The sequence below is a fragment of the Meles meles genome, chromosome 8, assembly GCF_922984935.1.
Source record: "Meles meles chromosome 8, mMelMel3.1 paternal haplotype, whole genome shotgun sequence".
Lineage (NCBI taxonomy): Eukaryota > Metazoa > Chordata > Mammalia > Carnivora > Mustelidae > Meles > Meles meles.
Window position 1 is genome coordinate 15,285,443 of NC_060073.1, and position 72,089 is coordinate 15,357,531.

Consider the following 72,089-nt stretch of genomic DNA (forward strand, 5'->3'; position numbering starts at 1 on the left):
ATCAGGAACGGATGCTGGATTTTGCCAAATGGTTTTTCTGCATCAATTGAGAGGACCATGTGGTTCTTCTCTCTTCTCTTATTGATGTGTTCTATCACACTGATTGATTTGCGAATGTTGAACCAACCTTGCAACCCAGGGATGAATCCCACCTGGTCATGGTGGATAATCTTTTGAATGTGCTGCTGGATCCTGTTTGCTAGGATCTTGTTGAGAATCTTTGCATCCATATTCATCAGTGATATTGGTCTGAAATTCTCTTTTTTGGTAGGGTCTTTGCCTGGTTTGGGGATCAGGGTAATGCTGGCTTCATAAAAAGAGTCTGGAAGTTTTCCTTCTGCTTCAATTTTTTGGAACAGCTTCAGGAGAATTGGTGTTATTTCTTCTCTGAAAGTTTGGTAGAATTCCCCAGGGAATCCGTCAGGTCCTGGGCTCTTGTTTTTTGGGAGGTTTTTGATCACTGCTTCAATCTCATTACTAGATATCGGTCTATTCAGGTTGTCAATTTCTTCCTGGTTCAATTTTGGGAGTTTGTAGCTTTCCAGGAATGCATCCATTTCATCTAGGTTGCTTAGCTTATTGGCATATAACTGTTGGTAATAGTTTCTGATGATTGTTTCTATTTCCTTGGTGTTAGTTGTGATCTCTCCCTTTTCATTCATAATTTTATTAATTTGGGCTTTCTCTCTTTTCTTTTGGATTAGTGTGGCCAATGGTTTATCGATCTTATTGATTCTTTCAAAAAACCAGCTTCTAGTTTCATTGATACGTTCTACTGTATCTCTCGTTTCTACCTCATTGATCTCTGCTCTAATCTTGATTATTTCCCTTCTTGCATGTGGAGTTGGTTTGATTTGTTGTTGATTTTCCAGTTCTTTAAGGTGTAGAGACAGCTGGTGTATTCTGGATTTTTCAATGTTTTTGAGGGAGGCTTGGATGGCTATGTATTTCCCCCTTAGAACCGCCTTTGCTGTATCCCATAGGTTTTGGACCGAGGTGTCTTCATTCTCATTGGTTTCCATGAATTGTTTAATTGTTCTTCTTTGATCTCCTGGTTGATCCAAGCATTCTTAAGCAAGGTGGTCTTTAGCTTCCAGGTGTTTGAGTTCCTTCTGAACTTTTCCTTGTGATTGCATCACTAGCCATCAGGGAGATTCAAATTAAAACCACATTGAGATACCACCTGACACCAGTTAGAATGGCCAAAATTAGCAAGACAGGAAACAACGTGTGTTGGAGAGGATGTGGAGAAAGAGGAACCCTCTTACACTGTTGGTGGGAATGCAAGTTAGTGCAGCCACTTTGGAGAACAGTGTGGAGATTCCTGAAGAAATTAAAAATAGAGCTTCCCTATGACCCTGCAATTGCACTGCTGGGTATTTACCCCAAAGATACAGATGTAGTGAAAAGAAGGGCCGTTTGTACCCCAATGTTTATTGCAGCAATGGCTACGGTCGCCAAACTGTGGAAAGAACCAAGATGCCCTTCAACAGGCAAATGGATAAGGAAGATGTGGTCCATATACACAATGGAGTATTATGCCTCCATCAGAAAGGACGAATACCCAACTTTTGTAGCAACATGGACGGGACTGGAAGAAATTATGCTGAGCGAAATAAGTCAAGCAGAGAGAGTCAAGTATCATATGGTCTCACTTATTTGTGGAGCATAACAAATAACATGGAGGACATGGGGAGATGGAGAGGAGAGGGAGTTGAGGGAAACTGGAAGGGGAGATGAACCATGAGAGACTATGGACTCTGAAAAACAACTAGAGGGTTATGAAGGGGTGGCGGGGGGGTGGGGGGGTTGGGAGGTTGAGGGACCAGGTGGTGGGTAATGGGGAGGGCAGGTACTGCATGGAGCACTGGGTGTGATGCCAAAACAATGAATACTGTTATGCTGTAAATAAACAAATAAAAATAAATAAAAAAAAATGGAGGCTCTCACTGCTAGGATAAATGAGGCAGAAGAAAGAATTAGTGATATAGAAGACCAAATGACAGAGAATAAAGAAGCCGAACAAAAGAGGGACAAACAGCTACTGGACCGCGAGGGGAGAATTCAAGAGATAAGTGACACACAAATTAATATTAGGAATGGAACTCATTTGTTGCTGAAAGGAGTGTTCATTTTTACAAAATATTTGAAATCCAGCTGATGATATCTATTCCAGCTTATCATAAGCTATTTTCTAGGGGGACCTGGGTGGCTCAGTTGGTTGAGCATCCCACTCTTGGTTTTAGCTCAGGTCATGATCTCAGGGTTGAGGGATCAAGCCCCACATCAGGCTTTGCTCTGAACACAGTCTGCTTCCCTCCCTTTACCTCTGTTCCTCACCCCCCACACTGTGACACATTCTTGCAGGCTCTCTTTCTGTCTCTTTCAATAATTAAAATAAATAAAATACTTCGTAAGCATTTTCTACCTATTCTACCTCTAGATATTTATTTGCAATATCATAAAACTGCATGAACAGCACCAAGTCATCAACAAGTAGAGGTAGTTAGAACATCATTAGGTATGGATTCATACCTGGCATTGGGAAGCAATATATTCCTTGAACATATGGCTGAGACGTTGTTTGTAATAAATTTCAAAGAGGCAATGACCAAATTAAGCTTACATAGGGAAAACTAAATCATACTTGACTTAAATTGAGATCATAGAGCATTTCAAAGTCAGAAACCAAAAAGTCTGAGACCAGAATTCTTACAACAAGTACCCACTTGGATGGGACAGATAGGCCAGGAATCTCAGCAAAATGGACAGGTCAAGCATTCTCAAAAATGCTTGAGTCTCATGGGACAGAAGCCTACTTTTAATTGCCCTGACGGTTATTGTGAGAAACATTTCCAGTTGGATTCAGAGCTGAATTCAATTACAATTTGCGTATGTGGATGCACTGAAGGAAGAGCCCAAGGAAAGCATATTTGCATGAGGAATAAGAAGCAAGTTGACACAGAATTATCAACACAGAAGAACTTCTAAAGATAGCCTCAAAATAATAAGGAAATTTATTCAGTTGAAAGAAAAGAAACAGTAAACCATATAATATGTAAAAGTTAACAGTGAAAGCATTATACCTATTTTCTCTCACAAGTTTATCATAGAATTTATAATATGGGTGGACAGAACTAAATAATACTGAAAGAAAACATGGGAGATAAAGAATTGGAGGAGAATAATATGCTAACAGTGCTTGAGAATCCAAACAGAAAACCTTGTACCAGCAGAAAGAGACCAATGGCTTGAGGACGTTTAGTAAATAGAGGCAGCCTTTCAAAAGCATCCAAGGTTTTTCCTTCCTTCTAATGAAAAAGTGTACTGAGGAGACACCCTTGACCCCAGAAATCAAGTTCTAGCCAAGCCAATAGTTAGCTTCACAGAGAAAATCACCAGCATCGCCACCTCCCTTCCTCATCAGTGGGTAGCTTCAGATAGAAGGAACCAAGAAACATCAGTGCTTCTTCCACTAACATGAGTAAAAATAGAAGTTTTGCTGCTGTTAATAGATAGATAAGGAACAGAGTTTTCAAAAACTTGAGACTTCAAACTGAGAGAGCTTGGATACAACATTTTACCAGCCATACTATTTAACACCTCTAAACAAAATCCTTAAATTCTAAAGTCTTAAAACAAAGACAACTGTTCCAATCATTTATAGGATATTTACCATGTACCAAGAATTCAACTAGGAATATCATGTCTACTATGCTCAAAATCATACAGCTTGCTGGTGCCAAGCAGGTCTTCCTAACTGAGATCTTAAATTCCTGGTCACCATAATGCACCTGGCACACCATATCCCCTCAGAATCACCTGCATGTGAGAACTTACTCTAGCCATGGAGGCTCTATTATATGAAAGACACAGAAATGGGGAGGTCCAGATTTGAAGTCAGGCCTTCCATCCTGCTCTGGCAGCCCACCCTGAGGGCTGATTTTAGCTCTTCTGGTGTTCTCGTCATCAAGAGAACCCCATGATTACGGTGTCACATAAAATAGATATTTCAAAGCAATCAGTTCTAAATACTTGAGCCTTCACTCTGTACCTAAATCAACAACTTTTCTTTTAAGGAAAGAGAGATTTTTTTTATTTGTTTTTATTTTTTTTAAAGATTTTTAAAATTTATTTGACAGACAGAGATCACAAGTAGGCAGAGAGGCAGGCAGAGAGTGAGGAGGAAGCAGGCTCCCTGCTGAGCAGAGAGCCTGACATAGGGCTGGATCCATGACCCTGGGATCATAACCTGAGCCGAAGGCAGAGGCTTAACCCACTGAGCCACCCAGATGCCTGGCCAACTTTTTGAGACCATTTTGATTTTACTAAATATCTCTTAGGGGATGTTTTAGGTACAGTATCTGAATCAGCCCTCACAATGGATGCCTGCAGACCAATATAGGGTTGAGCACAGTTGAAGGATTAGGAGAGGGGGCTGGGCCAGGGAGTCACCTACAACCCTACAGCTAAGCTAGTTTGGGCCTCTGGTCTTTCCCTTAGGCCCCTGACAAGGTATCTAAGCTTCTTCCAGCCTGGTGTTTTCTGATAACTCTGGGGCATAAAGAAAGAAACTGTGTAACAGATTTCTTTGTTGATGACAGATATTCCTTTAATTAAACATGAGATTTTAAATAAGCAGTAAATTCCTATGTAGATGAATGGAATCTATTAATAAATTGACAAATAATTTAATTTGTTATATTTTATTTGTCAGCTTAAATACAATGTCATCCATTTCTTTGCCAATAAAACATTTGGACCTTTGGAAAAAGAATAGAAAAAAAATGTGTATAAATACACACACACACATATATACACACATATATTTATATATATGCACATATATTTATATACTTATATATACTTAAATTTTGTTGCAAGGCGTTCTTTCTGATGAGATAGGAATTTCCCGACCTGTACTAAAATATTGCAAGAGCCCCAGGAGTCCCAAAACAACACATGCACAGGCACAGCCGTTTTACACACACACACACACACACAGAGGCACATGGCATTTGTATACTTAAAAAAAATTATAAAACACTTTTGCCAAAGTCTGCATTAAGCCATCAAACAGATAGATGAATAAGCTATGTCAATTTCCTATGGGACAGACAAAATATTTTCCTATCATATTCTGGAGGCTTTCATGGGTCTAGTAGGAAAAAAGAGAATATTAGTTATATATGTAAAAGTTCCTAAGATTCAAAACATCAAAAACCGGTGCCAGACACTAAGATAATACCTACTACCTCCATGACTTATCTTTGACTTTTGCCTTGACTCTGGAGTAACTGAAGAGTTACTCAAGAAGTTAACTGAGTTAACTCAAGAAGTAACTGAATGAAGCTAAGTTTGTGTGGAAGCAATGAAATCATTCTGCTGAGAAAAGACTAATTCTGGGCAGAAAGAAATTGGAAATGATTGGAAGCACAGAGCTGAGATTATGTTATATGATCAATGGACAAAGAGGTAACCAATAATGGAGGGAGTAGTGCCACCTTAATGCAGAAAATTAAAACAACAACAACAAAAAAACTATTCTAAGCATCTGGTGGTCTGCAAATTTCATTATACCCTTTATAGGCACAGGGGATTATACGTTAAATTCTTAGCCTTTTTGACATCCCTTATCTTATGGTTAATGCATGATTGTTCATGACACAAGGACAAGTTCTAGATATATAAGAACAATGCATATAGTCACATAAAATAAAGATTATTATCATAGAATTTAATTCAGCTACTATTTGTTTACATATTAATTTGTGCCAAGTTTACTTTTAGAAAAAAAAAAAGATAAAAAGAAAAATAAAGATGTACCACATACTCTATTTCTCAGACAATCTAGTGAAAGCACAGTTCACAAGAAGACGCACGTAGATAGGACATAGGGTCATTTCAGGTGGAGAAAACACACTGCCGAATAACAACAAAAGAACAGGGCAGGAATCAGAACGACTTCTAGTCTGCTGGATCTGCCAAGTCTTCCTGAATAGGAAAAATGAGCAGTGTGAACTATAGATAAGACATGGACCCTCAGGCATGGCGTGGGAACTCCTAAGCAGAGGAGATAGCTGATATACAACCCAAAAGCTGACAGATTGTAGAGCGTGTTTGGAGAATGTAAATGGACCCAGTGTAGCTGGATGAAAGCATCCAGGAGAAGGGACACACAGAAGGAAAGACAGAGAAAGAGGGAATTACATAACGTGGCTTTTCAATGAGCCGTATGCTGTATTAAAACTTCACGTGTGTTTGTCCAAGTGATAGTATATCTTCATGAGCTATAATATTACCCCATTTCATAGACACATGCATAATTAAATCAAATTGCCAAGACCCAGAGATAGGGTGCCTGGGTGGCTCAGAGGGTTAAAGCCTCTGCCTTCAGCTCAGGTCATGATCTCATGGTCCTGGGATCAAGCCCAGCATCCGGCTCTCTGCTCAGCAGGGAGTCTGCTTCCCCGCCCCCGCCACCAACTGCCTCTCTGCCTATTTGTGATCTCTGTCTAATAAATAATAAAATCTTAAAAAAAAAAAAGACCTGTATCCCTGGAGATAAAAATACATTATATGTTTATAAAAAAAAAAAAAAAGAAAGAAAGGATGAATACCCAACTTTTGTAGCAACATGGACGGGACTGGAAGTGATTATGCTGAGTGAAATAAGTCAAGCAGAGAGAGTCAAGTATCATATGGTCTCACTTATTTGTGGAGCATAACAAATGACATGGAGGACATGGGGAGATGGAGAGGAGAAGGAAGTTGAGGGAAATTGGAAGGGGAGGCGAACCATAAGAGACTATGGACTCTGAAAAACAACCTGAGGGTTTTGAAGGGGCGGGGGTGGAGGATGGGGGAACCAGGTGGTGGGTAATAGGGAGGGCACGTATTGCATGGAGCACTGGGTGTTGTGCAAAAACAATGAATATTGTTATGCAGAAAAAATAAATAAATTAATTAAAAAAAAAAGAACCCAGAGATAAAAACTTGCAGAGTCAATATGTCACCCAGCTCTCCCTGACTCCAAAGCCTGTTATTGTAACACCATACTTTCTTCCAGTGTGATGACCTCTGATAGAACCAGTTAGAGCTGAACCAATTTAGGGACATTTATGGTAAACAAGTGAGAAGGTTGGATTTTGTTTCAAGGAAAATAGGGATCCATATAGATTTTTTTGAGTGACTAGTGATTTGATCAGAGATGAGCTTTGGAAGGGCATTTCTTGAATTCCTCAAATCCAAGTGCTCACAACTGGAACTAACTGGACTCTTTAAAGCACAGATTGCAATCTGAATTACAATGGCTTGCTTCTTTGGCTCATACTAACTTCAGAGGTTTTTAGTCCAGCTCCCCAAAGAGAGCTCATATGCTTTCTATGAGATCACAACTGGTCAGTGCTCTGGGGACACAGGATTGAAAGCACAATGAAAATCAGCCTCTTGACTTGATTTCTGAATGTGCCATTTTAGACCACACCTTCCCCATGGCGATTTTCATCTCCATGTTTCTCAGGGTGTAGATGAGAGGATTCAGCATAGGGGCAATCACAGTATAAAACACAGAGATTTCCTTATCCTTGTTCTCACTCCCTGCAGGTAGAATGTAAATATAGATACAGGGCACAAAGAATAAAACTACAACTGTAATATGAGAGCTGCAGGTGGAGAGAGCTTTGCGTCTCCCTATGGAGGAGTATGTCCTAAGATTATATAATATGAGAATATAAGAAGCCACCAGGATAAGAAAAATAACAACTGCCACCATTCCTGAATGAGCAATCACTAAGACACTAACAACATGAATGTCTTTGCACACCAGTTTCAAAAGAGGCTTCACATCACATATGTAGTGATCGATCTGATTAGGACCACAGAAAGGCAAGTTGAGTACCAGAGCAATAGAGCGACAGAGTGCCAAAAACCCACACCCCAGGCCATGAAGACCAACATGTTACACCTCCGCCGGTTCAGGAGGACCATGTAGTGCAGGGGCTTGACAATGGCAACGTAGCGGTCTAAAGCCATGGACACCAAGATGAATATCTCCACACCCCCCAGCAAGTGGGCAGTGAAGAGCTGGGCCATACAGTTGTTATAGGAAATGTTTTTTCTTGCTGCGCCTAAGTCCCTGATTAGCCTGGGGACCACAGTGGAGGTGTAGCAGAGATCCATGAGGGAAAGGTGACAGAGAAAATAGTACATTGGTTGTTTGATTAGACGGCTGCAGGTGATGGTGAGTAAGATGATGAAGTTTCCCATTAAGACAGCCAGGTAGCACAGCAGGAACAAGAGAAAGAAGAGTAGTTCTAGTTGCTTATTTCCCCACAGTCCTATGAAAACAAATTCTGTGACATTGTTCTGATTTTCCATGAAGTTGAGGTGAGTCCAGAGACACATCAGAAACTTAATTCATCTGAAATGATACAGAACATACAAAATTTTAGTAATACTTTAAAAACATTTGGAGTATTTTTACATGAAAAAATATGCAGGTCACAGAGGAATTTTTTGCACTTAATGTTTGAAATCTTTCCAGTTTAAGACAAATATCATTATTCATATGATGTTTACTGAGAGCATACTAAATCCTGGGAATTTTATGAACATTTTGCATACATAATTCATACTAAACCAATAGTGACTCTCCTAATACTTATTTATATATGGGGGAACACAAATGGGTGAGTTCAGATAACAATACCGATCCACGTATAGCTTAAGCAGAAAGCTAAGATACAAAGCTACATCTAATGCCAAATTCTATGCTCTTGAGACTTATGCTACATTATCCACTGACCACATATACTTACGTTTTCTACTTCCTTCAATGATATGTTTTTCTCCATCTCTTAAGTTAAAACCCAAATAACTATAAGCAATTCAATCCTTTTTATATTTTTATTAATAATAATTAATAAATTCCCAATCTAACACCACATTCTGTACATCCAGGAGAACTAAATATTTATTCTTGATTTAAAAGCAAAATCAAGATCCTTAAATACAGCAGATAAATAACCTGAAGTAATTGATCATAAATGCTGTGACTCACTTTCTTGACAGTTTGGTCAAGATTCAGGAGAGGCAGGAAACGGAGAACCAGAGGAGCAATCTGAGCATTTGGATATAGGAACATGGTGTTATTATTATATAAAAGTTTTCCCTTTTCCCAAATCATTCTATAGATACCTTTTAGAGGTTGCTGTTTAAAATGTTAGAAACAGTGTGGAGAGCTAGTTTTTTTCTGTTGACACATTGAAGAACCCAAGGTGATTAAAGAGTGTCCTGCATGTTTAATCATGCAGTTAAGCAGCATAGCCACTTAGATGCAGTAGATCTAGGAGAAGAGAATGGATATGTTGAGCCATCACCTTTCCCCATAACCAAATGTCCCCCACAGCAAATTCATTATTTGCCTAAAATACTATTAATGTCAACGAATAATTTTAATGGTACTAGCAACAGTGTGTTGAGGTGAACAGATCTTTCATCTACTGATCTTAAAGGGGAGCATCCAAGCTCTTATGTTTTCTTACCTTTTTCTTGTTAGTACTGAGAAATTAATTCTCTCTCATCCTCCTTTTCCAGCTGGTAAGTGGAACTAAAAATACTGGATCATTTGTCTTGTTCCAAGAACAAAATGGAGTTCATTTGAGAATATACAATGAAAGGTCTTCTGGTACTAACTTGTCAAGTCCGTAGAAGAGTACTCCCGGGGCGCCTGGGTGGCTCAGTGGGTTAAAGCCTCTGCCTTCGGCTCAGGTCATGATCCCAGGGTCCTGGGATGGAGCCCCGCATCGGGCTCTCTGCTCAGCAGGGAGCCTGCTTCCTCCTCTCTCTCTCTGCCTACTTGTAATTTCTATCTTTCAAATAAATGAATAAAATCTTAAAAAAAAAAGAGTACTCCCAAAAATTCCCAAAAATGTGTGAAGGGAATTTAAAAAATTTTTTATATATATAATAAATAAAAAATCTTTAAAAAATAAATTAAATGGAGCCAATAGCATAATAATGGTGAAATTTTCTGGATTTCATTAATTTTCAATTTAGGTTGAAGATGTTTTGAGTTGTCATATTTTTAAAAAAGTATGTATTTACCCTAAGCATGAATTTTTTGCAATATATTTTAGAATATGGCTCTTGTTTACCTTGATATATATATAATTTTGTTTTTAATCCAAATGATTAAATATGTTTGATTTTGAAAGCCAAAAAAAAAAAAAAAAGAAAATAGATAACAGGATGTTCTTCATCAATTAATTGGTTTTACCCATGGATTTTGTATTCTGTGACAATGAGATGCATTGAAGATTTTATATCAGACATACATTTAGGATGAGGAAAAAAAAAACATCGGCATTGGTATAAATTTGTTCTTGTTTCAACATTGAACTTGGCAAAGTACTTCTTTATGAATCAGTTGACAATATCCAAACCTAAATTTTCTTTATATGGAAGCATAGGATCAGTTAAATCCCAAGGTAGCTTTTCATTAAAATCATAGAACAAAAACTAGAGAATCAAAACTGTAGGCAAGGCAACTCTTGGTTTAGAGTGTATCCTGAACACTGGTGCAAGCCTGAACATCTCTTACCACTAAGTCCAGTGCTGCTCAAACTACAGTGTTTAAGAATCAGTTGTGGACATATAGATCAATAATGAAAAAGATCTCTGGCAGTGCCAATAAACTTTCTGCTGGGAACACCCTGGGGGAGGGGGGGGAAGAATCCATAAAAACCTCCCTGTGCCTCCTTCCTTTCTTTCCCTTTCCGTTACTCTTTCTCTCCCCGACTCTCTTTCCATATATCACAGTGTAGTCATCCTTATTGTACTCACCCTTCTTCTTGTGATGATGTGAGATGATAAAATGCCTACATAATGAGATGAAGTGAGGTGGATGAGGTAGGCATCGTGAAATAGCCTTAGGCTGCTATTGACCTTCTCACAACACATCCAATGCCATCATGGTCATCTGCTTCTGCACCATGGTTGACAGGAGGTAGCTGAAACCATGCAACTTGAAACATGGTTTTGCGAATAAGGAAACTTGATTCCAAGGTTGCACAAGTACTAAGAGGGTGGTCAACATCTAAATCACCAGTTTAAACTATATGATTTGGAAGTTTGTATGTGTGTTTTTTTTTTTTTTTGTGCTTAGATGCCTTCTCCCAAATACAAAACAAGGTTTAAAACCTTCATCAATTGCACTCCAGATTTTCCTGAATGCCTTCTCTTAAAAATATCTAGCAACACAATTATTACAGAGGAACTTAAAAATTTAAATTATGAAATCAAGTTCTATATAAAAATGAAGACCTGCAGAAATTACAATTATTTTCTCTTTATCCTATATATCCATATATGTCTATATATATGTATATATATATATATGTTTTTGCATATGATATTATATGTAAAATATATGTGTCAATGTAATCCTTCAGGTGCTTCCTTTAACCTTTTGTATCTGTACTATGTAACAGCAAACAGACATGGAGTACCTCTGACTCTCCTGTTTATCTTTCACCCAAAGAACCTTTCAGGAAAACATTGTTGGGAATAACCATAAATTAAAGTACGTGCAGGTCCTCCGGGGGAACCTCCCACAGCCATTTTACATCAGCCAATGTGTGTGTGACTATAATTTGAAAAATAAAGCCCATATAATTATTTTTATTTTTTCCATATTATCTTTTTAAATTTAATTTTTTTCAGTGTTCCAAGATTCATGGTTTGTGCACCACACCCAGTGCTCTATGCAGTATGTGCCCCCTTAATAAAGCCCATATTATTATAGTGGTCATATAGATGGCCTTGAAGCTTACTTGATTGGTCTTTTTAAAAAATATTTAGATATTTGTTTGTTTCTTGATTTATCTGAGAGAGAGTGTAGGGTAGCATAAGGAGGGTCAGAGGCAGACTCCCTGCTGAGCACAGAACCCAACTCCAGCTGGTTCCCAGGACCCTGATAGTATGACTGAAACTGAAATTCAGAGTTGGATGCTTAACTGACTGAGGCACACAGGCATCCCCTGATGTATCTCTTGAGGGTCATTAGCTGAATGATTCAATACTTTTGTATTCTTCCATCACTGATAAAATGTGATATGTATTTTTCTCTCCATCTCCTAGAATAATTTCTTCAAAGACTGGAGAGGTATATTATATGTACACATATTTTTAATTCCTCACATCATGTAATACGTTAAATATGCAAAGAGAGTATAGAAGAGTATTATTATTTACTCATCAACAGAGAGTCATTGCCATTAGCATGAATATTTTGAAATAATTCTCAATGGTCAATTACATCCATTGGGATCTTAGAAGTCACATACATTGTTTTATGTCACTAGGTATCATTGAATATAAGAGTCTCGGAATTAGGAAATGCCACAGTGCATAATTAGCTATTTTCCTTATTTTATTGTGTTTTTGTTTTATTCTGAGTAAATCAGGTTGAGTAAATTGGAGTCCCCTGCTCATAGCAGCAATCCTCATGGGTCCATTTTAGGTCCATGTAAGTCTAGTTTTACTTTATGTTTTTTTCCTGCATTGCTCATTTATACTCCTGCTTCCCACTACTGTGCACCCACTGCCCTCGATTGTACTCAGCTCCACTAGCTCCAGCATATTACATGTTCCTTGTGATTTTTCCTACAACTATCCACATCTTACAATCCTCTTATGACACTATCTGTAAAGAATGACATTTGACTGTCTTCTTGCTGCATGACCCTGCCTCAGGCATACACTTAGCAGTCTAGTCTCCAAATGCATAAAGCAAGTTTAGATAAATCCACATGAAGAAAAATATGAATCCACCTTCACGGTGGAAGATTCAATGATAGATATAAAGTAGGTATTAAGTTCAGAGGGTATAAAGGATCTGAACAACAGAAATTAAAAGTTTATGGAGGTGCATATAAAATCATACATCTAACAAGGAATATATATTTTTGTATGCATAGAAGGAGTATACATAAAATTAGCTATAAAGTTATTTTAAAAAGCCTCACCATATTTTTAAAAAGGTGACGCTATACAGAACTCTGAGCACAACAAAAGTTATAAGTAGATCAACCTCTAGATCTAGGTAGATATGAATATAAATACACACGCAGATACATCATTAACAATTAAAATTATACTATGAAACATAGTTAATTCATTAAGAAATCATACTGGAAATTTAAAGATCTACTCATACTTGAAATATAAGGAACATATTACCATATGTCAGAGTTTATAGGATACAGGAAAAATGGTACTTTTAAAGACAATGATAACCTTAATATTTTCACTAGAAAAAAAAATCTGAAAAGAATTCTATCTTTAGAAGATATCAAATAGAAATAGAAGACATCTATCTTTAGAAGCACATCAAAAAGTAATATAACACTACTGAGTATTTACCCTAAAGGTACAAATGTAGTGATCTGAAGGGGCACATGGACCTGGATGTTTATAGGAACCATGTCCACAATAGCCAAACTATGGAAAGAGCCTAGATGTCCATCAACAGATGAATGGATAAAGAAGATACAACATATATATGTTGTATCATATATATATATACATTATATATATATACACACATATATATATTATGCAGCCATCAAAAAACTTGCCATTTACAGTAACATGGATGGAACTAGAGGATATGACGCTAAGTGAAACAAGCCAATCAGAGAAAGACAATTATTATACAATCTCACTGATACGAGGAATTTGAGAAAGAAGACAGAGGATGATAGGGGGAGGGAGGGAAAACTGAAGCAAGATGAAACCAGAGAGGGAGACAACCATAAGAGACTCTTAATTTCAGGAAACAAACTGAGGGTTGCCGGAGGGGAGGGGAATGGGAGAAATGGGATGGCTGGGTGATGAACCGATGTTCAAAGTATTTGTATGGTGAGTGCTGTGAATTCTGTAAGACTGATGAATCACAGACCTGTACCCCTGAAACAAATAATGCATTATATGTTAAAAAATTAATATGTAAATGTATATGTTTAAAAAAATAATATAAAAAACATAAGACAAATCAAAGTGAAAATTAGAAACAAAATACAGAAGGAAAGCAACAAATTTTCACATTAGATCTTTGAGAAAAACCTTTCAAAATAGTTAGTTTCAGCCATATGGTTTAATATAAAAGAAAAAAGATAAACATATACTATTAATGAATGGTAATATAATGATGAAAAGGGAGAGGAAAAATATAAAATAATATCAACAACTAAATGCCAATAACTTTGAAAGCATAAACAGAACAAGATGTTTCTACAAAATATTTTATCAAAACTAACTCCAGAATTACAAAAGATAACTAGTCTATTACTAGTAAAATTAAAACTAACTAAAAATAATCCTTTAAAAGAAATACAGTCTAAAATTGATTTATAACTTTTTTTTAAGATTTTATTTTTTTATAAGACAGAGAAAGAGCACAAGCTGGGAGAGGGCAGAGGGTTGGGGGAAGGAGATTCTCTGCTGAGCAAGGAACCAGATGTGGAGTTTGATCATAGGACACTGGGATTATTACCCAAGCTGAATGCAATCACTTAACCAACTGAACCACCCAGGCACCAGAGGGATTTATAACATTTTACTATAATTTTCAAAAATAGACTTTCCTACTCTTGTAGAGTTTCACATAGAGGAATAAAAATTAACCTATCATTAATTCATTTTGCAAGATTATTTTTATGAGGAAACACAATTAATCACTGATACTTGTCCCTCTAAAATTCACTAAAAATTCTTTTTTTTAAAAGATTTTATTTATTTATTTGACAGAGAGAGAGATCACAAGTAGGCAGAGCAGCAGGCAGAGAGAGGGGGGAAGCAGGGTTCCCACTGAGCAGAAAGCCTGATGCAGGGCTGGATCCCAGGACCCTGAGATCATGACCTGAGCTGAAGGCAGAGGCTTAACCCACTGAGCCACCCAGGTGCCCCTAAAATTGACTAAAAATTCTTAACAAAATATTAAACTACTTTAATTTTGTATAAATCACCAAGTTTTATCCCAAATATTCTTTCATAGTTTATTATTATATACTTGATAAATATATCCACCAACCTGGAAATTAAAAGTGAAAAAGCAAATAATTATTTCAATAGATGCAGGAAAAGTGTGTGATAAATTCACATGTTCATCATATAAATGTTTACCAATAAGAAAATTCAAAAACACATTAAAACATGAAGGAACTTGCTTACCACTAAGAATAATATTTCTTAAAAACCTTACTTAGAGCAATACCCTAAACATAATTAAATTAGATTAAATAAGATATATTCTCTTTAACATCAAGAATGAAATAAAATGCTCATTTCAATAACCATTTCTATTCAAAAGTGTAATGCAGCACAATGAGGAAAAAAATATGTCATCTGTAAGAAATGGACAGGGGGAAAAAAAAAGAAATGGACAGGAGGAAATAAAGCTGATAATATTTGCAGATGACAGTATCATTCACATTTAGAATCCAAAGATTGCATAGATATTACTAGAAATAGCAAAGCCAAACAGTGCCTGACCATGAGAATAATATACAATATTCAATTAAAATACAATATTCACTGACATGTCCCTATGCCATCAACAAACAATAAGAAATGTAATTAAAATAGACATAATTCACACTAGTTTTAGATAGTGAAATATCAAGTAAGTAATATTTTCTCTAATTTGCTGTGTAGTTTTCTGTTGTGCGGCTATGCCACAATTTGCACACTCATTTACCTACCAGTAAACTTTGAGATTATTTACAATTTTTGGCTATTACAAATAAAGCTGTTGGGAGCACTCATATAAACTCTTTGTAAGTACATGTGCTTTTATTACTCTTGCGCAAATACCAGTGGACTGTTCTGGCCAATGTTAGATGTCTGCTTGGCTATTTATTATTTTTTCCTAAAAGGCACATACTTTTTGTTTGTTTGTTTGTTTTTTATTTTATTTTTTATTATGTTCATTTAGCTAACATATAGTACATCATTAATTTTTGGTGTAGTATTCAACGATTCATTAGTTGTGTATAACACCCAGGGCCCATCACAACACATGCCTTCCTTAATACCCATCACCCAGTTACACCATTATCCCATCCCCCTCTCTTCTGTAACCCTCAGTTGGTTTCCCAGAGTCCAGAGCATCTCATGGTTTGTCTCCCTCTCTTAATTCTTCCCTTTCTGTTTCCCTTCCCCTATGATCCTCCATGCTATTCCTTATGTTTCACATATGAACGAAATCATATGATAATTTTCTTTCTTTGCGTATTTCACATAACATAATCCCCTCCAGTTCCATCCATGTCGATGCAAATGGTAGTTATTCATCCTTTCTGGTGGCTGAGTAATATTCCACTGTATATATGAACCACATCTTCTTTAAAGATTTTATTTATTTAATTGACAGAGAGATCACAAGTAGGCAGGCAGGCAGAAACAGAGAGGGAAAGGAGGAAGCAGGCTCCCTGCTGAGCAGAGCCTGATGCAGGGCTCGATCCCAGGATCCTGAGATCATGACCCAAGCCAAAGGTAGAAGCCTTAACCCCCTGAGCCACCCAGAAACCCTGAACCACATCTTCTGTATCTACTCATCTGTTGACGTACATCTCAGCTCCTTCTACAGTTTGGCTATTGTGGACATTGCCGAGATGAACACTGGGGAGCATGTGTCCTCTCTTTTCACTACCTCTGTATCTTTGAGGTAAATACCTATTAGTGCAATTGCTGGGTTATAAGGTACCTCTATTTTTAATGTCTTGAGGAATCTCCATACTGTTTTCCAGAGTGCATTCCAGCTTGCATTCCCAAAAACTGTAAGAGTTCCGCTTTCTCCACATCCTTGCCAACATTTGTTGTTTCCTGTCTTGTTAATTTTTGCTGTTTTAACTGGTGTAAGGTGATATCTCATTGGGTTTTGATTTGTGTTTCCTTGATGCCCAGTGACGTTGAACATTTTTTCATATGTCTGTTAGCCATTTGTAAGTCTTCTTTGGAGAAACATCTGGTCATGTCTTCTGCCCATCTCTCGACTGGATTATTTGTTTTTTAGGTGTTGAGTTTGAGAAGTTTTTTATAGATCTTGGATAACAGCCCTTTATCTGTAATATTATTTGCAAATATCTTCTCCCATACTGTGGGTAGCCACGTAGTTTTGTTGACTATTTCCTTTGTTCTGCAGGATCTTTTTATCTTGATGAAATCCCAAAAGTTCATTTTTGCTTTTGTTTCCCTTGCCTTTAGAGACCTGAATTTTTACAAAGATTGTATTTATTTATTTGAGACAGAGATAGAGACAGAGGGAGCCCAAGGAGAGGGAACTACAGGCATAGAGAGAAGTAGGCTCCCCACTAAGCCTGGAGCTGGATTCAGGACTTGATCCCAGGACCCTGAGATCATGACCAGAGCTGAAGACAGAAACTTAACTGACTGAGCCAACCAGGTGTCCCCAGAGCAATGTCTTGAAAGAAGTTTCTGTGGCTGATGTGTTTAGCTATTTAAATTACTGCCAAGCTATTTCCCAAAGATTCGGAAATAGTAAACCTAATGGAAAGGCAACGATAACCAGTGGAATGATTAATGAAAAAAATAAGCTTATATATTTTGGGGAGAGAACACTGTAAAATTTTAATCTATCCACCATTTCCTACTTTTTGGTCAGTGGCAGCCATGAGGATGGTGGCCCACATTCCTCATGGGTTTGTTGGTGCCAGACGGAACAATACAGACGTTGACCTCAAAGGATTATGATAGTATGTTTTGCATTTTTGGTGGCTCCTGAAGAATTGGCTCACTGGCTTGACTTTGTTTCATCTGCCTGGGAGACTTCCCAGGGCTAGAAATGCCTTCTGGGTAGATTTTGTCAGAGTCATTTGAGTCAAATATTCTCAATATAACTTCTTGAGGCAAGGTATAAGATAAGGAAGCCAAGAAATAGACTGAAAACCGTGAAAAGATTGAGGCTTGGGAAGGAGATACATGTGAGAACAAGAGCTATGAGAACCACCTGTGTCTACAGCAGGGAATCTAGAGGACTGTCCGTACATGCTCAGGGCTGGATGCACACTCAAAAAAGTTCAAGAAGACACTAAAATTATCCCCACTCCATGACCTTTAGGCTCTATGCAAGCAGTAAGTGAAGGCTAAGTTAGAGTTTTAAAGAGCCTAGCAAAGTACAGGCCTATCTCAAGTATTGCCGATTCATTTTCAGACCACTGCAATGAAGTGAACATAGCACAATAAAGTGAGTCAATAAATATTTGGTTTCCCAGTGCATATCCAAGTTATATTTATGCTATACTGGAATCTAAAGTGTGCAAGAGCATGATGCTTGTTTTTTCTTTTTAATATAATACACATTATTGGTAAAGGCTACTAACCATTATTTGAGCTTTCAGAGAGTTATAATCTTATTGCTGGTGGAAGGTCTTGTCTTCATGTTAATGGCTGCTGAGCGATGAAGGTTGGGGTGGTTGTGGTAATTTCTTAAAATAACACTGAGTTTTGTTGCATTAATTAAGTTTTCCTTTCACAAATGCATTCTCTGTAGCATGAGATTCTATTTGATAGCCTTTTACCCACAGTAGACCTTCCTTCGAAACTGGAGTCGATCCTCTCGAATCTTGCTATGGCTTTATCTATCAATTTTGTGCACTATTCTAACTCCTTTGTTGTCATTTCAACAATCTTTGCTGCATCTTCACTGGGAATAGATTCCATCTCAAAAACCACTTTCTTTGCTCATCCGTAATAAACAACTCTTCAAACATTAAAATTTGATCATGAGATTATGGCAATTCAGTCACATCTTCAGGCTCCAATTCTGATTTTCATTCTCTTGCTATTTCTGTCACATCTGCAGTGACTTCCAACACTGAACTCTTGAACCCCTCAAAGTCATTTATGAGAGTTAAAATCAACTTCTTTCCAAACCCTTATTAATGTCAATATTTTAATCTTTTCCCATGAATTACAAATGTTCTTAATGACATCTAAATAGTGAATTCATTTCAGAAGATTTCCAGTTTACTTTTCCCAGATTCATCAAAGGAATCCCTATCTGTAGCATATATAGTCTTACAAAATGTATTCTTTAAATAATAAGACTCGAAATTCAAAAGTATGCCTTGATCCCTGGGCTGAACAATGAATGCTATGTTAGCAGATATAAACATGTGAATCTTGTCAGATATCTCCATCAGAGCTCTTGAGTGACCAGGTGCATTGTTAATGAGAAGTCATATTTAAAAAGGTTTTCTTCTCCTCCTCCTCCTCCTCCTCCTCCTCCTCCTCCTCCTTCTTCTTCTTCTTCTTCTTTCTTTCTTTTTTAAAATGAGCATCAGGTCCCAAAAGTGGGTTTAAAATGTTCAGTAGAACATGTTGCAAACAGATGTGCTGTCGTCTTGCCTTTGTGGTTCTACTTTTGGAACATAAGCAGAGTAGATTTAGCATAATTCTTAAGGGCCTCAGTATTTTCAGAATGGTAAATGAGCATTTTCTTTATTCATTCTCCACCGATGGACAGTAAGGTTTTTTTCCATATCTTAGATTTTGTAAATAATTCTGCAATGTAAGAATTAAAGGCTTTTACATGAAAAACTACAAAATGCTTTTGAAAGAAATTGAAGAAAACTTACTGAAATAGAAACATAGTTCATATTCATGGATTAGAGGAATATAATATAATTAAGATGGCAATATTCCTCAATTGATCTACAGATTCCATGCAATCCTGTGAAGTTATTAAAAACCCTTTTTGTTGTTGTTGTTGTTGTTTTTGTTAGCTGGAAAGTTGTTTCCTAAAATTTATATAGCACTTCATGGAACCCTGAACAAAAATAATACAAATTCTACACATTCGTTCAGAAAATTGAGAGATTACTACAAAATTAATTGTATGAAGGCACCATTGTCTAAATGCTAAGTCACATTACATGAAAAAAGTATGACAAATATTTCTTTTGAATCCACACCCAAAGATGTTACACAAAATACTAGTAAATAAACCCATCAAAGTTTCTAAAAAAAAATTGACCACGATGATGTGGAATTTATTTCAGGCATAAAGGGCTGATTTAACATTTAAAAATCTGTGTAATTCACTAAGTTAACAGAATGAAGGAGAATTACAAATGATCATCATTTCAAATGATGTAAAATTTATTTGATAAATTTCAATTGATTTATATTTAAAGAGATTTTAACAAGTGAAGAATAGAAAGGAATTTGCTCAACTTGATAAGAAGCATATCTTCAAAACCTACAAGTACCACATTATATCATAGTAAATATTTTCTATGATTGAAACAAGTCAAGCATGTTCACTTACCAATTTTTTTTTCCTGCATTGTTCCCTACATTCTCATCATTGCAATAAGATGAGAAAAAGAAATAAAGACATACAGAATGGATAGGAAGAGACAAATTGCAAAAAATATATTGATGTGCTGATGGCATGATTATACAGGTAGGCAATGTTAAGTGGCCTACCTAATTAGTTAATTTAACAAGGTAATAAGATACAATGTAAATAAAAATGCTATATATTATTTCTATAAGTGAAACAATTAGAATTAAAATGAGAAACAATAGGGGCGCCTGGGTGGCTCAGTGGGTTAAGCTGCTGCCTTCGGCTCAGGTCATGATCTCAGGTTCCTGGGATCGAGTCCCACATCATGCTCTCTGTTCAGCAGGGAGCCTGCTTCTCTCTCTCTCTCTCTTTGCCTGCTTCTCCATCTACTTGTGATCTCTCTTTGTCAAATAAAGAAATAAAATCTTTAAAAAAATAAAAATAAATGAGAAACAATCATATGTAGAATACTATTTAAAATATGAAATTTGAGTTGCACTCCATTGGTTGAGTGTCTAACTCTTGGTTTTGGCTCAAGTCATGATATTGTGGTTATAAGACCAAGCCCTATGTCAGGCTTCATGCTAGGCCAGGAGTGTGCTTAAGATTCTTTGCCTTTTCCTTTCCCTCTGCACACTTGTGTATGCTCTCTTGCTCTCTTTCTAAAAAACAAAATAAATAAAATTTTTAAAATGAAATTTGAGGAATTTTTTTCTTTTTTTCTTCTTCTTCTTCTTCTTTTTTTTTTTTCTTCTTAAGAGAGCGAGAGAAAGAATGGGGGAAGAGGCACAGGGAGCTGGAGAGATAGAATCTCAAGAAGGCTCAGTGTCCAGGATAGAGCTCTCCATAGGGCTCGATCCTATGTTCCTGAGATCATGACCTAAGCCAAAATCAAGAGTCATTTGCTCTACCAACTAAGGCACCCAGATGCCCCAGGAATAAATTATAAAAGTGTATTTAAGACCTGTACATGAAAACTAGGACACACTGCTGAAATTAAATAGAAAAATGGAGAAATGTACCTTGTCATTGGGTTAAAAGACCACTTTTACCATGTCATTCTATTCTTTCAATACAATTCCAATAACAATCTCAACAGTATTTTTAAAGAAATTATCAGTTCTATTCTGAAATTTATATAGAAATAGACAAGTTTAAAGGAATCTAGAAGATTAAATCATTTTTAAAAAAACCCAAAATATAGTTTGGATGTTTACTCTACTTAAATTCAAGAATTGCTATTGAGCTCCCATAATTAAGGCTGTGTGGTATTGGTGCAGGGATAAACACTGAGAACTTGAAACCAATAGAATGCCCAGAAATAAGCCTAATTATATGAATTTTTACAAAGATGTCAAGTAATTCAATGGAGGAATGTATAGACTTGTCCACAAATTATGCTGGCTCTATTAGCTATCCATATGAAGAAAAAAAATAAAAAAGATCTAAACCACAACCTCACCTTGTACTATACACAAAAATGAACTCAAAATGAGTGTGGGGTCTACATGTCTACATAGAAACTGCCAAAGAAATCTTTTTGACCTTGGTGGTAGATGAATATTTATTAGACACAAAACAATAATCATGAACCATAAGAAAAAAATTAAAAATTGGAATTTGTCAAAGTTTTAAAACTCAGTGCCTGTCAGGTAACACTATTTTTAAAAATGAAGAGGCAATCCATGGATTAGGTGAAAATTTTGTAGATATACATAACATATACATGACAAAGACCTGTATTATATTTAAAGAACATTTATAACTTAGTAATAAGGAAACTAGAACCCTTAGGTTTAAATTATGCAAAGGACTTGAACAAAAGTGTACAAAACAAGGTATACAAATGACCAATAATAAGATGAGAAACAAAATTTCACCATCATTAGTCATCAGGGAAAGCAAATTAAAACCACAACAATATATCACTACAGGTCTCCTAGAATGACTCAAAGGAAATAACAGTACCAAGTGAAAATGATGTGGAAAAACTGGGACTCATCTTGTGTTTCGATCTCTCTCCACAGTTCTAAAGTTGCCTAGTATTCTGTACTGACCAAACAATGAATCTCAAAAATAACTAACTGGGAACCTTTTCAAGTTTCTATTTACTTTCTGCCTCTTGATGAATCTAAAAACAAACAAACAAACAAACAAACAAACAGACAAAAAACAGTTTCGGAGTCAAGAACGTTAAAATGGCTGCCATTGATTTTTTGCCCTCACTGCTCTAGCACTCAAACAACGATTAGCAGGCTCCAGAAAAGTTTTATTATTGCTAAGAAGGCAGAAGTTCTATTGGTGACATGAGTCAACAGGTCAACTACATCACAGGTCACCACACTGGAATTAGGCCACTTTTCTATTTGCCTGACATTCAGCTTTCTTAGAAACTCAAGGTAGAGAAAATGGATTCCTACATGCTTGGATTCCAAGTACAGGGCATGTAATTCCCTTTCCAAACTTGGATGTTTGTCAAACATGTCTCTTCAGCATGGTTTCTAAGACAAAGCCTTTCTGTCAGAGGAGATAATTAACTCCTGGGAGAAAAAAGTAGCAGCACCAAAGTCATTGAACCTTTATGGAAACATCTTTAAATATGCATGCAGTGCAAGGTGAAAATGATTTTTGTTGATCACATTTGCAGAGCAAGATTCATTAAGGTTAGAATGACATATTTGGATGTGTTTACTCCATATTTTTTTTTTTTTTGTCTCTTTATGGGACCAGAGCTATCTGTAGATGAAATCTCCATATTTTTCCCAAAATACTCCATTCTAAATTCAAATCCCAAGTGTTCTCTAAGAACATTTTGAGGCTTTAGGCTAGAAGGGAAGCTTTTGATTGATTAAAAACACTTTCTTAAAAACCAGTCTCTTACTGGGTGTGTCTTATCTTTCATATTGAAAGCTACTTATCTGAGAGGAGGTCAGTTTGAAGATGGGGTTATTTCTGAACACTTCTAAGCATCATTAAGGTCTTCTAAGTCTATAAGGTAAGTCTTCAATATTGCTGATTCATCTTAAATATTGTTGCCTCCCATATATATTAATCATTGTTTTAGTCCCTTCAAATATAGTATTCAAGTATTCCATCCTCGCCCCATTTCTTGAAAAGATAGTTGGTAAATATCATTCACCTAAGCTGACAGAAAAAAAAAAATTGAAACTCAAGGAAATGAAGCCAATTGTAGGACCCTGCTCTTTGTCACCAAACTGCATGCTTTTGCAATGAGACAGCTAGTTTAATAATCTAGACTAATCATGAGGATGAGAACACAATGGAAATACACTTCTCACATAGAAGAGGCATAAGTATGAATAATAAAGGACATATAGCATCAGCTGTGTTATCCAAGTATGAATGGAGAATTCTTTCTGGTAACAAAGGCTACGGATAATTGAGTCTGTGTACCTTCTTTAAAAGTAAAATTGGAGAGGATTCTTCCTGAACTTCTTGCGCAGTTAAATGATTGCTTAATCATCACTCAAAATGTCAATAATTCCTATATCCTAGGTGCCTACACAGTTACAAAATAGATGAAAGTCCTCTGTGCATACAATATGGTGGTGATATGCTCAAGTAGGCTTCCTTAATTCTCATAAAAACCTTTGATATGGAAATGATTAATTTTGCTTTACAGATGAGGAAACAAAGATGTAATGTGTTGCAAAGCTACTCCAGATAAAAGCAGATGCTAGGGGAAAAATCAGAATTCTAACCTTGTCTTTATGATTTTCAAACCAAAGCACTTAACCACAGTGGAAATCCTTTTCAACATTTAACAGATATTTTGCTTAGGAGATGGTTTGTAGTAGGGAGAACTAGGTCTGAGGGAGAAGTCAAGATAAAAAGATCTTTCAGTGAATACGGTACCACATTTTTTTCTAAGATTTTAGTTTTTTATTTGATGGAGAGAGGGAAAGAGAAAGCAGGGGGAGCAGAGGGCAGAAGGAGAGGGAGAGGCAGTCAGAGGGAGAGGGAGAATCAGGCTCCCCGTGGAGCAGGGAGCCTGGTGTGGGCTCAGTCCTAGGACCCAGGGATCATGACCCATGACCCGAGCCAAAGGCAATCACTAACCAACTCAGCCACCCAGGCTCAGCCCATTACCACATTTTATTTGATAATTGGGAGTTCAAGCTTGTCAGTGTGTGTGTGTGTGTGTGTGTGTGTGTGTGTGTCTCCTAATGAAATTATGTTTTATACACTTGCCTCCAAAGTAGTAATAAAGCAATTATAATCATGGTCATATAAAAAGGAGATTCAGTGCTGTTACTTATAACAATATAGGGCACGGGTAAGAACTTGGAGGAAAATCATGAACAAGTATAAACTGAAGTAATCTTGGTTCTGCCCTTAATTAGCATCTTGATCTTGGCAGGATCTTTAACTTCTCTATGTTTCTATTACATAATGTATAAAATAAATATAAAAACAACAGCTGGAATTATCTTACAGGTCTGTGGCAGGGATTAAATCAGCAAATGTCCACAAAAACACTCAGAACCACTAAATATTCAATTTAATAAATGTTGTTACTGTTATTATTACCATCAACCTAAGTTTTTGACACTGCATTCTCATCTCAAAATGGAAGGAATAATACCAACCACACAGGTTATTATTATTATTCAGTGGGATCCTATGTACAGAGCACTTGCTAGTATGCCGTGAATATAGCAATCAATTATTAAATATATATAAATATAATTAGCAATTATAATGTTATTGTATTTAGACAAAATCATTATGATTTATTTTATGGTAACTTTTGTATACTTTCTTTACAAATCAACGACCAATGCCCTGTTACTCCTATGTCAACTAATATAAAAAAATCTCTTACCTGGGGTTTCTGTCTCTGGCTTCCAATCCCTTACTGAACCTCACCGCACTGCATCCAAGAAACATGAAGATCTTTATTAAATTATATTTCTTATTACCTCTCCCTCAAATTCCTCTTCACTTTTTCATATATATTCTCACTGTCTTTCCATGGCTCCCCATTTCCTAAGGAGAAAGGGAAAATTCCTCAACCTTGCATTCATAGCCTTTACATCATAAACTACCTCCCTTTTCTTACTTATCTGCCACAATGTGTATGGTCCTTCATGTTAACCTGAGTCACCTCAGATGAAGTGTGCACAAATGATCTCTTGCCTGTGTGTTTACAAAGCTCCCCATGGCCAAACGCCACAGAAACTTCACCAAGGAGATAAACAAAATAATCTTAAAGAATATAAAACTTATTTTGTATCTCAAAAAAACTCACGAGAAACCACAAATCATTAGAATCTAGGTATTTATTTACTAGATGAAAAAGCTTAATAAATTGAAGTTTGCATTAATTGAAAGTGATTTTTTTTCAGGTAATGCAATTAATCATATTAGGAAATAATGGTGAATAGGAACAACGTGACAGAGTTTGTTCTTCTGGGACTCACAGAGAATCCAAAGATGCAGAAAGTCATATTTTTCGTGTTTTTGGTCATTTACATTGTCTCTGTGGTAGCAAATGTTCTCACCGTGGTCACTATCACCACCAGCTCATTACTGGGGTCCCCTATGTACTTTTTCCTTGCCAATCTCTCCTTCATTGATGCCTGTTATTCTTCTGTTAATAACCCTAAACTGATCATAGATTCACTCCGTGAAAAGAAGACCACTACATTCAATGCATGTATAATCCAAATCTTTGGGGAACATTTCATTGGAGGTGCTGATGTCATCCTACTTACTGTGATGGCCTATGACCGCTATGTGGCCATCTGCAAGCCATTGCACTACACGACCATCATGAATCGGCGGGTGTGTGGCCTGTTAATGGGAGTGGCGTGGGTGGGAGGTTTTCTTCATGGAGCCATACAGATCCTCTTTATCATCCCTTTACCCTTCTGTGGCCCTAATGTCATAGATCACTTTATGTGTGATCTGAACCCTTTGCTCAATCTTGTCTGCACTGATACCCACACTCTAGGGCTCTTTGTTGCTGCCAACAGTGGTTTCATCTGTGTCTTACTCTTCCTCCTCTTGATCATCTCCTATGTGGTCATTTTGCGTTCCCTAAGGAACCGTAGCTTGGAGGCAAGGCGTAAAGCCCTCTCCACCTGTGTCTCCCACATCACAGTGGTTGTCCTATTCTTTGTGCCCTGCTTATTTGTGTACATGAGACCTCCGGTTACTTTATCTATTGATAAAGCAGTTGCAGTGTTCTACACTATGATAACGCCAATGTTAAATCCTTTAATCTATGCCTTGAGAAATGATCAGATGAAAAATGCCATTAGGAAATTGTGTAGTAGAAAAGTTATTTCAAGTGAGAAATAAATATGTCTGAAGTCCGACAGTGATGCAATGGAAGTTAAAGTCAAAGGACATTTTGGATGATCTCAGGAAGGAATACTTACCAAACAAAGAAAAATAGTAAGCTGCTGTGAATGACAGATTCTGCACTGAGTGGAAGAGGAAAGTGTGCAAGAAAAGAAAACATAACAACCTGCTATGCTCCCACGTCTATCTATCATCTATCATCTATTCCCTATCTATAAATTCTAATATATTTTTATTAAGAATTCTGCTCATTTTTATATGCCTGGGTTGATGATAACATGTTGCCATTAAAATTATAGTATAAAATGACTACAAGCTTATAAAGCAAAGAGTCATTTAACTTCTGTGGGGTACCAAAGATTACCTCAAATTTCCAAATTTCTCGTAGATCTCAGTCATTTTGTATTGTTCATGTTACTCTCTCAGGCTGCTAATCCATCAGAAAGAATTATAACTCCAATAAATGAACATGCTATTATTTGAGAGGAATTTTTATTTATTAAATAAAGTTACACTCCATAGAGTACTTGACTATTTATTAAAAATTGTTTCTACAAGGCAGCATAATGCTGGGGCACAATCAATATTGCATGAGTGATAAGGGTATAATGGAAGATAGACATAGTCAAAAAAATGTAGAGCAAAGGAATAGTACTGGAGACAGGGAACTTTTTCCTACTTTTCACTGATTGAGACTCAGAATTCTAGCTAGATGTCTTTAAGAAAACACAATTTGTTTTAACTTCTGATTAAACTGTGTAATGAGAAAGAAATTTAAACTGAGATCATTAGTGAAGGAACAATAGTATTTTTTTTAAATAAATTTTAAAAGGCTTTAATTATTTATTTGACAGAGAGAGAGGAAGAGAGCACAAGCTTGGGGGAGAAGCAGGCTCTATGCCTAGCAAGGAAATTGATGTGGGGCTGAAACCCTGCACCCTGGGATCATGACCTGAACCAAAAATAGATGCTTAACCTACTGAGCCACCAAAGCCCCCTGCAAATAGCTTATCTTGATATTCCCCTTGCTCTCAGTAAGATTTCATCATCTTATGAATGTGAGTTGTTCATGTCATTTTTCTGTTAATTAGTTTACTTCTTGCTAACTTTTCATTATGAAATACTGTTTTAAGAAAATAGGTGGCTCCATCTACAAAGAAAACAAATTCAGGATAAATACGCCCCATTTATTCCTTCCATCCCATACTTACTAATCAATAAAATTTTTTTGAGCCCCCAAAATATATCAGAAACAGTGATGATTGCTAGGGCTGCAAAGTGTTGAATAGAGAGCAACATGGGTCTTGCTTTCAGAAAGCATTTTATCCACTAAGGGACACCCAGAGTGGAGCAGAAAATGACAAAACCACATTAAAAATGTTCTGAAAGTAGTGACAGCACAGGGTGAAACATCTTTGAGGTACACACAACAAAGACCAGGGGGGTCAGGAAGATTTCCTAGATGAAAACACGCTAAAAAGGGCACAAAAATTGAAAGGGCATCATCAGGATGAATAGGCATGTGTTACATTACAGGATTCCCAGGAGAGGATTCATAACAAAGACCGAGGGTGATAAAGAGTGTGCAGAAAACACAATCATTTCAGTACGGTTGTGGCTATTGGCTCATCTATTCATTCAATAATTATTATTGAACTTCTACTATGTGTTGGGTTATAAGCTGCACACTGAGCTCCTAAAGTCTAGTTAGTAAGACATGAAACTAGAAAGTTACTGACAGGCAAGATCAAGAAGTGTCTCATCTGTGATGGAGCTGAATTCCAATTACCATGGGGAACACATTGGAAGGGTCTTCAAGCATTTTCATGGCCTGGAGCTTGTTACTCTTGGCAATGAATAATACTCCACTGTGTGATGTTACAGTTTGTCTATCCTCACCTACTGAAGGACGTCTTGGCTGCTTCCAGTTGTATGGACAATTGTGAATAAAGCTGCTGTTAAGCATGCGCATATGTTCTTTTGTGGACATAAGTTTTCAACACTTTTGGGTAAATGGTAAGGAGTGGATTGCTAAATGGGGTTGAGTTCTGTAAAAAGCTGAGCCTTTGGTTCAGTTTCCAGGGTCCTGGGATGCAGCCCTGCATCGGGTCCCGTGCTCAGTGGGAAGTCTTTTTGTACCTCTCGCTCTAGCCCACAACCCCAAAGCCCTGCTCCTGCTCACTCATGCTCTCTCTCTCTCTCTCAAAAAAATAAATTCTTAAAAGAAATGAAAGAGATCCTACTCTAAATATTTGTTGATTTGCACAACTAATTTGTATGAACTAAGGAATGTTCTATCAGAAATTTAAATTAATTGTTTCAGTTTATTATTATTATTATTGTTGTTGTTGTTGTTTTAACATTACAACTTCTGAACAATCAAAGAACGTCTGTCAGTGCAATGTATTAACAAAACTATCATTAAAATATTTCCCTTTATAATTCACTAATAATATATCATTGATTTATTTGCTTTGGTTCAATTTTTTTTATGAATGTTCCCCTACCTATACCATCTTAATACCCCACAAAATTAACTTCTTTCACAATTAATTTTGGTATGCAAGCATCAGTACTTGCTCAATGATCATTTAAATCCTGTAGTCCTATTGCATCCATTCATTCCCTTCATGACAGTGATGGTCCATAACCCCCATGATCTTGTCCCTGCCTTCTTCATTCACATCTTCCTCTTTTCTTTCTCAGAGTCAATTAGCCAATGAACTTCTTCAAATTAAGAGTGTGAGTCCTTTGAAAACAATGATGAGCACCAAACCTTTTTCACTGCTTTTTTCATCTCTGAATTTCTCAGAGTATAGATTAAGGGATTGAACATAGGAGCAATGATGGTGTAAAATAGAGCAAATATCTTGTCCTCTGGAAAAGTAGTAGGTGGTCTAAGGTAGATAAAGATTACAGGCCCAAAAAATAAGATGACCACAGTGACATGAGACCAACAGGTGGAGAGGGCTTTGCGTCTTCCCTCAGCTGAGAGATTTCTTAAAGTGAACAATATTATCCCATAAGAAACAAATAAGACAATAAAGGTTACTAAGGAAATCATACCTGAAAAGGCAACCACAAGGACACCAGTGATGTAGGTATCAGTACAGGCCAGCTTTAGCAAAGGAAAAACATCACAGAAGTAGTGATCGATTTCATTAGGACCACAGAAGGGCAAACCAATTGCAGTAGAAAACAGAGGTAAGGCATGGATGGCCCCACCAGCCCAAGCAGCTAAGACTAGGAGGTGGCATCTTTTCCTGTTCATGATAATCACATAGTGGAGAGGTTTGCAGATGGCAGCGTAGCGATCGAAGGCCATGGCAGTAAGAATGAAGATCTCAACGCCTCCGAAAAAGTGCATGGTAAAGATCTGTAACATGCAATTACTGTAGGAGATGGTTTTTCTTTCCACTAACAGGTCAGCAATTAACTTGGGTGTGACGGTAGAGGTATAGCAGATGTCCATAGAAGATAAGTGGATGAGGAAGTAGTACATGGGTTGGTGAAAAAGGGAACTGCATCGAATGGAGACAAGGATCAGAAAGTTTCCTGCCAACAGGGCAACATAGCAGTATAAGAAGAGCACAAAGCAAAACATTTCTATGTTCTGGTTATATGAAAGTCCTAGAAGTACGAATTCTGAGATGTTTTTCTGGTTTTTCATATATTTGGTTTTTGTGTAGGCTTCCATAAGGACTTACATTTCTGAAAGTAAAAAAAAAGATAATTCTAGGCGAATATAGGAACACTATATATAAAATTTATTAAAATGCACATTTTCATAAATAGTGTTAAGAATAATTATCTTGGCTTATGGAATTGAGCTGCTTATTCTAATTATGTTGTCTTTTGTAAATCTATCATGAAAAATTTATAATGGCAATAATGAGAATAATTACATGTTTTTATCAATATTACTTAGTAATTATTTAAATATTTAAACACTATTTTGAAAATACCTGTTATCACTATTAATACTTTTTATTAGCATGACTAATAATACTTTTAATACTTTTATTAATGCTATTAATACTTTAATACTATGAATACTTCATTAATACTTTTATAGATAGTTTAGATAAAGAACTACTGGTTACATTATTAAGTCTAAAACAAGGAAAATTTTTTTCCCCATATTTCCCAATTCTTATAACTTACATATAAAACCAACTTTCCTTCTTTTAAAATGATCTCAGGAAATTGCCTTAATTTTCTGGCAATTAATCATGAAGAAATTTGCTGCACATTTGTTTGAACTACTAAATTATAAGTCGTGTTGGGCATACTGTACTTTCCTACCAGGTCAGATATTGTCAATGGGTCATGTTAAACCAATGGAATTGCTCTCACATTAAAAAGCAAAGAGCAGGAGAAAGCAATACAGCTTTCTGTATAAGAGAGAGAGAATATCACTTAATGACTGAAATCTTGAAAAATATTCAAGAAATGCATTCATCTGCTGTATTTATGTTTCAAGTTAAATATTACTTCAAAAATATATGTTGTCCTTAATGTTTGTGATAGCATTTAATAAAGGAAAGATAAAATTGTCGAATTGCCCATATATTTTTGAATTATGCACTTGTCATGGCTTTGTCAGAAAATTTCATATTGAGATACAATCTAAAGATCAAATGCCAATAAAAGGGGATGATACTGAAAGTAACTTGAAGACACTCTTTCTGGTGAGTTAGAACTCAATGATATTTGTCGCAATAAGGAATCAATTAAAAATTAAGGAATTCACAACTTTGTATCTGATGTATATCTTAAGACATCATTTAATCAGTGCAAAATGAGTGTGGGGTAAAAAGAAACCATCCAAGAGCTATTTTACCCACTGAAGAGGGAATATCTGATTCTAGTGGGTTTACAAAGCTAGGCCACTTTCTATGTTAGTCTGACTCTCAAGTGACAGACGTATTTGGGCCCCCAGATGTCTATTTAAAATACAAAATATTTTTGCTACAATATGATTTAGCAACCAGCATTTGTAGAGACTCCCAGATTTAGTATCTATGTTATTGATATTCCTCAAAAAGATTTCAGATGGCACATAGGTGACAGCTGTGGCATTTACAGAATACTCGGTACCATAAGACATCAATTCTCTTTTAAATTACTCTTCAGAATTCTAACCTCACACATAGACAAATTTTCCATTTGTTCCTACTCTGCTTTCAGGCTCACTAACAAGGATCTCTGTCCTCCTTTATATAACAGAGTAAAGTAATTATGTCACAGAGTGTTCGGCGGTTACCTGTAACTAAGGAGTACTGAAAAGCTTTAGGGTGTGAGAACCATTGACCAATATTCTACTTATTGCAATGAATAGTAATCTTTGTTTATGAGGTAGAAACAACAGTGATATTTCAGATATACCTAATTACTAAAACAAATTGATTTATAGGCAACTTTTATATAAGTAGACCGTGAATAATAAAAACGTGGAAATCAGATGACCAATTCAAATCTCTGATTCTACCCAGAAGAGACATAGCAAGAGAATTTAAGTAATTTCTCAAGACTGAAAAGTAACACACTATGAATATTAAAAGACAGAAATCCTGTTTCTTCCTCAGTCTGGGGCTGTCATTTATGGGAGAGCACTGAGAGGGACGTCATGAAGGAAAGTATGGAAAAACTCTTTTGATTCCTTCTCTGAGCAGAGAAGAATACACGTATTCTAGGATTTGCTGATTCTAACACATTTGAAATAAATTGCCCTCAGTTTTACAAAAATGCAAATTCCTCATCAGGATTCCTCCTTGTGTTCTAGATCATCTTTGAAATTTCACCTCCAATAGCACACAACCCCAGCTTGTATTCTGAGGAAAGTTACCCTATGATCAGTGCTGTTAGGAGAGGTAAAAGGGAAGAGGGAAAAGTCAGTTGAGGAGACTTACGCTCATGAAGCGATATAGTGATTCTTAGGACCCCTCCCATGGAAAAACTAAAGGCACAATTGGTAAATAAAGAACTTGAGGCAACCACTGAACAAGGGGTTGAAACAGCAGCAACAGAGAAAGACGTAGAAGCGCTGAGGCATTTCAAATTAACAGACAAATGTGATCCTTTAGCAAATGGATTCATCTCTTTAGGTTTCCTCTTTCTCAATTCACAACTAAGATATCAAAACAAAATTCAAAATTTTAGTGAGGAATACATGAGCTAATGTGAAAAAGCCAGCGACGTGTGTGGTTCAAAACTGTCATTTTTCTTTCACGGTCTTTCCTCTCTGAATGACTAATTTAGGACCACATATTGTCATAAGCACACACACAGAATCAAGGGAAGAATAAAGAAAATAAAAAAAAGCTTTCATAATATGGGTTTACAAAGTATGATGATGATAAACTCCAATTTGAACAATCTGTTACTGAAATTCTGTTAATATAATCCGTTGGTTATCCTAACCCATTTCTTAATGCTAATCACTATTCTAATTTTTTTCTATATAAAAAGGTGTGCAAATGCTTACTTTTTATATTATTGAATAAAAATTATCTGTACCTTTGGATTTTGTTGTTTATGAATGAATAGAACCTGTCATATTTAGTTACAAATTCCTACTACACATTCAAACTTCCCCTTAGTGTAACAGAATGTAGGGGCTATAAACTTACCATGGTTGACTCAGATGAAACTACTCTATGTTAGGAAGGCAGATGTTTTGAAATATAATGAATTCTGTTATAGTACACATTCAAGCCTAAACTTGACTGTTTCTTAGTCAGAAAATGCAAGACAGCCTTTATTCAGGAGTTGGGGAAACAATGAAATTCACTGCCTACTTAAAGATGGTTTATCTAACTCTACTCTTTTGTTCCACAAAAGGCAGAATTTTGCTTATAGCTAATGTGCCATGAAAACTCAAGTGTGCCCAAACATTTTTATAGTAATCAAATTGTCATATGCTTCAAGTGAGGCTATATGCTTTAGAATGAAATCGTATAGAAGTAAAATAAAGAGCAGGCAGTTATTCTAGCACATGTATGGTGGGAACCTTCACAAACCAAGGTGACTAAGGTAATTGACTAACCATAAGATCCGAGTGGCTGTCTGGTCACATTTGGGGCTGCACCAGGAAGCATTTCATTCTCAGATACTCACTCTGCCAGTTTAGCCCTAGTACCAAAACCTGGAATCCACTGCAGAGAGTTACAAACCTGGAATTCAAACACACCCACATGAATTCTCTGCAAATATTTTGAAAATTTCAACAAATCTTGAACCTTCTACAATTTACAAGAGAAGTGTACTTCCAATATTCACTAAGACTCTTTGAAGCAAGAACTAGATCTTCATCCCTCAGGGAAGCAGCCTGGGAGTTTCAAAAGCTGATTTAGCTGCTTAATGATAGCTCAGGAAGAAAATAAGCAAAATGGATTATATATAGTCCTGCAAAACTAACACAAGTATATTGGTCCTAGGAATCATCCTTTTATCTTATGCTTATACCTGAAGGCAATTTGGTTCAGAGGAACAGAATACAAACATGTGGGAATGTGAGAATTAATAGTTTTTTGAAATCTTTAAGTAACTATATTCCCAAAGGCATTTCTAGACAGATTTGGACCAAGTGTTGCAAAGCCATCATCACATAAATGTGCTTGGTGCTCTTGGGTATAAAAGTTCCACAGTTGCCTAAGTGGGGGAAAAAAAAAATTGCCCTTATTCCCTGAAGGCCCCGAAAGCTATAGTGTGACTGCTTTGTGCTCTTCCTGTGTTCTGAAGAACAGGAGGGAAATTGTAGTAATAATATTATCAGGTTTGTTTTCAGGAAATCAGTAATGAGGTAGGACAAGGAGCACCAAAGACTGCCACTGCCACAGTCCTTTTTGTTTTTTTGTTTTTTTGTTTTTTTTGAAATTATCAAGATTTTTGGTGTGTAGGGCAGGTAGTTAAATAAAATCAGTGATTTGTGATATAATAATTCATATGATGTTAGCATTGAAGCATGAGATGTTGGAAAATGGTAGACCAAAAAAAAGAAAAAGATAAAGAAAGGAAGAAAGATATAAACGGCTCTTCTCCATAATTTTGAAGGGAGGAAATGCACAAATAATGTGGAAAAATCAGATGAAAGAAGCCAAGTACAGCAAAGCCTTTAATGTGTTTCCCATCCGGTTCCTTCTCTGCTCACTGACTAGTCACAGGTGGTTTAGACTCAGCCTCATCTGCCTGCACCAAAGCCAGTCAGTCTCTCTCTTCCACATGCCAACACATGCAGGTGACTTTTCTGCATGCAAGAAGGATCAGGAAATAAAATTTTATAGTATTTAATCTATTTCAGGTCAATCTACTTAGCCAAAGGATAACAAAAACCTGCTGAGAGATTGTTGGTTGGATTAAGCTCATTATATTACTTCTTGTTCATAATACTGCATATTTTGACACACGTATTATTAGCTTTACTATGCAGATAAAAACACAGAATTTTCAAAAGTTTGAGTAACTAGCTCTAATAGTCATGTAAACAACTGGAGCAAGAAATGCATTATTCTAGTTTACTAATTCCTTTGGGGCTTTAAATGTTTAATAACCCTGAGGAAATGAGGGATTCTAGCACTTCGTCTTAAAGGACATGATAACCCAGAGATTTAGAGCTTGTCTATACCAGCGTTATGTCCAGTGTTGACCGAGCTGTGCTCCAGAGCTAGCCTGCCCAGATCCACTGCAGGAGACAGCTGGTCATATGTCTAAGCTTCTCCTGTGCACACACGTGGAAAACACTTAGAGAAGGATACCAGTTAATTCACATCTTCAACCGTTTAGTTCATCCCTCTTTGTATACTAGTTCTGCTTCATAGTTGTAATTTTGGTGAAATGCAAATCAACAATTTTTTATGGGCACATTTTTTAGATATATTTATTTATTTTAGAAGGAGCGAGAGAGAGATAGTGACCATGGTGGAAGGGGAGAAGAAGAGAGAGAGAAATTCTCTAACAGACTGCACCCTGAGTGCTGAGTCCAGCCAGGGTGCTCCACCTCAGGACCATGAGGTCATCATCTGAGCCCAAACCTGGATTCTGATGCTCAATCAACTTCACCACCACCAAGCCGCCCCTCTTTGGGACACCTTCATTCCACATGTTTAGAAAAATATTTTTGTAACCCAAGGTCATGAAGATCTTCTCCTGTGTTTTACACCAAATTTTTTTTTTTAATTTTACATTTCACATATAGCTCTAAGTCCATTTAAAATAAATATCTACAGTTGTGATATGTAGATCAAAGTTTTCTCTGCTTTTTTTGTTTTGTTTGCTTTGTGCAGTACGATGCCCAATATATCCATCCTCTTTTTTTTTTTTTAAGATTTTTATTTATTTATTTGACAGACAGAGATCACAAGTAGGCAGAGAGAGAGGGAGGGAAGCAAGTTTCCCGCTAAGCAGAGAGCCCAATGCGGGGCTCGATCTCAGGACTCTGGTTTCATGACCTGAGCTGAAGGTAGAGGCTTTAACCCACTGAGCCACCCAGGTGCCCCTCCACCCTCATTTTTTGCAAAAACTATTTTTCACCACTAATTGACTGCAGACTTTTGCTGAGATTAGTTGACCATATATGTGTGGTTCTACTACTGGGCTCTCTAGGCTGCTTTGTAGATCTTCTCAAGTATCTATATGAAAAGACCATGTAATTTTTAACACAGCAGTTTGGTAACATCGCTGGAAATCAGATCATGTAACTTCTCCAAATTCTTTCTCTCTTTTTTTTCCCATTTTATTTATTTTTTTTCAGCATAACAGTATTCATTGTTTTTGCACAACACCCAGTGCCCATGCAAAACGTGCCCTCCCTATTACCCACCACCTGTTCCCCCAACCTCCCACCCCTGACCCTTCAAAACCCTCAGGTTGTTTTTCAGAGTCCATAGTCTCTTACGGTTCGCCTCCCCTCCCCAATGTCCATAGCCCCCTCCCCCTCTCCCAATCCCACCTCCCCCCAGCAACCACCAGTTTGTTTTGTGAGATTGAGTCATTTATGATTTGTCTCCCTCCCAATCCCATCTTGTTTCATTTATTCTTCTCCTATCCCCCTAACCCCCCATGTTGCTTCTCCATGTCCTCATATCAGGGAGATCATATGATAGTTGTCTTTCTCCGATTGACTTATTTCACTAAGCATGATACGCTCTAGTTCCATCCACGTCGTCGCAAATGGCAAGATTTCATTTCTTTTGATGGCTGCATAGTATTCCATTGTGTATATATACCACCTCTTCTTTATCCATTCATCTGTTGATGGACATCTAGGTTCTTTCCATAGTTTGGCTATTGTAGACATTGCTGCTATAAACATTCGGGTACACGTGCCCCTTCGGATCACTACGTCTGTATCTTTAGGGTAAATACCCAGTAGTGCAATTGCTGGGTCATAGGGTAGTTCTATTTTCAACATTTTGAGGAACCTCCATGCTGTTTTCCAGAGTGGTTGCACCAGCTTGCATTCCCACCAACAGTGGAGGAGGGTTCCCCTTTCTCCGCATCCTCGCCAGCATCTGTCATTTCATGACTTGTTAATTTTAGCCATTCTGACTGGTGTGAGGTGATATCTCATTGTGGTTTTGATTTGTATTTCCCTGATGCCGAGTGACGTGGAGCACTTTTTCATGTGTCTGTTGGCCATCTGGATGTCTTCTTTGCAGAAATGTCTGTTCATGTCCTCTGCCCATTTCTTGATTGGATTGTTTGTTCTTTGGGTGTTGAGTTTGCTAAGTTCCTTATAGATTTTCGATACTAGCCCTTTATCTTATATGTCGTTTGCAAATATCTTCTCCCATTCTGTCAGTTGTCTTTTGGTTTTGTTAACTGTTTCCTTTGCTGTGCAAAAGCGTTTGATCTTGATGAAATCCCAATAGTTCATTTTTGCCCTTGCTTCCCTTGCCTTTGCCGTTGTTCCTAGGAAGATGTTGCTACGGCTGAGGTCGAAGAGGTTGCTGCCTGAGTTCTCCTTGAGGATTTTGATGGATTCCTTTCTCACATTGAGGTCCTTCATCCATTTGGAGTCTATTTTCGTGTGTGGTGTAAGGAAGTGGTCCAATTTTATTTTTCTGCATGTGGCTATCCAATTGTCCCAGCACCATTTATTGAAGAGGCTGTCTTTTTTCCATTGGACATTCTTTCCTGCTTTGTCGAAGATTAGTTGACCATAGAGTTGAGGGTCGATTTCTGGGCTCTCTATTCTGTTCCACTGATCTATGTGTCCGTTTTTGTGCCAGTACCATGTTGTCTTGATGATGACAGCTTTGTAATAGAGCTTGAAGTCCGGAATTGTGATGCCACCAACTTTGGCTTTCTTTTTCAATATTCCTTTGGCTATTCGAGGTCTTTTCTGGTTCCATATAAATTTGAGGATTATTTGTTCCATTCCTTGAAAAAAATGGATGGTATTTTGATAGGGATTGCATTAAATGTGCAGATTGCTTTAGGTAGCATGGACATTTTCACAATATTTATTCTTCCAATCCAGGAGCATGGAACATTTTTCCATTTCTTTGTGTCTTCCTCAATTTCTTTCCTGAGTACTTTATAATTTTCTGTGTATAGATTCTTAGCCTCTTTGTTTAGGTTTATTTCTAGGTATCTTATAGTTTTGGGTGCAATTGTAAATGGGATTGACTCCTTAATTTCTCTTTCTTCTGTCTTGTTGTTGGTGTACAGAAATGCAACTGATTTCTGTGCATTGATTTTATATCCTGACACTTTACTGAATTCCTGTACAAGTTCTAGCAGTTTTGGAGTGGAGTCTTTTGGGTTTTCCACATATAGTATCAACAAGAAAGAAACCCTAAACCCAGCAGGAGAAGAGAAATCATAAAGATCAGAGCAGAAATCAATGAAATAGAAACCAAAAAAAAATAGAACAAATCAATGAAACTAGGAGCTGGTTCTTTGAAAGAATCAATAAGATTGATAAACTCCTGGCCAGACTCATCAAAAAGAAAAGAGAAAGGACCCAAATAAATAAAATCATGAATGAAAGAGGAGAGATCATAACTAACACCAAAGAAATACAGACAATTATAAGAACATACTATGAGCAACTCTACGCCAACAAATTTCTCTTTTAATATTGTGGGACCTAATTTAGGGCCCTTGTATTTCCATATGAGTTTTAAGGCAGTTTGGAAAAGTTTTGAATATGTTCCTTATGCTTGAGAAAGTGTGAATCTGGAAATGCCTTTGGGAATTCACCTCTTAATAATGTTGAGACATCTGTCACAAACAGTATTTCTTCTACTTAAGGTGCTTATATCCTTTTAACAAATGTTTTGTTCTCAGAGTACATGTTTTCCTTACATCTTGCTCCATTTATTCTTAATTTTTTTATGATTTTAAGACATAACAAATGGATTTTTAAAAATCCAATTTCTATTTGTTAGTTACTAGTACAAACTATGAAATTGAACTATGTATATATTGATCTTATATCATGAAATTAGGCTAAACTCACATTACAAATTAGGAGATCTTAATTGTCTGTACTCATAGCCAAATGATGTGTGCGTGTGTGTTTTGTGTGTGTGTGTGTGTGCATGTCAGCTACTGTATAAGTGTTATATACATTTGCCTCCAAGGTAGTATTAAAGCAATTATAATTATTATGTTTATATTAAAAAAGAGATTATTAGTTCAGTGTTGTTATGTATAGTAATATAAGGCATGGATAAGAATCAGGGGAAAATTAGTAACTATTATAATCTGAAATAATCTTGGTTCTGCCCTTAATTAGCATCTTGATCTTGGCAGGATCATTAACTTCTCTATGTTTATGTTACATTATGCATAAAATAAGTATAAATCAATAACAGGAATTATCTTACAGGTTTGTGGTGAGGATTAACTCAATAAATGTCTACAAAAACAATCAGAGCCATTAAATATTCAATATAAAAATATAGTTATTGTTATTATTACCATTAACCTACATCTCTGTCACTGTTTCCTTGTCTCAAAAATGGATGGAATAATACCAACCACACAGGATGTTATCAGTATCCAATGGGATCTTGTGTATAGAGCACTTGCTACTATGCCATAAATATAGCAACCAGTTATTGAAGTGTATATATATTATATTGTTCTATATGGTATTACATGTATGTATTATATATATATATACACACACACACATATAATTATAAACATTCAAATACTATTTTTATGGACCCTACAGAAAGTATGAGTCATAAGAGAATATTTTGAACAACTCTATGCTAAATTTTAAAAGATTGACAATGCCAATTTTTGGTGATATTGTAGGGAAACAGAAACTCTCACACATAGCTGGTGGAAATTTAACATAGCACTACCACTTTGAAAAAACTTGACAATTTCTTAATATGTCAAAATGCACTCAACATGGGGCTCATCGGTGGCTCGTTGGTTAAGCGTCTGGCTGCAGTTCAGGTATGATTCCTTGGATCGAGCCCCGCATAAGGCTCCCAGCTCTGCAGGAAGCTTGTTTCTCCCTCTCCCACTCTCCCTGCTTGGGTTCCCTCTCTTGCTATGTCTCTATTTGTCAAATAAATAAATAAAATCTTTTGAAAAAGTAAAATAAAATACACAACTGGCATAAAAACAGACACATAGACTAGTGGAACAGACTAGAGACCCCAGACATGGGCCCTCAACTATATGGTCAAATAATCTTCAACAAAGCAGGGAAGAATATACAGTACAAAAAAGACAGTCTCTTCAATAAATGGTGCTGGGAAAACTGGACAGCTATATGTAGAAAAATGAAACTCGACCATTCTCTTACACAAAGATAAACTCAAAATGGTTAAAAGACCTCAATGTGAGACAGGAATCCATCAGAATCCTAGAGGAGAACATAGGCAGTAACCTCTTCGATATCAGCCACAGCAACTTCTTTCAAGATATGTCTCCAAAGGCAAAGGAAACAAAAGGGAAACTGAAATTTTGGGACTTCATCAAGATCAAAAGCTTCTGCACAGCAAAGGAAACACTCAACAAAACAAAGAGGCAACCCATGGAATGGGAGAAGATATTTGCAAGTGACACTGCAAACAAAGGGCTGATATCCAGGATCTATAAAGAACTCCTCAAACTCAACACAAAACAAAATCATGTCAAGAAAAGGACAGAAGATATGAACAGACACTTTATCAACGAAGACATACAAATGGCTACAGACACATGAAAAAATGTTCATCATCACTAGCCATCAGGGAGATTCAATTCAAAACCACATTGAGATACCACACGATGTCAGTTAGAATGGCCAAAATTAGCAAGACAGGAAAAAACGTGTGTTGGAGAGGACATGAAGAAAGGGGAACCCTCTTACACTGTTGGTGGGAATGCAAGTTGGTGCAGCCATTTTGGAGAACAGTGTGGAGATTCCTTAAGAAATTACAAATAGAGTTTCCCTATGACCCTGCAATTGCACTACTGGGTTTTTACCCCAAAGATACAGATGTAGTGAAAAGAAGAGCCATCTGTACCCCAATGTTTATAGCAGCAATGGCCACAGTTGCCAAACTGTGGAAAGAACCAAGATGGCCTTTAACGGACAAATGGATAAGGAAGATGTGGTCCATATACACGATGGAGTACTATGCCTCCATCAGAAAGGATGAATACCCAACTTTTGTAGCAACATGGACAGGACTGGAAGAGATTATGCTGAATGAAATAAGTCAAGCAGAGAGACTCAATTATCATATGGTTTCACTTATTTTTGGAACATAACAAATAACATGGAGGACAGGGGGAGATGGAGAGGAGAAGGGATTTGAGGGAAATTGGAAGGGGAAATGAACCATGAGAGACTGTGGACTCTGAAAAACAATCTGAGGGTTTTGGAGTGGTGGGGAGTGGGAGGTCGGGTTAGCCTGGTGGTGGGTATTAAGGAAGCACGTGTTGCATGGAGCACTAGGTATGGTAGAAAAACAATGAATTCTGCTACGCTGAAAACAAATTAAAAAAAAATAAAATACACAACATGTAAGTCAGCAATTCCACTCTTAGGTATCAATCTAAGAGAAATGATAATCTATGTCCTCAAGAAGCTTAAACATGGATGTTCACATTTCATCATTCACCAGGGCCATTAACTGGAGAAAATTCCAATGCCATTGGCTAGAATAAGTATACAAAATATGGTAGAGCCATACAATGGCACACTATTCTTACTAAAGAGGAAGAAACTGCCAATAATACAATGTCATAAGCCTCCAAACAGTATGGTAAAAGACAAATATAATATTTTCTTTTGGAAATTGTTAAGTATGTGGCTTCACAAATGAATCAAGAGATAAACTGAGTTGTCCTTGAGATTCCACAATCTCTGGCCAAAGCTCTGTGGGTTCATTATGTCACAGCAGTAGTGGTCAATGTGCATAAAACTTGGATCATCAGTTCTGTCCTGTACTCAGGAGTGACAATTCTCACAGTAAATGTACTTGTTACCACTCACCTCAGCTGGGCTCATACCCCATTTTTATTTTTTTAAAAAATTTATTTATTTTTTTAATTTCATTTCAGTGTTCAAAATTCATTTTTTATGCACCACACCTAGTGCTCCATGCAACAGCTGCCCTCCATAATACCCACCACCAACTTCCGCTCACCCATCTTCCCACCTCCCGCCCCTCAAAAACCCTCAGATTCTTTTTCAGAGTCCACAGTCTCTCATGGTTCATCTCCCCCTCCAATTTTACCCACTCCCTTCTCCTCTCCATCTTCCCACATGCTCTGTGTTATTCCCTATGCTCCACAAGTAAGCAAAACCATATGATAATTGACTCTCTCTGCTTGACATATTTCACTCAGCATAATCTCTTCTGGTCCCATCCATGTTGATACATAAGTTGGGTATTCATCCTTTCTGGTGAAGGCATAATTCTCCATAGTATATAAGGACCACATCTTCCTTATCCATTCATCTGTTCAAAGGGCGTCTTGGTACTTTTCACAGTTTGGCGACCATGGCCATTGTTGCTATGAACATTGGGGTTCAGATCGCCCTTCTTTTCACTACATCTGTATCTTTGGGGTAAAAACCCAGTAGTGCAATTGCAGGGTCATAGGGAAGCTCTATTTTTAATTTCATAAGGAATCTTCACACTGTTCTCCAAAGTGGCTACACCAACTTGCATTCCCACCATGTAAGAGGGTTCCTCCTTCTCCACATCCTGTCCAACACACGTTGTTTACTGTTTTGCTAATTTTGGCCATTCTAACTGGCGAAAGGTGGTATCTCAATGTGGTTTTGATTGTAATCTTCCTGAGGCAGAAAGGTCTTCCCCCAAGATCACAGAATCTAGAAAGACCTCCAGACACCTTATTGTGAAAATGATGAATCATAATTTTAGACAGTAGTTCTTGAAATCAGCTAGGAGGAAGAGATTCCTTACATACAGAGGATAGCCCATAAGAATAACATCAGACCTGTACACAGAAACATGGCAAGCCAGAAAGCACTAGCAAGATGTATTCAGGATGAGAAGAACAAGCAGCCAAGAATACTTTATTCAGCAAGACTGACATTCAAAATGCATGGGCAAGACGGGCACAGTTTAAAAGGGTATGTGCCCATCAAGCTGGCAGTATAAGACATATTAAGGGGGGTTCGATAGGAAAAATAAACACAAGAATTTCATTAAACAGAAATTTATGGAGACAATCTATAGAAACAAGGAAGAGATTCCTTACATACAGAGGATAGCCCATAAGAATAACATCAGACCTGTACACAGAAACATGGCAAGCCAGAAAGCACTAGCAAGATGTATTCAGGATGAGAAGAACAAGCAGCCAAGAATACTTTATTCAGCAAGACTGACATTCAAAATGCATGGGCAAGACGGGCACAGTTTAAAAGGGTATGTGCCCATCAAGCTGGCAGTATAAGACATATTAAGGGGGGTTCGATAGGAAAAATAAACACAAGAATTTCATTAAACAGAAATTTATGGAGACAATCTATAGAAACAAAGACTTCACAGGTAACACGACTTCAATAAAACATAACTCTGAATAATCACCCCATCCCTGAATGGCCTAAATGCACCCATACGATGGAACAGATTTGTAGATTGGATAAAATAACAGGACCCATCCATATGTTGTCTACAAGAGACCCATTTTGAACCCAAGAAATGCATCTAGAACAGATAAATTAGATTTTAAACTAAAGACTATAGTCAGAGATATAGAAGGACACTACATCAATTCTTAAAGGGTCTATCCATCAAGAAGATCTAACATTTATAAATATACCCCATTTTTAAACTTATTCATTCTAGTTCTTCTTCCCTTAGTAGATGCCCAGACTCTTCAGGAATGATTCTCTGTTTTCCATGTTTGCTATCTTATCATGTGGGAACACGTGTCTGTTATGTCACTACTTCCCACCCACAAAACTGGCATTCACATGTTTCTCTGAGCTGTCATGGTCAACTTTTAAAATGTGAGTGCTCAGGTCTAAGGAACAAAGGAAACAATATTCCAACAGACAATTCTGACTCCATTGCTCACACCTCAGAAACTGTGGGTAATGACCCCATGTCCTTGGAATAATCGGACTTTATGTAAGAAATTTTTGTATGTAGAGTTGAACATAAGTTGACCAGAGCACTCTTTTTTGACCTTAAAATTCAAAGTGATGGATGGGACTCACCATCTTTATGTCAGGTCAAACATGGCATAGATTCTGAACCTGTCATATTTTAATTGTGAGGTTTAGACCAATTGACTTCAAGTCCATGAACCTTCTTGAATTAATTAATCTGCACATTTTGGATAAGAAAATGACTCAAAGGAGGTGTTTTGCTTTTTTTTGTTTTTGTTTTCATTTTTGTTTTTGTTTTTGTTTTAGTTTTGTTTTTTTTTTTAACCATTCACCCATTAGAAAGGCCAAAATATGGGACACTATCACCAACAGATGCTAGTGTGGGTGTGGAACACAAGAATTTTCATTTATTGCTGATGGGAAAGCAAAATGGTGCAGTAATTTGGGAAGACCATTTGTCAGCTTTTATAGAACTAAAACAATTAGCAATCCCACTCCTTGAGTTTTTTGCACAAAGGAGTTGAAAATTTATGTCCACAAAAACACTTGCACACATGTTTAACAGCAGCTTTATTCACAATTGTCCATACACCTGGAAGCAGCCAAGACGTTCTTCAGAAGGTGAGGATAGATAAACCACAACATCACATAGAGAAATATTACTCATTGAAAATAGAAATGAGCTACAGGCCATGAAAAGGTATGAAGACCCTTCAAATGTGTTCCCCATGGTACTTGGCATTCAGCTCCATCACAGATATGAGGCTCTTCTTGATCTTGCCTGTCACTAACTTTCTGGTTTCATGTCTTACTAACTTGACTTTTAGGAGCTCAGTGTCTGGCTTATATTCCAACACACAGTAGAAGCTCAATAATAATTATTGAATGAATAGATCAGCCAGTAGCCACAACGTACTGAAACGATTAGACTTTTCTTTATCACCCCCTCGCTTTTGTTATGCATCCTCTCCTAGGAACCCTCTCAGCGGACATATGCTTATTCACTCTTATGATTCCCCTTCAATTTTTGTGCCCATTTTTGATATGTTTTCATGTAGGAAATTTTCCCGAACCCCTGGTCTTTGTTGTGTGTCCCTCAAACAGGCTTTCATTGCCCCCTGGGCTGCCACCACCTGCCCATTTATAACGTGGTCTTATTTTCTGTTCCCCTCTGCGTATTTTAGTAGATCTGAAACTCTCTGAAGGCAAGACCCTAGTTCCTCTGTACTCACTTCTGAAGACCAGCAACCATCAGTGTGTCTGATACATTTGTTGGGCTCAAGAAATTTCTATTGGTGAATGAATGAGAGATATATGATCAAATATAAATGAATGGAATATATTTACCCTGAAGTTGTTTTGTGTGTAGATAGCAGCACATATTTTTTAAAACAACAATTCATAGTGAAATGTTCCAAGAAGTAAGTAATTAACAGAGAAAAATGACATGAACAGCTCAAATTCATATGATGATGACATCTTGCTGAGAGCAGGGGGAGTATCAAGGTAAGCTATTTTCTCCAACACTGAGGATCCCAGTTTAAATTTTTTCTTATTACACAGTTTAAGTAAGAGTTTAAAAACTACTTTCTCAAAGAGATTTAGCTAGAATTGGCATAGCCTAGATCAGTGAAGGGTAAGAAATAAGTTCCTGGTCTCTAGTACTATTGCTTTTCTCTACATTTTCTTGACTGTAACTCTCTTCCTTTATAACATTATTCCCTCAATCAATATTTTTTATGCCCCAGACATTATGGTGCCTTGTAGAAAGTATTTTGGACAGGTAGTCAAGTACTCTATGGAGTGTGACTTTATTTTATAAATAGAAATTCCTCTTAAATAAAAGGGTGTTCATTTATTTGAGTCATCATATTTTTCTGAATGTTTAGCAGCCTAAGATGGGTGACATGAGCATTACAAAGTGACACTGCAGGCTACAAGGAAATTTGAAAAATTCGGAGAGCCTGTTAGCCCTTAGGTGTTAAATGGCTCTTTGCTTTTATAATCCTACTGTCCTTTAATACCATAATTTTATAGGCAATATTTTACATCAACCTTGATATATAAGGCTAATGTATAATTATAGATAGTGAACATGTGCATGTGTGTGTGTGTGTGTGTGTGTGTGTGTGTGTCTGCAACTAGGCTTTTTCATTCTTCCACCTTTTGTGTTCCACTCAGTGCAGAATCTGTCATTCATAGCAGCTTACTATTTTCTTTATACAGTAAGTATTCCTTACTAAGTTCATCCAAAATGTCCTTTTGACCTTTGTTTCCATTGCATCAATGTTGAGCATCGGGCATATTTATTTCTCACTTGAAATAACTTTTCTACTACACAATTTCCTAATGGCATTTTTCATCTGATCATTTCTTAAGGTATAGATTAAGGGGTTTAACATTGGTGTTATCATAGTGTAGAACACTGCAACTGCTTTATCGATAGATAAAGTAGCTGCAGGTCTCATGTACACAAATATACAGGGCACAAAGAATATGACAACCACTGTGATATGGGATACACAGGTGGAGAGGGCTTTGCGCCTTGCCTCCAAGCTGTGGTTCCTTAGGGAATGCAGAATGACCACATAGGAGACCATCAAGAGGAGAAAGTTTAACAGACAGATGAAACCACTGTTGGCAGCAACAAAGAGCCCTAGAGTGTGGGTATCAGTGCAGGCAAGATTGAGCAAAGGGTTCAGATCACACATAAAGTGATCTATGACATTAGGGCCACAGAAGGGTAAAGGAATGATAAAGAGGATCTGTATGGCTGCATGAAGAAAGCCTCCCACCCACACCACTCCCATTAACAGGCCACACACCCGCCGATTCATGATGGTCGTGTAGTGCAATGGCTTGCAGATGGCCACATAGCGATCATAAGCCATCACAGTGAGTAGGATGACATCAGCACCTCCAATGAAATGTTCCCCAAAGACTTGGGTTATACATGCATTGAATGTGGTGGTCTTCTTTTCACGGAGTGAATCTATAATCAGTTTAGGGTTATTAACAGAAGAATAACAGGCATCAATGAAGGAGAGATTGGCAAGGAAAAAGTACATGGGGGACCCCAATAATGGACTGGTGGTGATAGTGACCACAGTGAGCAAATTTCCCACCAGAGAGATGATGTAGGTGACCAAAAAGACAACAAATAAGATTTTCTGTATCTTTGGATTCTCTGTGAGCCCCAGTAGAACAAACTCTGTCACATTGTTCCTTTTCTCCATTATGTCATTTTAGGATTAATTGCATTACCTGAAAAGAAAAAACAATAATGTTTGGTTAATGTGACATTGAATTTATTAAGCTTCTTAATCTAGCAAATAAAAATTACCTAGATTCTAGTGAATTGTGGAATCTCATGAAGTTTTTTGAGACAGAAAATTTTTTGCTGCTTACTAAAATTATCTCCTTAATGAAGTTTCTGTTGAGTATGGCCATGGAGAACTTTGTAAACAGAGAGGCAAGAGAACATGTATGTACACTTCATCATCTGCAGTGACTAATCTTAACATGAAGTAGGGGATCCTATACGTAATGGCAGCTGAGTATGAAAAGGGAGGGTAGTTACTGATGTAAAAGCTATGAATGCACGGTTAAGGAATTTTCCCTCTTCTTAGGAACAGAGAACAATGGCGGAAATTGAGACTATCGATGGAAAAGTGAAGTAGAATATGAGGAAGGGGAAATAAAGAATATAATATTAATAAAGATCTGCATGTGTCTGGATGAAGTGGGGTGAGGTTCAGGAAGGGGACGGAAGCTGGAGTAAGAAACCCCATTTAGGATGTTCTTTCTAATACTTAACAGAAGACTTACAGGGCATTGGTGGTGGATCTGTAAAGTGCTTTATACACAGGATCTCATTAAATACTGGTAACATCCATTGTGGCTGGTATTATTCCATCCATTGTGAGATGAGAAAACAGTGACAGAGACTTAGGTTAATGGTAATAATAACAATGGCTATATTTATTAAATTGAATATTTAGTGGCTCAGAATATGTTTGCTGACATTTGTTGATTTAATCCCCACCAGAAACCTGTAAGGTAATTCCTGCTATTGTTTTCATACTTATTTTATACATTATACAATAGAAAGATAGAGAAGTTAAAGATCCTGGCAAGATCAAGATGTTAATTAAGGGCAGAACCAAGATTCCTTCAGGTTATAATAGTTAATGATTTTCCTTGAAGTTCTTAACCATGCTATATATTGTTATAATTAACAACACTGAACTAGTAATCTCTTTTTTACATAATCATAATAATTATAATTGCTTTATTACTACTTTGGAGGCAAGTGTATATAACACTATTACATTAGCAGATACATACACAGGCACTTAGAACTTTTGTATAGGTAATCATTTGACTATGAGTACAGACAATTTTAGCTCTCCTACTTTGTAATGTGAGTTTAGCGTAATTTCAAGACAAAACATCAATGTATACACAGTTCAATTTCATAGTTTGTACTAGTATCTAACAAATAGACGTTGGATTTTAAAAATCTTATTGTAATGTCTTAAAATTATAAAATAATTAAGAATAAATGTGGCTTATGGAGAGGGTGGTTGGGTTATGGATATTGGGGAGCGTATGTGCTATGGTGAGTGCTGTGAAATGTATGCCAGAAGATTCACAGACCTGTACTCCTGGGGCTAATAGTAAATTATGTTAATAAAAATATTAATATGAAAAAAAAAGAATGAATACTGTTACGCTGAAAAAATAAATAAAATGGAAAAAAAAATAAACTGCTGACTTTATAGGCATTGAAAAAAAAAATATTAATAGGGGTGCCTGTGTGGCTCAGTGGGTAAAAGTCCCTGCCTTTGGCTTGGGTGATGATCCCAGGGTCCTGGAATTCAGCCCCACATCGGGCTTTTTGCTTAGCAGGGAGCCTGCTTCCACTTCTCTCTCTGCCTGCCTCTCTGCCTTGTGATCTCTGTCTGTCAAATAAATAAATAGAATCTTTAAAAAATAACTTAAACAAGAATAAATGTAGTGAGATAAAAGGAAAATGTATTCTGAAAGCAAAACATTTGTTAAGAGAATATAAAAACCTTACTATATAGAAGAAATACTGTTTGTGACAGATGTGTCAACATTATTAAGAGGTGATTTCTCCCCAAAGGCATTTCCAGATTCCCATTTTCTCAAGCACAATTAGAGGAACATACTCAAAACTTTTCCAAACAGCTTTAAAACTCATATAGAAATACGAAGGACCTAAATTAGGTCTCACAACATTAAAAGAGAAAGAATTTGGAGAACTTACATGATTTGATTTCCAGCGATGTTACAGAACTGTTGTGTTCAAAATGATGTGGTGTTTTCATAAAGATACCTGAGAAGACCAACAAAGCAGACTAGAGAGCCCAGTAGTAGACCCACAATTATATGGTTGACTACTCTCAGCAAAAGCATGGAATCAATTGAGTGGTGAAAATAGTTTTTGCAAAAAATGAGGGTAGAAATACTGGGCATCTTTACTGCACAAAACAAAACAAAACAAAACAGAAAGAACTTTTATCTGTATATCATACCTGTACAGATTAATTTAAAATGGATTTAGAGCTATTTGTGGAATGTAAAAGTTAAAAAATGTTGGTGTAATCATAGGGAAAGATTTTCATGGCCTTGGACTACAAGAAAAATTTTCTAAACATGTGGAACAAAGAAGGCCCACATAAGGGCGCCTTAGTGGTGAAGAAGTTGGTTGAGCATCGGATTCCAGGTTTGAGCTCAGGTGGTAACCTCAGGGTCCTGAGAGAGAGCACACTTGCTGGACTCAGCACTCAGGGTGCAGTCTGTTAGAGAATTTCTCTCTCTCTCCTTCTGCCTTTCTAACATGCTCATTATCTCTCTCCCCTTCTAAAATAAATAATTATATCTTAAAAAAGCGCTCATAGATATCACCTTACACCAGTTAGAATGGCCAAAATTAGCAAGACAGGAAACAACGTGTGCTGGAGAGGTTGTGGAGAAAGGGGAACCCTCTTACACTGTTGGTGGGAATGCAAGTTGGTGCAGCCACTTTGGAGAACAGTGTGGAGATTCCTGAAGAAATTAAAAATAGAGCTTCCCTATGACCCTGCAATTGTACTACTGGGTATTTACTCCAAAGATACAGATGTAGTGGAAAGAAGAGCCATCTGTACCCCAATGTTTATAGCAGCAATGGCCATGGTCGCCAAACTGTGGAAAGAACCAAGATGCCCTTTAACGGACTGATGGATAAGGAAGACGTGGTCCGTATACAATTTGGAATATTATGCCTTCATCAGAAAGGATGAATACCCATCTTTTGCAGCAACATGGATGGGACTGGAAGAGATTATGCTGAGCGAAATAAGTCAAGCAGAGAGAGTAAAGTATCATATGGTTTCACTTATTTGTGGAGCATATCAAAGAACATGGAGGACATGGGGAGAGGGAGAGGAGAATGGAGTTGTGGGAAATTGGAAGGGGAGACGAACCATGAAAGACTATGGACTTTGAAAAACAACCAGAGCATTTTGAAGGGGTGGGGGGTGGGATGTTGGGGAACCAGGTGGAGGGTGATAGAGAGGGCACATATTGCATGGAGCACTGGGTGTGGTGCAAAAACAATGAGTACTGTTACAATGAAAATAAATAAATAAATAAAATGCTCATAACACATGATGATTTGCACTTCACCAAAATTACAACTATGCAGCAGAACTGGTATACAAAGAGGGATGAGCTAAACAGTTGAGGATGTGAATTAACTGCTATCCTTCTCTAAGTGTTTTCCACGTGAGTGCACAAGAGAAGGTTAGAGATATGACCAGCTGTCTCCTGATGTGGATCTGTGCAGGCTAGCTCTGGAGCATAGCTTGGTTAACACTGGACAGAACGCTGGTATACACAAGATCTAAATCACTCGGTTACCATGTCCTTTAAGACGAAGTGCTAGAAGTGCTAGAATCTCTCATTTCCTCAGCCCCAAAGGAAGCAGGAAACTAGAATAAAACATTTTCTTGCTCCAGGTGCTTACTGGTTATTTGAACAGTTATTCAACCTTTAGAACCTTCTGTGTTTTTATCTACATAGTAAAGTTAATAATATGTGCATTGAAATATGCATTATCATGAACAAGAAGTAATATAATGAGCTTTATCCAATGAACAATCTCTCAGCAGATATTTGTTATACTTTGGCCAAGTAGATTGATCTGAAACAGATTCAATATTATAAATTTTTATTACTTGACCCTTCTTGCATGCAAAAACATCACCTGCATGGGTTGGCATGTGGAAGAGAAAGACTGACTGGCTTTGGTGCAGGCAGATGACACTGAGTCTAAACCACCTGTGACTAGTCAGAGAGCAGAGAAGGAACCAGATGGGAAATACATTAAAGGCTTTGCTGTACTTGGCTTCTTTCCTCTTATGTTTCCACATTATTTGTGCACTTCCTCTCTCCCAAATTTTGGAGAAGAGCTGTTTATATCTTTCTTTCTCTCTTTAGTTGTTGGTCTACTGTTTCCATCATCTCATTTATCAGTCCTAACATCAAACCAATAAAATATCACAAATCATTGATTTCATTTATCTACCTACCCTGCACACCAAAGATGTCGACAATTTCCTAAAACAGCACTGAAACTTGTCATCTTTGGCTCCTTGTCCTGCTTCATCTCAGCTTTTCCTGCACTAACCTGATGCTATTATAGGCTACAAGTTCCCTCCTATTCTTCAGAAAGCTGGAGCACAGGGCAGTCACACTCTATAGCCTTTTGAGGCCTCCAGGGAAAAGGGACCAATTTTGTCCCAAAGAGGCAACTGCAGAAAGTTTATACCCCACAGCACCAAGCACATTAATGAGACAATGGTTTTGCAACTCTTGGGCCAAGACCAGTCTAGAAATGTCTTTGGGATTATAATTACAAAAAAAATAAAAATAAAAAACCTATTAATTTTCACATGGTCATATAAGTTTGTATTCTGTTCCTCTGAACCAAATTGTCTTCAGGAATAGGCATAAAATAAAGGGATGATTCCTAGGATCTATATACTCATATTAGCTTTTGCAAGAATATAAAAACCCATGTTTCTTATTTTCCTTATGAGCTATCATTAGGCAGTTAAATTGGCTTTCAAAATTCTCAGGCTGCTTCCCTGAGGGATGAAGATCCATTTCTTGCACCACCGAGTCTTGGTGAATACTGGAAGGCACGTCCCTTATAAACTGTAGAAAGATTAAGATATTTGAAAATATTTCCAGAGAATTCATCTGGATTTATTTGAATTCTGAGTTTGTAACTCTCTGCATTAACTCCAGGTTTTGGTACTAGAGACAAACTGGCAGAGTGAGTATCTGAGAATGAAATGCTTCCTGATGCAGTCCCATATCTAACCAGACAGCCACTCAGACCTTATGGGTAATGAATTACCCTTATCACCTTGGTTTGTGAAGGGTCCCACCACACATGTGCTAGGCTAATTATGTGGGTTTTTTAAATATTTATTTCGTATAATTTCACTCTAAAGCATATAACTTCTCTTGCATCATATGAGAATTTGACTACTCTAAAGAAGTTTTAGCATACCTTAATTTCAATGGCACATTTGCTATAAGCAAAATCCTGTCTTTTTAATCTCTGAGCAAAAGAGTAGAGTTAGATAAACAATCTTCAGGTAGGCAGTGAATTTCATTGTTCATTCATCCCCAACTCTTCAATATAAGTAGTCCTCTATATTCCTATTTAAAGAAGACTAGTTTGGGTGCCTGTGTGGCTCAGTTAGTTAAGTGTCTGGCTTAGCCTCAGGTCATGGTTCCAGGGTCCTAGGATCAAGTTCCATATGGGCTCCCTCCTCTGATGAAAGCCTGCTTCTCTCTCTCCCTCTACTGCTTCCCTGCTTATTCTCCCTCTCTCTCACTCTCTTTTTGTGTCAAATAAATAAACAAAATCTTTTTTAAAAAGACCAGTAAATGCTTTAATATGTACAATAGCAAAAACTTCTAGTATTTCAAATCATCTGTATTCCTAAAACAGAGAATTTCTTCTGAGTCAAACATGTTAAGTTTATAGCACTCTACATTCTGTTATAATAAGGGAAAGTTTGAACGTGTGGGAGGAAACTTATTTTAAATATGGCAGCTTCAGAATGGCATTAAAAGTATAGATTGCTCTAGGCAGTATAGACATTTTAACAATGTTTATTCGTCTGATCCAAGAGCATGGAATGGTCTTCCATCTTTTTGTGTCTTCTTCAATTTCATTCCTGAGTGTTCTGTAGTTCCTTGAGTACAGATTCTTTACCTCTTTTGTTAGGTTTATTCCCAGTTATCTTATGGTTCTTGGTGCTATAGTAAATGGAATTGATTCTCTAATTTTCCTTTCTGCATTTTCATTGTTAGTATATAAGAAAGCAACTGATTTCTGTACATTGATTTTGTACCCTGCCACATTACTGAATTGCTGTATGAGATCTAGGAGTTTGGGGGTGGAGTCTTTTGGGTTTTCCATATCATGTCATGATGTCATCATGACTATCGTATCATGTCATCTGTGAAGAGAGAGAGCTTGACTTCTTCTTTGCCAATTTGGATACCATTTATTTTTCTTTGTTTTCTGATTGCTGTTGCTTGGACTTCTAATACCATGTTGAACAAGAGTGGTGAGAGTGAGTATCCTTGTCGTGTTCCTGATCTCAACGGGAAGGCTGTGAGCTTTTTTCCATTGAGGATGATATTTGCTCTGAGTCTTTCATAGATAGATTTTATGAAGTTCAGTAATGTTCCTTCTATCCCTATACTTTGAAGCGTTTTTATCAGGAATGGATGCTGGATTTTGTCAAATGCTTTTTCTGCATCAGTTGAGAGGAATATGTGTTTCTTTTTTCATAAAGCTGGAGGTCATAATCCTAAAATTTGTATGGAATCAGAAGAGACTCCAAATTGCTAAGGAAATGTTGAAAAAGAATAACAAAACTGGCAGCATCACGTTTCCTGATTTCAAGCTTTACTAAAAAGCTGTGATCACCAAGACAACATGGTACTGGCATAAAAACAGACACATAGACCAGTGGAACACAGTGGAGAGCCCAGATATGGACCCTCAACTCCATGGTCAAATAATCTTTGACAAAATAGGAAAAAATATACAGTGGAAAAAAGACAGTCTCTTCAATAAATGGTGCTGGGAAAATTGGACAGTTATATGTAGAAGAATGAAACTCAACCATTCTCTTACACCACACATAAAGATAAACTCAAAATGGATAAAATACCTCAACGTGAGACAGGAATCCATCAGAATCCTAGAAGAGAACATAGGCAGTAACCTCTTCGATATCAGCCACAGCAACTTCTTTCAAGATATGTCTCCAAAGGCCAAGGAAACAAAAGCAAAAAAATGAACTTTTGGCACTTCATCAAGATCAAAAGCTTCTGCACAGCAATGGAAACAGTGAACAAAACAAGAGGCAATCCACGGAATGGGAGAAGATATTTGCAAATGACAGTACAGAGAAAAGGCTGATATCCAGGATCTATAAAGAACTTCTCAAACTAAACACACACAAAACAGAAAATCATGTCAACAAAAGGACAGAAGATATGAACAGACACTTTACCAATGAAGACATACAAATGGCTATCAGACACATGAAAAAATATTCATCATCACTAGCCATCAGGGAAGTTCAAATCAAAACCACATTGAGATACCACCTTATACCACCTTACAGAATGGCCAAAATTAGCAAGACAGGAAACAACGTGTGTTGGAGAGGATGTAGAGAAAGGGGGACTCTCTTACATTGCTGGTGGGAATGCAAGTTGGTGTAGCTAATTTGGAGAACAATGTGGAGATTCCTTAAAAAATTACAAATAGAGCTTCTGTATGACCCTGTAATTGCACTACTGGGTATTTACTCCAAAGATACAGATATAGTGAAAAGAAGGGCCATCTGTACCCCAATGTTCATGGCACCAATGGCCCCAGTTGCCAAACTGTGGAAAGAACCAAGATGCCCTTCAACAGACAAATGGATAAGGAAGATGTGGTCCATATACACTATGGAGTATTATGCCTCCATCAGAAAGGATGAATACCCAACTTTTGTATCAACATGGATAGGACTGGAAGAGATTATGCTGAGTGAAATAAGTCAAGCAGAGAGACTCAGTTATCATATGGTTTCACTTATTTGTGGTGCATAAGAAATAACACAGAGGACATGGAGAGATGGAGAGGAGAAGGGAGTTGGGGTTAATTTTAGAGGGAGATGAACCATGAGAGACTATGGACTCTGAAAAACAATCTGAGGGTTATGAAGGGACGGGGGGGGTGAGAGGATGGGGGAACCTGGTGGTGGGTGTTATGGAGGGCACGTATTGCATGGAGCATGGGTGTGGTGAATAAACAATGAATTCTGTTGCACTGAAAAGAAATTAAATTTAAAAAAAGGTAAAAAAATAAAATAAAATATGGCAGGTTCTTTTCCTCTATAAATAGCATAATCCAAAATATACACATAATGCAGGAATCCTAAATCCATGTTCAGAATGAAAAAAGCCAAGGTGAAGGGGCCCCTTTTTGTATGATTTCAACTAGAGTTCTTCCTCCACTTACAAGGGAGATATGTCCCAGTAAACCCATCATAAGTAGAAAATATCATTTTTAAGACTCTTATTTTTTATTCTTATAGATTTTATTATTTATTTGAAAGTGAGCAAGAGAGTATGTGTGTGTGTGTGTGAGAGAGAGAGAGAGGGAGAGAGAGAGAGAGAGACATCACAAGCAGGGTGGATGACAGAGGGAGAGGGAGACGCAGATTTCCCGCTGAGTGGTGAGCCAGATGTAGAACTTTGTCCCAGGACCCAGAGATCATGACCTGAGCTAAAGGCAGAGGCTTAATGGACTGAATCAATCAGGTGTCCCTGAAACTGTTTTGGGTTATACACATGCGATACAGGCATTCTGGAGGCACTGTGCAAAGAAGCATGAATAGCAGGAAAAAGTAATGTGGAAGAAAAATCAAACAATGTTTTTATTTTTTTTATCTTTACAGATTAATTTGTATTCCTTCTTAGCATCATAAAACAGAACATATAGGTTTATATACTTAAGAGATAATAATATATAAGCTAACTTTTTTATGTTTTCAGTGTTCCAAGAGTCATTGTTTATGCACCACACACACCCAGTGCTCCATGCAATACATGCCCTCCTTAATACCCACCACCAGACTAACCCTTCCCTTCCAAAACCCTCAGTTTGTTTCTTAGATTCCACAGTCTCTCATGATTCTTCTCCACTCCAATTTACTCCAGTTCACTTTTCCGTTTCTTCTCCTAATGTTCTCCATGTTATTCCTTATGCTCCATAAGTAAGTGAAACCATATGATAATTAACAATCTCTGCTTGACTTATTTCACTCAGCGTAATCTCTTCCACCCATCCATGTTGATATAAAAGTTGGGTATCCATCCTTTCTGATAGGGGTGTAATATTCCATTGTTTTTATGGCCATATATTCTTTTTCCATTTGTCTGTTGAAGACCATCTTGGTTCTTTCCACAGTGTGGTGATTGTGGTCATTGCTGCTAGGAACATTGGGGTACAATGGTTTTTCTTTCTTTTTTAATATTTTACTTTATTTATTTGACAGAGAGACAGAGATCACAAGTAGACAGAGAGGCAGGCAGAGAGAGAGGGGAAACAGACTCCCTGCTGAGCAGAGAGCCCGATGCGGGGCTCAATCCCAGGACCCTGAGATCATGACCCAAGCCGAAGGCAGAAGCTTAACCTCCTCTGTCACCCAGGCACCCCCAGTGTTTTTATAACAAAGAGAAATTGGACAAACTGTCTTCTCAGCAGCTACTAATAAGGAAGTGAATCTTTTTTTTTTCTTTTTTAGGATTGTATTTTTATTTATTTGACAGAGAGAGAAAAAGAGGGAACAAAAGCAGGATAAGTTGTAGAGGGAGAAGTAGGCTTCCTGCTGAGTAGGGAGGCTGATGTGGGGTTAGATCCCAGGACCCTGGGATCTTGACCTGACCCGAAGGCAGACATGTAATGACTGAGCCACCCAGGAGCCCCATAATAGAGAAGCAGATCTATTGCAAGATTTATGTTTGGAAAATACATCATAAGACATTTGTCAACCTGAGGGTTTTGTCAGTCTAAAGTTTGAAAGGGGATGTGCTTAAAATGACCAACTTTGTTACCAGAATTAAGATCATCTTCATGTGTAGAATGGATAGATCAATAAATGGGCAGAACAATATCATAGAATCAGCAATCAGGTTAAAAGTCACAAATGACAGGGTGCCTGGGTGGCTCAGTAGGTTAAAGCCTCTGCCTTTGGCTCGGGTCATGATCCCAGGCTCCTGGGATCTAGCCCTGCATCAGGTTCTCTGCTCAGCAGGGACCCAGCTTCCTTTCATCTCTCTGCCTGCCTCTCTGCCTACTTGTGATCTCTGTCTGCCAAATAAATAAATAAAACCTTAAAAAAAAAGTCACAAATTACCAGTGCACCTGAAGGCCTCTTCACACTTCTTTAAAATGACCACCTTTGGAAAATAATCACTCTCTTTATCTATAAAACAGATGAAGTTTATCTAGTATTTGAATTTGTAGAAAATCAGTAATGCAGATTTTACTCTTCAGTGTCTGTTTTTCTCAGTATGTTCATGAGACTTATTCTTTATGATTTATCTGTTTCCTGATTATTTTCAAAGATCAGGGTATCTCACTGCATGGATATGTGACAACTAACCCATTCCTTCATTGCCAGACAGGCATTTCGTTTGCAAGGATATTGTGAGTACAGTTGCTTTGAATATTTTGAAACATGTCTTTTGTTGACTGTACATCATCTGTTGATATATTCTTTTTACAAAAGATACACATAATACACATAACTCCTAGGGCATGAAAAAATTGTAACTGAAAGCATGAAAAAGATAGAATAGTCAAAATGCAGTTGTATTTTTTATTTTATTTCTATTTTTAAAAGATTTATTTTATTTACTTATTTGAAGGAGAGAGGGAGAGGCTACAAGAAGGGAAGTGGCAGGTAGAGGAAAAGGCAGAAGCAGGCTTCCCGCAGAGTAGGGAGACCTAGGGCAGGGTGGATCCCAGGACCCTGAGAACCTGAGCTGAAAGCAGGCACTTAAGCAACCAATTGAGCCACCCAGGCACCCAAAATGCAGTAGTGTTGGAAGTGGCCAGAATATACACACACACACACACACACACACACACACCCATATACATATGTAATTTTGTTATTATATCATTATATATATTATATCATATATATGTATATGTATGCGTGTGTGTGTGTGTGTGTGTATATAATAACTGTCCCTCAGAACAATGTATTACTTAAAATATAACCCCCATTGGAAATTTTACTAGTTACCAAGCATGTTTAGATATAGCCTCAAGAAAAAACACAAACAGGCGCCTGAGTGTCTCAGTGGTTTAAAGTCTCTGCCTTCAGCTCAGGTCAAGATCCCAGGGTCCTGGGATTGAGCCTCACATAGGGCTCTCTGCTCAGCATGGAGCCTGCTTCCTCCTCTCTGCCTGCCTCTCTGCCGACTTGTGATCTCTGTCAAATAAATAAATAAAATCTTAAAACACACACACACACACACACACACACACACACACACACACACACCTACTGGCAACAGTCTTCTGGGGAGAGGACAATATAGGGCTTTGAAGCCTAGCAGCTGGGGATGCCTGGCTTGCTCAGGGTGGAGTGCTGCCTGCTTCATTTTTCTGTTATCTCCCCCACCCACCCCGAGAGCACCTGTGGCTAATTATATAAGTCATTTGAATGTGCTTACACAGCTATAAACTTTATACTGCTTGCCCAGACATATTTTGCCTTCCTTCTTGTTCATCTACAAAACATATGATTAATGTTTAGCCTTCTTCGGCTCTTCTGTTGATTACTGTCTATATCTAATAAAACCGGGACTGAGGAGTTGTTCGGGGCAAGAGTCTATTCTACTGTTGTCCCCTGCTCCCTTTCTCTTGCAGCTGACTTGTTTGTGCCTCATTCTTCTCTCCTGCACCACCAGGAAGTGGCATATATTTATATAATATATATCATATATATAAATGGATATATAAAAACACTACATTCATCAGCTCTTGAGTATGAGTTATTTAAAATAATTCATCCTATTTAATGCCACATGTATATTCTCAACAAGTGTCAAAATACCTGAGTCATTCAGAGCAATGTATCTAATGACAATGCAGATAAGGTATGAAACCATAATAAGAGGGTAACTTTCAATTGCAAATATATGCTAATTTAGAAACATTTTAAATAAAAAGTGAAAGGATATCAAAGTAGAAATTAGAGAATCATTAAAAATAAAGTTAATACAAACACTATTTATCAAAAAAATATGCCAATGCTTAGAGGTAAATCCTTAGCTTGTGTTCAAACACAAAGTACATTATTACATTAATAGAACACTTGTAACCACCTAATTATTACTACACTTGAGATTAGCAAGAGCAGGAGGTGTTGAATAGCAGTGTTGGATTGTTAAATTCTACACCTGAAACTAATATTACACTGTATGTTAACTAATTGGAATTTACATAAAAACTTGAAAAAAAAAACCTCACTGTAACAATGCTAGCAATATTCCCTAGAAATAAATACTAAATAAATGCTAAATATATTTTTAAAAAATGACTGAAATGCCTGGTGTTGTTGAGGTTGTGGAGAAATGGGAACACTCATACATTGCTTATGGAAATGTCATATAGCACCACCATTTTTGAAATATCTTTGTCAGTTTCTGAAAATGCTAGCATACACTTATCTTATAAATCAGCAAATCCACTCTTAGGTATCAACCCAAGAGAAATGATAATTTATGTCCACCCTAACTTTTCTACATTAGTGTTCACAGAGCATAATTCACTATGGTCCTTACATGGACACAATTCAAATGTCCATCAGCTAGTGAATAAGTATACAAATATGGTAGACACATACAGTGGGATACTCTTCTTTTTAAGGGGAACAAACTACTAATAATACAATGTGATAAACATCTAAAACAGTACGGTAAAGGAAGAAGATAGTATCATCTTTTAAAAGTATTTGTTTTTAAAAAGTCTATTTCTCTCCTGTTTGTGTCATGTGGTATCATAAATGGATGAAGGAAAAATTGAGGTGTCCTTGAGATTCCCTAGATCTCTGACCAAAGCTCTGCAGATTCATTATGTCCCAACAGTAGCTGTCAATGTGCATAAAACTTGGATTCTTAGTTCCTTTCTGTACCGAGAAATGAAAGTTTTCATAGTAAATGTATTGATTTCTGCTCACCTCAGCTGTTTACCCTCCATTTTTATTTTATTTATTTTTTTAAAAGATTTTATGTATATATTTGTCAGAAAGAGAAACAGCAAGAGAGAGAACACAAGCAGGGGAAGCAGGAGAGGAAGAAGCAGGCTTCCTGCCAAGCAGGGAGCCCAATGCAGGGCCTCATCCCAGGACCCTGGGATCATGACTTGAGCCAAAGGCAAACCCTTAATGACTGAGTCACCCAGGTCCCCTTACCCAACATTTTTAATATCCCCTGTACTCCTTCTTCCCTTAATAGCTGTCCAGTCTCTTCAGAGATGATTCTCTCTTTCCCATCTTTGCTACCTTATCATGTGGGAACACGTGTCTGTTATGTCACTCCTTCCAACCCAGAAAACTGGCATTCACATGTTTCTCTGAACGGTAATGGGTTTACTTGTGAAATGTGAGTCCTTGGACGTGAAGAACAAAGGAAACAGTATTCTAACAGACAATTCTGATTTCATTGCTCACACCCCCGTAACTGTGGGAAATGACCTAGTGTCCTTGGAATCATGTAACATTATGTAAGCATTTGTTGTATGTAGAATTCATCATAAGTTGACCAGAGCACACTTTTTTGATCTTAGAGTTCACAGTGATAGATGGGGCTCCATATCTTTATGTCAGTTCAAACATGCATGCCATCGATTCTGAACCTGTCATATTTTGATTGTGAGGTTTACACCAATTGGCTTCAAGTCCACCGGCCTTCTTGAATTACTTAATCTGCACATTTTGGATAAGCAAATGACTCAAAGGAGGTTTTTTTAACAATACATCCATTAGGATGGCAAAAATATGGGACATCATCAACAACAGATGCTGGTGAGGATGTGGAACAGAACTCTCATTTATTGTTGATGGAAAAGCAAAATGGTGTCACCAATTGAGAAGAAGACATTTTGTCATTTTTTACAGAACTTAAAGAATTTAACAATCCCACTCCTTGGCATTTGTTCAAAGGAGTTAAAAACTTATGTCAACAAAAAACCCTGCACACACATATTTATCAGCATCTTTATTCAAAATTGTCCATACAACTGCAAGTAGCAAAGACATCCTTCAGTAGGTGAGGATAGATAAACTGCATCAGACAGTGGAGTATTATTCATTGCCAAGAGAAATGAGCTCCAGGCCATGAAAAGGTAAGAAGACCCTTCCAATATGTTCCCCATGGTACCTGGCATTCAGCTCAATCACAAATACAAGACTCTTCTTGATTGTCCCTGTCACTAATTTTCTAGTTTCATGTCTTACTAAGTAGACTTTTAGGAGCTCAGTGTCCAGCTTATAAACCGCCACACAGAAGAAGCTCAATGATTAGTTATTGAATGAATATATGAGCCAATAGCCACAAGCATATTGAAATGATTGTGTTTTCTGCATACTATCTTTCACCTTGGTCTTTGTTATGCAACAAAGGGAATATTCTCATCCTAACACATGCCTATTTACTCTCATGATTCCTTTTCCTCCTTTGTGCCCATTTTTGATGTTTTCATCTAGGAAATCTTCCTGACCCCCTGGTCTTTGTTGTGTGTCCCTCAAACATGCTTTCTTTGGTCCCCCCTTGCTGCTACTACCTCCCATTTATAACATGGTCTTATCATATTCTGCTCCCCTTTGGGTATCTCTCAGTGGATCTGAAGCTTTTTTTTTTTAATATTTTATTAATGTGACAGAGAGAAATCACAACTAGGGAGAGAGGCAGGCAGAGAGAGAGGAGTAAGCAGGCTCCCCACGGAGTAGAGAGCCTGATGTAGGGCTCGATCCCAGGACCCTGGGATCATGATCTGAGCCTAAGGCAGAGGCTTTTAACCCACTGAGCCACCCAGGCGCCGCGGATCTGAAGCTTTGATGGCAAGAACTTTATTCTGCTCTATTCACCACTGAAGGCCCAGCAATCATCAATGTGTCTAATATATTTTTTGTCCAGAAATATCTATTGATTAATGAATAGGGAATAATACACACTCAATCACACACACACATACACACACACACACACACACACATATATAAACGGAATATATTTTCCTGAAGTTGTTTTGTGTATAGATGGAACCACATATTTTTAAAAGCTTTTCATAATGAAATATTACCTAGAAATAATGTAATTAACAGAAAATGGCATGAACAGTTCACATTCATATGATGATGAAATCTTGCTGAAAGCAGGGAAAATATCAATGTAAGATATTTGCTCCTTCATTGGGAATCTCAGTTTCAATCTTTGTAAATACATAGTTTAATCAGGAGTTCAAAAAATTGTCATTTCTCAAAGAGATCTTGTTAGAAATCTCAGTGTGAATCAGATAATAACAGGAAAAAACTTCTCTTGTCTCCACTATTATTTCTTTGGTCTAAATTTTCTTGATATTATTCAACTTCCTTCATGCCATTATTCACTCATTTGATATTTATTGTGCCTGAGACATTGTGCTGACTTGTAGAAACTATTTTTAACAAATAGTCAAGTACTCTATGGAGTATGACTTTATTTAATAGAAATTCCTCATAGATAATAAGATGTTCATTAATTTGAGTCACGATTCTTTGTAATGGGTTAGCAGCCTAAGCCAGGTAATATGAACAATACAATATGACTCTGAAATCTACGAGAGAATTTGGAAACTTGGGGTCATATTTGTTACCCCTCAGATGTTAAAGGGCTCACTTTTACAATGCTATAGACATTTTAGACTCTAATTTTAAGGGAAGCATGTTATGATCAATATTGGTATATAATAATGAGCAGGATTCTTAATAAAATATGTTAGATTTTATATATAATGATTATTTATAGTGAATATGAATATATATGCCTATACTACATGCTGTGTGTGTATATATATATATATATACACACATATATATATGTGTATATGCCATATATATATATGCCTATACTACATGCTGTGTGTGTATATATATATATATATATATATATATGAAAAGCTATGGTTAGTTTTTGCTTTCTTGCACACATTTCTGCTCCATTCAGTTCAGAAGTTAGCACAGTAGTTTATTTTTTCTTTATTTGGTAGGCATTCGTATCTGAGAACTTCCAAAATGTCTTTTTGACCTTTGTTTTCATTGAATCAGTGCTCAGCTCCAGGCGTATTTATTACTCACTTGAAATAACTTTTCTGCTACACAATTTTCTAATGGCATTTTTCATCTGGTCATTTCTCAGAGTATAGATTAACGGGTTTAACATCGGCGTTATCATAGTGTAGAACACTGAGACTGCTTTATCAATAGATAAAGTAGTCACAGGTCTCATGTACACAAAAATGCAAGGCACAAAGAATAAGATAACTACTGTGATGTGGGAGACACAGGTGGAGAGGGCTTTGCGCCTTGCCTCCAAGCTGTGGTTCCTTAGGGAATGCAGAATGACCACATAGGAGATGATCAAGAGGAGGAAGAGGAAGACACAGAGGAAACCACTGTTGGCAGCAACGAAGAGCCCTAGTGTGTGGGTATCAGTGCAGGCAAGATTGAGCAAAGGGTTCAGATCACACATAAAATGATCTATGACATTAGGGCCGCAGAAGGGTAAAGGGATGATAAAGAGGATCTGTATGGCTCCATGAAGAAAACCTCCCACCCACACCACTCCCATTAACAGGCCACACACCCGCCGATTCATGATGGTCGTGTAGTGCAATGGCTTGCAGATGGCCACATAGCGGTCATAGGCCATCACAGTAAGTAGGATGATATCAGCACCTCCAAAGAAATGTTCCCCAAAGATTTGGATTATACATGCATTGAATGTGGTGGTCTTTTTTTCACGGAGTGAATCTATGATCAGTTTAGGGGTATTAACAGAAGAATAGCAGGCATCAATGAAAGAGAGATAGGCCAGGAAATAGTACATGGGAGACCCCAATAATGAGCTGGCAGAGATAGTGACCACGGTGAGCATATTTCCTACCTCAGAGATGATGTAAATCACCAGAAAGATGACAAATATGATTTTCTGCATCTTTGGATTCTCTGTGAGCCCCAGTAGAACAAACTCTGTCACGTTGTTTCTGTTCTCCATTATTTCATATTATGAATAATTGCATTACCTGAAAAAATTCCTTTGGATTAATGTAACCTTGAATGTATTAAGCTTTTTCATCTAGTAAGCAATACATACCTAGATTCTATTGAATTGTGGATTCGCATGTGGTTTTCTGAGATAGAAAATAAATTATGAGTTCTTTAAGATTACATAAATTATTTTCTAGTTGAAGTTTCTGTGAATATGCCCATGGGGAACTTTGTAAACACACAGGCAGGAGATTTGTGCACACTTTGTCATCTGAGGTGATTAGTCATATAACAGGAAGTCGTCAATTGAATACATACTGTCAGTTAAGTAAGAAAAGGGAGGAAGTTTATGATGTAAAAGCTATGAATGAAAGGTTAGGAATTTTCCCATTATCCTTAGGAAGTGGGAAACCATGAGAAGAAAGTGAAATCATACATGGGAAAGTGAAGAGGAATTAGAGGAAGAGATAATAAAGGTAAAATTTTAATAAAGATCTTCATGTGTCTTGGATGAAGTGGGGTGAAGTTCAGTAAGAAGGTTGGAAGCCAGAGACAGAAACCCCAGTTAAGAGATTATTTGTTATAGTTGACATAGTATTAACAGGACGTTGTTTTTGGGTACATAAAGTATAAAAAAGCTACTATAAAATACTATAAAATAACTAATACTGTTTATTTTTTATATATAATCATATTATATTTGCTAATGATATCTATATATTTATATAAATATATATAAATATTATATCTATATATTTGTATAAATATATGATCCCAGGGTCCTGGGATCGAGCCCCACATCGGGCTCTCTGCTTCACGGGGAGCCTGCTTCCTCTTCTCTCTCTGCCTGCCTCTCTGCCTACTTGCGATCTCTGTCTGTCAAGTAAATAAATAAAAAAAAAAAAAAAAAAAAGATTTCAAACCATCTGTTAAATGTTGAAAAGGATTTCCATTGTGGTTAAGTGGTTTGGTTTGAAAATCAAAAAGACAAGATTAAAATTCTGATTTTCCACTTGCATCTTCTTTTACCTGGAGGACCTTTTAAGCACATTACATCCTTGTTTCCTCATCTATAAAGCAAGATTAATCATATCCATATGAGAGATTTTCATGAGAATTTTTTAAGGAAACTTACTTGAACATATCTCCACTGTGTTGTACGCACAGAGGACTTTCATCTATTTTGTAACTGTGTAGGCACCTAGGATATAGGAATTATTGACATTTTGAGTGATAATAATGCAATCATTTAACTGTGCAAGATTTCAGGAAGAATCCTCTCCAATTCTACTTTTAAAGAAAGCATGCAGACTCAATTATCCATAGCCTTTGTTAACAGAAAGAATTCTCCATTCATGCTTGGATAACACAACTGATGCTATGTGTTGCTGTTATTCATACTTTTACATCTCTTCTATGTGAGAAATGTATTTCTTTTTTTTTTAAAGATTTTATTTATTATTTATTTGACAGGCAGAGATCACAAGTAGGCAGAAAGGCAGGCAGAGAGAGAGGAAGGGAAAAAGGCTCGCTGCCGAGCAGAGAACCGGATGTGGGCCTCCATCCCAGGACCCTGGGATCATGACCTGAGCCGAAGGCAGAGGCTTTAACCCCCTGAGCCACCCAGGCGTCCCTGAGAAATGTATTTCCATTGTGTTTTCATTCTCATGATTAGTCTAGATTATTAAACTAGCTGTCTCATTGCAAAAACATGCTGTGACAAAGAGCAGGGTCCGACAATTGGCTTCAATTCCTTGAGTTTCAAAATTTTTTCTGTCAGTTTAGATGAATGATATTTACCAACTATCTTTTCAAGAAATGGGACGAGGATGGAATACTTAAATACTATATTTGAAAGGACTGAAACAATGATTAATATATATGGGAGGCAACAATATTTAAGATGAATCAGCAATATTGAAGACTTACCTTACAGACTTAGAAGATCTTAATGATGTTTGGAGGTGTTCAGAAATAATCCTATCTTCAAACTGACCTCCTCTCATATCAGTAGCTTTCAATATGAAAGATAAGGCACACCAAGTAAGAGACTAGTCAAATAATTTGATACCAAATCAAGTTTTTAAGAAAGGGTTTTTATCAATCAAAAGCTTCCCTTCTAGCCTCAAGCCTCAGAAAGCTTTTACAGAACATTTGGGATTTCAATTTAGAATGGATTATTTTGGAAAAAAATATGGAGACGTCATCTACAGATGGCTCTGGTCCCATAGGGAAGAAGCAAGATGTATAGATAAACATGTTCAAATGGTCATTCTGATCATATTAATCTTGTTCTGCAAATGGAATCAACAAAAATCATATTTACCTTACAGTGCATGCATATTTAAAGAGTTTTCCATAGGTTCAAGGACCTTGCCATGGTGTTGTTACTTTTTCTCCCAGGAATTAATTATCTCCTCTCATAGAAAGGATTCGTCTTAGAAACCATGCTAAAGAGACATGTTTGACAAACATCCAGTTGTGAATAGGGAATTGCATGGCCTGTACTTGGAATCCAAACACATAGGAATACCCTTTCTCTAAATGAACCTGAGCTTCTAAGAAAGCAGAATGTTAGGCAAGTAGAAAAATGGCATAATTCCAGTGTGGTGACCTGTGAAGTAGCTAAACTATTGATTCATGTCAAAGAGAACTTTTGCCTCCTTAGCAATAATATTACTTCTCTGAAACTTGCTTCAGATTGCTTGAGAGCTAGAGCAGTGAGGGCATGAAATCAATGACTGGCATTTTTAGGTTCTTGACTCCAAAAGCTGTTTTGTTTGTTTGTTTTCACAGTCACTAGGAGACAGGGAGTAAAAACAAACTCTAAGAAGCTCCCAACTAGTTATCGTTGGGATTCATGGTTTGTTCAGCATAGAATACTAGGCACCATTAAAATTGTGGAGGCAGATCAAAACACAAGATGAGTCCCAATTGTTCTACAACTATGTCATTTAGTACTGTTGTTTCCTTTGAGTAACTCTAGGACTGTGGTAATGTATTGTTGTGGTTTTTTTTTTTTTCCCATTTTATTTATTTTTTCAGCGTAACAGTATTCATTCTTTTTGCACAACACCCAGTGCTCCATGCAAAACGTGCCCTCCCCATTACCCACCACCTGTTCCCCCAACCTCCCACCCTTGACCCTTCAAAACCCTCAGGTTGCCCCAACCTCCCACCCCTGACCCTTCAAAACCCTCAGGTTGTTTTTCAGAGTCCATAGTCTCTTATGGTTCGCTTCCCCTCCCCAATGTCCATAGCCCGCTCCCCCTCTCCCAATCCCACCTCCCCCCAGCAACCCCCAGTTTGTTTTGTGAGATTAAGAGTCATTTATGGTTTGTCTCCCTCCCAATCCCATCTTGTTTCATTTATTCTTCTCCTATCCCCCTACCCCCCCATGTTGCTTCTCCATGTCCTCATATCAGGGAGATCATATGATAGTTGTCTTTCTCTGATTGACTTATTTCACTAAGCATGATACGCTCTAGTTCCATCCACGTCGTCGCAAATGGCAAGATTTCATTTCTTTTGATGGCTGCATAGTATTCCATTGTGTATATATACCACTTCTTCTTTATCCATTCATCTGTTGATGGACATCTAGGTTCTTTCCATAGTCTGGCTATTGTAGACATTGCTGCTATAAACATTCGGGTCCACGTGCCCCTTCGGATCACTATGTTTGTATCTTTAGGGTAAATACCCAGTAGTGCAATTGCTGGGTCTTAGGGTAGTTCTATTTTCAACATTTTGAGGAACCTCCATGTTGTTTTCCAGAGTGGTTACACCAGCTTGCATTCCCACCAACAGTGGAGGAGGGTTCCCCTTTCTCCACATCCTCTCCAGCATCTGTCATTTCCTGACTTGTTAATTTTAGCCATTCTGACTGGTGTGAGGTGATATCTCATTGTGGTTTTGATTTGTATTTCCCTGATGCCGAGTGACGTGGAGCACTTTTTCATGTGTCTGTTGGCCATCTGGATGTCTTCTTTGCAGAAATGTCTGTTCATGTCCTCTGCCCATTTCTTGATTGGATTGTTTGTTCTTTGGGTGTTGAGTTTGCTAAGTTCCTTATAGATTTTGGATACTAGCCCTTTATCTGATATGTCGTTTGCAAATATCTTCTCCCATTCTGTCAGTTGTCTTTTGGTTTTGTTAACTGTTTCCTTTGCTGTGCAAAAGCTTTTGATCTTGATGAAATCCCAATAGTTCATTTTTGCCATTATCACCACTGCTATTCAACATAGTACTAGAAGTCCTAGCCTCAGCAATCAGACAACAAAAAGAAATTAAAGGCATCCAAATCGGTAAAGAAGAAGTCAAACTATCACTCTTTGCAGATGATATGATACTATATGTGGAAAACCCAAAAGACTCCACTCCAAAACTGCTAGAACTTGTACAGGAATTCAGTAAAGTGTCAGGATATAAAATCAATGCACAGAAATCAGTTGCATTTCTGTACACCAACAACAAGACTGAAGAAAGAGAAATTAAGGCATCAATCCCATTTACATTTGTACCCAAAACTATAAGATACCTAGGAATAAACCTAACCAAAGAGACTAAGAATCTATACACAGAAAATTATAAAGTACTCATGAAAGAAATTGAGGAAGACACAAAGAAATGGAAAAATGTTCCATGCTCCTGGATTGGAAGAATAAATATTGTGAAAATGTCCATGCTACCTAAAGCAATCTACACATTTAATGCAATCCCTATCAAAATACCATCCATTTTTTTCAAAGAAATGGAACAAATAATCCTCAAATTTATATGGAACCAGAAAAGACCTCGAATAGCCAAAGGAATATTGAAGAACAAAGCCAAAGTTGGTGGCATCACAATTCCGGACTTCAAGCTCTATTACAAAGCTGTCATCATCAAGACAGCATGGTACTGGCACAAAAACAGACACATAGATCAGTGGAACAGAATAGAGAGCCCCGAAATCGACCCTCAACTCTATGGTCAACTAATCTTCGACAAAGGAGGAAAGAATGTTCAGTGGAAAAAAGACAGCCTCTTCAATACATGGTGCTGGGAAAATTGGACAGCCACATGCAGAAAAATGAAATTGGACCACTTCCTTACATCACACACGAAAATAGACTCAAAATGGATGAAGGACCTCAATGTGAGAAAGGAATCCATCAAAATCCTTGAGGAGAATGCAGGCAGCAACCTCTTCGACCTCAGCCGTAGCAACATCTTCCTAGGAACAACGGCAAAGGCAAGGGAAGCAAGGGCAAATATTGTTGTGGTTTTAATGTGTTTTCTCAGATGACTAATAATGTTGAGGGTTTTTTTTTTTCATCTTATTATTAGCCATTTGTATACCTTCTTTTATACATTTTTGTTCAAGTAGTTTGCATAATATTTAAACCCAAGGGGTTCTGGTTTCCTTATTACTAAGTTCTAAATGTTCTTTACATATAATATAGGTGTTTGTCATATGTGTATTATGTATATCTTTAAAATTTTCACCTATTCCATGGATTGCCTCGTCATTTTTTTTAAATTTATTTATTTTTTCAGCGTAACAGTATTCATTGTTTTTGCACAGCACCCAGTGCTCCATGCAAAACATGCCCTCCCTATTACCCACCACCTGTTTGCCCAACCTCCCACCCCTGACCCTTCAAAACCCTCAGGTTGTTTTTTAGAGTCTATAGTCTCTTATGTTTCGCCTCCCCTTCCAATTTTTTTTTAAATAAACATATAATGTATTTTTATCCCCAGGGGTTCAGGCCTCGTCATTTTTTAAAAGTGGTGTTATCTGATAAGCACTGTGTTTTAAAACTTTGACAAATTCCAATTAAAAAATATTTATTTTTTTATTTACATCTCCGTGTTCCAGCATTAATTGTTTATGCACCACACTCAGTGCTCAATACAATAGGTGCCCTCCATAATACCCACAACAGGCTCACCCTACCTCCCACCCCTTGCCCATTCAAAACCCTCAGACTGTTTTTCAGAGTCCACAGTCTCTCATAGTTCATCTCCCCCTAAAATTTGCCCCAACTCCATTCTCTCCATCTCCCATCTTCCATGTTATGTCTTATGCACCACAAATAAGCAAAACCGTATGATAAGTGGCTCTCTGCTTGACTTATTTCACTCAGCTTCATCTATTCCCTTCCTAGCCATGTTAATACAAAAATTGGGTATCCATCCTTTCTGATGGAGGCATAATACTCAATAGTATACATGGACCACATCTTCATTATCCATTCGTCTGTTGAAGGGCTTCTTGGTTCTTTCCACAGTTTGGCGACTGTGGCCATTGGTGCTATGAATATTGGGGTACAGGTGGCACTTCTTTTCACTACATCTGTATCTTTGTGGTAAATACCCAGTAGTGCATTGCAGGGTCATACAGAAGCTCTACTTTTATTTCTTAAGGAATCTCCACACTATTTTTGAAAGTGGTTGTACCAACTTGCATTCCTAACAACAATGTAAGAGTGTTCCCCTTTCTCCATATCTTCTCCAAAGCACATTGTTTATTGACTTGTTAATTTTGGCCATTCTAACTGGTGTAAGGTATTATCTCAATGTGGTTTTGATTTGAATCTCCCTGATGGCTACTGATGATGAACATTTTTTCATGTGTCTAATAGCCATTTGTATGTCTTTATTGGCAAAGTGTCAGTTCTTGTCTTCTGCCCATTTTTTGACATGATTATCTGCTTTGTGTGTGTTGAGTTCGAGGAGTTCTTTATAGATCCTGATATCAGCCCTTTGTCTGTATTGTCATTTGTGAGTATATAGTCCCATTCCGTGGGTTGCATCTTTGTTTTGTTAACTGTTCCCTTTACTGTGCAGAATCTTATGATCTTGATGAAGTCCCCAAATTAATTTTCATTTTTGTTTCCTTTGCCTTTGGAGACGTATCTTTTTTTTTAATTAATTAATTTATTTTTTCTGCATAACAGTATTCATTGTTTTTGCACAACACCTAGTGCTCCATGCAATATGTGCCTTCCCTATTACCCACCACCTGGTTCCCCCAACCTCCCACCCCCGCCCCTTCAAAACCCTCAGGTTGTTTTTCAGAGTCCATAGTCTCTTATGGTTCGCCTCCCCTTCCAATTTCCCTCAACTTCCTTCTCCTCTCCATCTCCCAATGTCCTCCATGTCATTTGATATGCTCCACAAATAAGTGAAATCATATGACACTTGACTCTCTCTTCTTGACTTATTTCACTCAGCATAATCACTTCCAGTCCCGTCCACCTTGCTACAAAAGTTGGGTATTCATCCTTTCTTTCTTTTCTTTTTTTTTTATTAAACATATAATGTATTTTTATCCCAAGGGGTACAGGTCTGTGAATCACCAGGTTTACACACTTCACAGCACTCATGAAAGCACATACCCTCCCCAATGTCCATAACC

The 72,089-nt window shown here is 37.2% G+C and overlaps 5 protein-coding genes across 5 annotated transcripts; 1 reads left to right on the forward strand and 4 right to left on the reverse strand.

Annotated features, from left to right (window-relative positions):
• Nucleotides 1-7,441: 7,441 nt before the first annotated feature.
• LOC123948613 (olfactory receptor 4P4-like) lies at nucleotides 7,442-8,379 on the reverse strand. The gene is given in 2 exon segments (XM_046015814.1): nucleotides 7,442-7,902; nucleotides 7,905-8,379. Coding segments are annotated over 2 exon segments (936 nt in total).
• Nucleotides 8,380-25,771: 17,392 nt separating this feature from the next.
• On the forward strand, nucleotides 25,772-26,701 carry LOC123949368 (olfactory receptor 4C46-like). Its single transcript, XM_046016784.1, has one exon. The coding sequence runs from the start codon at nucleotides 25,772-25,774 to the stop codon at nucleotides 26,699-26,701; it is 930 nt and encodes a 309-aa protein (XP_045872740.1).
• A 2,737-nt stretch (nucleotides 26,702-29,438) lies between these two features.
• On the reverse strand, nucleotides 29,439-30,374 carry LOC123949424 (olfactory receptor 4P4-like). The gene has a single exon (XM_046016865.1). It carries the CDS (start codon nucleotides 30,372-30,374, stop codon nucleotides 29,439-29,441), a length of 936 nt encoding a protein of 311 aa, XP_045872821.1.
• A 16,190-nt stretch (nucleotides 30,375-46,564) lies between these two features.
• Nucleotides 46,565-47,494, reverse strand: LOC123949157 (olfactory receptor 4C46-like). Its single transcript, XM_046016500.1, has one exon. It carries the CDS (start codon nucleotides 47,492-47,494, stop codon nucleotides 46,565-46,567), a length of 930 nt encoding a protein of 309 aa, XP_045872456.1.
• A 16,270-nt stretch (nucleotides 47,495-63,764) lies between these two features.
• LOC123949095 (olfactory receptor 4C46-like) lies at nucleotides 63,765-64,691 on the reverse strand. Its single transcript, XM_046016413.1, has one exon. It carries the CDS (start codon nucleotides 64,689-64,691, stop codon nucleotides 63,765-63,767), a length of 927 nt encoding a protein of 308 aa, XP_045872369.1.
• Nucleotides 64,692-72,089: the final 7,398 nt, after the last annotated feature.

Bases quoted from the DNA above. Each gene is read 5' to 3' on its own strand.
- LOC123949095 (XM_046016413.1), bottom strand. From the start codon at position 64,691: ATGGAGAACAGAAACAACGTGACAGAGTTTGTTCTACTGGGGCTCACA.
- LOC123949424 (XM_046016865.1), bottom strand. From the start codon at position 30,374: ATGAAAAACCAGAAAAACATCTCAGAATTCGTACTTCTAGGACTTTCA.
- LOC123949368 (XM_046016784.1), top strand. From the start codon at position 25,772: ATGGTGAATAGGAACAACGTGACAGAGTTTGTTCTTCTGGGACTCACA.
- LOC123949157 (XM_046016500.1), bottom strand. From the start codon at position 47,494: ATGGAGAAAAGGAACAATGTGACAGAGTTTGTTCTACTGGGGCTCACA.